Raw genomic sequence first — 51384 nt, forward strand, 5'->3', positions numbered from 1 at the left:
TATCGGTTACTAGGGTAACTCGGGAAATACTTACAGTGAACGATCCATCAGCCCAATGTTCTTATGTCAATCGCTCATTAAAAGAAATTCATCCGTTAATTTGTCAAAGTTGAGACTCGATCCTTAGATATATTGGAAACTAAGAAGGTGTCCTGCTGTTGCACCATTGCCCTAGGGTTAAGTTTTAATTGTTGGAGCAAAATGTGATATCATTCACCCTAAGCGGCTTAGTATCACCGACCCCACGGTAAGATACAGACAAGTAAATCACGAGGGTATTTTGTCCTAACACAGCGACACCCAATGAGGTATTTTACATCCATTTGAAATTGACCCCGAGACTTGAGTAAACTTCTTGTTAGGGCAAAATGTGATATCAGCCACCCCAAGTCACTTTGTATCGCTGGTTCCACGGTAAGATACAAGCAAGTAAATCATGAGGGCATTTTGCACTCATTGTAAAATACCGAAAAATGGCGAATAACCATAAGAGAATTTTTCAAAATTTTTAGAAATTTTTCGAGAATTTTTCGGAGCTCGTATGACTTAGGTTACGGGGATAAATATTAGATCCCGAGAAAGCCTGTTTAGGCTATCCCATTTAAGCGAGAAAATATTTGATTTTTTAAATATTTCCTTTCCTTTTCTTTATTTTTCTTTTCTCCTCCCCCGTGCCCTCACCCGACGCCTCCCCGACGCCGATTTCCTTCTCCTCTCATGCCGATCTCTGCCCTAACCGCACGACGACGGTTTCCTCTCCTTTTATTTCTCTTCTTCACTCACTGCCGCAAGCCGCCTTCCCGATTCCTCTTTACCCCATTTCTTCTTCTTCCTTGTCTCCACCGCCGCCCTTCTCCCTGCTCGAGCCGTGATTGCGACTACGGGACGAGGCCGAACGCCTGAGCACAAGAGCATCCCAAGTCGCTTCACTTTGTCGTCGCACGGAGCAACCCCGTCGTCTTCCCCGGTGGTTGCCATCTTCCCTGATTAGCCGGCCGCACGAGCAGAATCTCGGCCAAGAGAGGAAAGACCGAGCCCTAGCACCGGTCAATTTCCCCTCTGCCCTAGCGTTAGCAGCCAACCCTTTCCTCTGCCCTAGCGACGGCAGACGACCGCCTCCCATGTGCTCTAGCGGTGATCTTGGAGGTCACGAATTTGGAGACGTTGGCGATCAGTGGGGTGTGTTGGGTTGTCGGGCAGACACTAGAAGGTTGTTGCTTGATCAGTGACCTCCTGCATGATTCGTTTGATATTAGTGAGGTAAGATTAGGTTGTTGACAAGTTATTGCTCGATTTGTGATCGTCACTTGTCGATATCAACTTGATCTGATCTGTAGGGAAAGATTTCAGCAAGGTTGTGCTGTGGATCTAAAATCAAGGTTGTGAGATAAAGTAGGATTTGTTGTGAGGTTGTTCTTGGTTCCAGCAGCAGCAACCATCTTGTTCCAGTGTCAACAGTGGCTGTGAATTGATGGTATCAGAGTGACCTTGCGACTGTGAGTGCGCCTGTGGCAGGAGCACCTAGGGCACCACCTAGCGAGGGAGATTCTGGGATTTGTTTGTAGTGTGATTCATGGTTACACAACGAGGACGTTGTGTCTTTAAGTGGGAGTAATTGTAATACCCCGATTATGAGATTCTGGTTAAGTATGACTTAAAAGGTTAGATGATACTATCCATATCACCAAGGTGCACTTTCCCTTTCGGAAGGTCAAACTTAAGAATTCCAAAGTTAAGGGGGCGTTTGGTACGCGCATTTTTCATTTTCATTTTCTGAAAAACGTGCGTTTTTTGAAAAATGATGTTTGGTTTGCGTTTTCCGCGCGCGTTTTCTAAAAGATTGGCTATCGTTTTCTAGAAAAACAGAGAATGACAAAAAGTCGTTTTCTGTTTTCTAGAAAACGCGCGTTTTCCAGAAAATGAAAATGAAAACAGTGCAAACCAAACGCACCCTAAGTTTGTTTGGCTTGGAGAAATCTGAAGATGGGTGACCTTTTGGGAAGTTTTCCAGGGTGTGTACGAGTGAGGACAAAGCACGCTAAAAAGACTTCTGGTGGTCTGTGGAGCTAGTCGTCAACCCGATAGACAATTTTGGTGGCGTTCCCGGTTCGGGCCGGGTGGGGCCCACCGGCCGGGACGTTACACTCACACAGCGACCTTTTGTATGCAGAAGGTCAAACATCTAACGATATATTTTGCATCTATTTGAAATAGATCCTAAGACTTGAGCAACATCTATGCAAGGCCCAGAAGCCCAAGACTTGTGCAACATCTATGCATTAATCAATTGATGGTAAAAAGACGAATATGCTCGCCCCAACGCTCCCGTCAATCTATGCATTAATCAAGCACATACAACTAGTGAATGTGAAAATGGCCTAAAATCAAAGAATTATCACTTGAAAATCCATTAAAATAAGTTAAATTTTAGGAAACATGATAAAGATCTTGTTTATACGTGTCCTTAAGAAAATAATTTGCAATTTTTAAACAATAACCACTAAACTTTATCCCTTAAATTTTATCCCACTATATTCTTATACAACTTATTATTCTATTTCGTTGGACAAAAATCAGATGATAGGCAAACTTCTTTATTGTAATTTTTAGAAGTTTTCAAATTTAAATTCCATCGATTTTGATTGTATTTTAAAATTTAATTTTAGGATGGTAGGCTGTTTTTGGTAATATTTGGAATTGAATTTCAATAAAATCGATCTAAAATAATTACTTTTCTTTGCACCTGAACTCGTTAATGAAAATGGATAGCTTGTTAAGTATGGTTCGATTGTGGTTTGGATTAAATAATCTGTGTGGGGGCGGCGTCTGAGGGGAGGGGGGATGTTGTTTCGGGTGTTCATTTTTGAATCAGAGGTTTTAATAATTTCTATTACGTCAGTTGATTTATTGAACTTTAAACTAATTAATCTTGTAAATCAAGGAACATTATTAAAATTGAATATAACATTGTAAATCCTTAGTACAACTAAGAATGTTGGCTTCCATATGACCGGACTGGTTATTTCAAAAATAATCAATTTTAAATATAATTATTGTTATTCTGTTAAAAGAAATTGTATACTATTTTATTTTATGATATCTTTAGTGTTATTGTGCTATGGTACAATTTTACGATTGACCAAAATCTGATTCCTTATAGAATCAAGGGCAGTATCGTAAACTCAGAGCGAGATCGGCTAAGGAATCATCCAACGCTGTCCTGCCCTAGTTCTGGACCTTCTGGTTATAGTGGAGACCGACGAGGAAATCATTAACTCCCTCGCGTCTAGACATGGCGACTTCGGAGAAGGAGGCCGCTCTGGCTGCTGTTCCGACCGATGCGCCCACGATGTGAGTCTCTCTTCTCTTCTCTTCTCTTCTCTCAACTCCTTCTGCAAATCTTTTTAGCGATTATTTATTTTCGTTTACATGTTACTCATAAGCATCTTGTTTGTGGATAATAGATATTTTTTTCCCGTATTTGACAGATTTGAGACCCGATTCTCCTTCCTTGAATGATTCTTCCGTCCCCTATTTTTGGACATTCTTTCCGCTATTTGTGATAGTTCTGTCTTTTAGTGTAATTAATCATGCCTTTTTTACCTGGATCAGAACAGGGATTCTGGCTGTTTTATAAAAAATTGACAGTCTTTTCTGTTATCGTGCTGGCGATTCACTTGAAGAATAGGACGGACCTGGCTTACTACTCTGATAATGCCCCTTTTCCTCTTTATCTGAGAGTCATCTATAGTATGATACATAGAGATTTGTCTTTAAATGTTCTTTCCCTGAAAGCCAAGTATGACTAGTTGCTGGAGAGCATGACTAATGGGTAGATACTAAAGGCTTTGACTTATATCATCAAATGAGTTACAAAAATCATTTTTCATTCCCCATATTCTTTGTTTTCTATCTAGTTCAATTTCTCTTGGAAGAGCGAAAATAAACTTGAATTAGGGTTTTCTCATTTTGTTTATGTTGATGCATCTTCCCCTAGGTGATCGGGATTGATCATAGATGTCGATGCTTGGACAAAGAGTTTAAATTAGGATTATCTTTGTATTTGGTGTGTGTACTTGAGTCACGTAAGACTCGGAGAAATGCATTTGGAGATAACTTGGTGCAGCCAAAGTCGGCCGATCATAGGTGTTGATGCTTGGACAAAGTGTTTAAGTTAGGATTATCTTTGAATTTTATATGAGTATTTGAGTCATGTAGGTCTTGGAGAAATACACATGGAGGCGACCTGGTGCGGCCAAGGTCGATGGATACCTGATGTCTCAAAGTTTGTGGAGATTGAAGAAGGATGGTGTAGGACATTCGAGGAACCACAAGATAGGTGCATTAGAGTGCAATTGTGTTTGTGAGGCGAACTACATAGGCAGACTATGAAGGATGGCACATAGAGAGAGTCAAGGGCTTGGGGGTGCATATGAGGGACTAGAAGTCTAACAAGGGAAGGCGCCGTGGTGAAGAAATTGCATATCCAAACTTTTGTGAGTTGAGTGTGGAAAGACTTGTACTCAAAGGGAGAGAAAGGGAGTGGGTAGTTCTCAATCTAGGAGGACTCAACCATCATTAGGATGATCGTAGTCGACGATACAATCAATTGAATGAGTTCTTTAGTCGGCTGAAGTGTTTTTTCAGTTGAATGAGAAAACGTTAAAGGCTTAAAGCCCAAAACGCAGATCAGGGCAAACTACAAAAGTTTCGCTGATGAATATATCTCAAATTTTATTATCTTCTTTTCAAACATCAAAATATGCTAATCTTGCTTATTTTTATTTTATTGTTATTATTTTTTGTAGCAGACAAGCATTAATGAGCTTTTTTATCAAGCTAATTTTCTAGCATTGTTCATAAAAGATATCTTTTATGCTTAGCTCCTTTCACTCATATTGAAGACCTTTATGAAGTGGAATGCTTTTGAGGACCTTCTCGAGGAGCAATACGATGGTCTAAATCAGATGCAAGATGTGCACAAGGGTTGGTCCACTATGGAACCATAGGATAGTGAGACTGGGGTAGAAGTCTATGACAGTATACATGTACACATTAGACAGTGGAAGGGAAGAGCCTTTCAAAGTTTCAGTTTTTATTGGCTCTAACTTTGGGCAAAACATGCAGAGGAATATGATTGTGAATTAGTCAAAGCAATTTTGCATGATCCTAACATCTGATTTTAAAAAATGTCTTTGAGATCGGCTGGAAAAGCCTAAAACTGACAAATGTCTGGCCATCTCAATCTTTAACTACCATAGTTGAAAGAGATTACAAATTAGTCATTGGCCTGAAAGATGTGACCATAGTTGAAATAGCTCCCTAGCCTATATCCAAGTCTCAAGTAGAAGAATAAACAGCTAAAAATCCTCATATGGCTTCGATCAATAGAACTGCTAAGGGTTTGGTCCGTAACAATGCTAAATCAGTTTCTCCTTTGAAAATTCTCAACTCTTCTATAAATGAGATCCTCACATCCTTTTTGTGATTTAGAGAGGTATCATGCTCCCTTTTCCCCTATATTGTGATTGAGAAGACAATGAGGATTTTCATTTCCTATGAATGGTTCGTTACTCTTAGCATTAATTATAATCAGATTAATATTTATCATTAATTATATAACAGCAAAGTAACAGTTATCTTATTATTTATGACTTTATATGAATTGTAGGATTATTACTGATATATCATAATATTACATAGTATGACTAATAATTTTTATCATTATGAATTCCATAATTAATTAAAATTTTTATGTATGCTTTTTTGTATCACTTATCTGTCCAATTTATCAACCAAATTTATTTTATTTTATTTTTTTTCTTTTTTCAAAATAATTTGCTGTTACCAATGTTTTTTAAATGCCCAATGTCCATTATAATACCTACTTTGACAACTATGGTCAACGGTCCAACAATATCTGAGGAATGCTACATGATGAAAATTTATGAATCTAAGACTGTAACTTTGGTACGTCTTTGAAATCAGACACACTGAGTTTCATGCCAGTATAACTTAAAAAGGTTGACTGCATTTGGTCCTTGAGACTGGACACACCAGTATAGCGTAAAAGGTTGACTACATTGTGCGCTTTCATACATCTATGCCAACTATGTCGTAATACAGGTGTCTTTTGGGATTTTTTTTTTGCTTGTGGAATGTAAATTTTATTCTCTTTATGTGTTCTTACACAAAAAGATAGTCTGCGTTGATTGAAGCGCTGAATGAAATTATGGACACCACTTTACACTAGGGAAAATTACACTGGGAAAATTTGAGTCTATATCGTCAGTCTGTTAAAAAACAAGTAGTAGGGTTGGACCCATTAGAATCTCCCTGTCCCTCAATTTATAGTTCACAAAAGATAGATCAACAAAGAACCAACTATTCCATTTCACTGTAGGCTGAAAATCAACTATTCCATTTCACTATAGGCTTAATGTAGGGTCCTTAAAGCACACTTTATGATGTCAAAATTTTGGTACAACGAACTATCTGCAAACACGTGGATAAAAAAAAGCAGATCTTGAGCTTTAACTACCACTAAAGAACTTAAGGCTTAATTGCTACTGGTTAATCATAATCTTTGTCTTTACTATTATTATTTTTTATATTGAGTGAAAGTTCCATACTTAGAACTACCCCAGATTCTTTAGTCTTCCAGCCTCATCCCATTCTTTAGGCCATTATATTTGCTAATATGGTACAGATAAGTATGCTTTAATGTAATAGTGATCCTGTCTCAAGCTGGTTACAAATCTTGTTTCATCTGGATCACTGTGTAAAGGAGAAATAGTTTTGTTTCCAAACATGGTTGATTTCTGTCTCGGTTTTGAAGTATTTCCATGACCCATTTGGATGACAAATGTTAATGAACAATTATGAGTTTCAATGCCATTCTGATCATGGGGATTTAAGACAATCATTCATATTGTGATAGTTGATTGATTTTTAATCAAATTCAATATTGAATTTGTTATTTCAGATTTGACAAAATCATAAAGAGAGAGATTCCTTCAACTGTGGTTTATGAGGATGACAAGGTAAAATATATTTCAACCTGCACTCTGTGTGTGTTTGTATGCCAATGTTTGTGTTCTTAAATGTGTCAACAGTTTGATAGTTTCTTTGCTTTTGATTTTCATCTTGTGCTGGACCAAACAGAATAGTGCTTGGTTCATTTATCTCTGGAAGTTAATTTCTTAAACTATATCTCTAATTCCACCAAAATCATCTTTCTATATGCATGGAATTTTTGCTGATGAACCCATGCACTTGGTTGGTTCTATCCAAACTAATTCTGCAGTCTTATTTTTGGTATTGGTTTTTGTATGATTCCATTCTAGTACTGAGAATATGTACTGGTGGTGATACCTATTGCTGGAACTAGTTGATATTTGGCAATGACTAATTTTAACTTGCAATTGTATTCGGAGACTCATTAACGACTACTATGACTACTAATGAACATTTATCTGTAGTTGGTAGGCATGCTATTGATGGTTTGTGGTTTGAATCTTAGGCACTTGCATTCAGAGACATCACTCCACAAGCTCCCACACATATCTTGATCATTCCAAAAGTTAAAGATGGGTTGACTGGGCTATCAAAGGTACAAAATGCCTTCCTTTGTATTTGTCTTTTTGAATTAAAAGAACAATCATTTGTCACTTCATTTGGGAATATTTCTTACTTATAATAAATAGCTACTCAAAGCAACACGTCAACAATGTGTGGTTGTAAATACTTATAACATTTTGGTCATCAAACATATATATCTAGCATGTTAATTAAACGGTTTAACACCCATCTATGACCATACAAGTTGATTTGTTCGGCACAATGAGATCTATCTTGTTATCTCTTTATCGACGTTAACAAAATAAAAGAGCAAAATTTGCCACCTATTTTTGCTCGAGTCTAAATTCAATGAGGACATATTACTCATCCAAAGTTTATGGAGCTGGTGGATGAATTGGAGAAACTTTTAGGTCTTATGTGATCAGCTTATGCCCCTTCATATAAATGTAAAAGATTATAACATTAGGATGCAATTCATCATACTTTGTTATGAATTAGAGTTGAGAAACTAGGAAACAGCACATATAACATTAATGTACTATATAGGTGAGATGGTTGAGATGGATGTGTAAGATCACTTAAAAAATGGAAATGAAGTTGTTGTAATTCCAACCAATGAAGAAAAAAAATATATTAAGATGATATGAAATATTTGAAAATTAATAAATTTAAAGTTGTGGTTAAGATCCATTGATTATGAGGTTTCGGATAATGGAGATGTAACGAAATTAAATGTAATGTCAGGGATCTGCATATACTAGTGATTTAGTCTTGCGTAAAAGTTGGATAAGATACATGTAGTCATCTTCTCACTCACGCTTTTGCAATTATCAGTCTAATCTCTTTAATAAGTGTTTTATTTTATGATGACTAAACATTAATTATGCTCCAAAATAATGTCAAAAAAGGCTGAGGAGAGGCACATAGAGATACTTGGCCACCTCCTATACATTGCCAAAGTTGTTGCAAAACAGGAAGGACTTGAAGAGGGCTTTAGGATTGTCATCAACGATGGTCCCAATGGATGTATGCATCATTTCCAGAATCACGTTCGACTGAGATTCTTGTTTTTGCACTCATGGTAGCTGACTCCATTTTGGTATTCTCTTTTAGGTCAATCGGTGTATCATTTGCACATTCATCTTCTTGGTGGAAGACAGATGAACTGGCCTCCTGGCTAAAGGACGTTCACCTTCATTTGTTTTGTATTGGAACACAAGTCTTTGCGCTTATTTTCATAAATTGCACCGTAGGCAAGCCCTCCAGAGACTTGCTTTGCTGCTTCTGCAGAAGTAAAAACTTGGACCAACTTTTTCCATGTGACTGACTGGATTTAAACTTTATGTTGTATTCGGTTTCTTTTCGAGTGGTAAGTTATGACCGAATCTTTAAACCTGAACCTAGTTCAGGATTGGTTTATATTCTCTTGTGCGGTTTCTAGTCATTTTCACAATTGTTGTTTGGGAGAATAAATAGTGCCAATGGAAGATGCAAGAAATGGATTAAACTGGCAGGTATGCTCTCGTAAATGAATTGGATGCGCATATGAATAGGTAAAAATTGACTCGATCGGTAGAATGTTTAGTTAGTCTTTTGCTAAGTCTATCTATAGTTATTTTTTTAACAGGGTCTTTTTGTCGACATATCCTCTTGAACTAGTAAATATGGAAGATGTAACATGAACAACTGAAAATGTTGATTGTTAGGATGAGTTTTCATATGTATTTTTTCGATTTACTCTAATGATTGTTGAAAAATTTTATGTTTTTTGGTTAATTATTTTTAACAAAATGTATCTATTAGGCATAATATTGAAAATAAATCTAATAGCATTGTCTTATATATACTTTTTAATCATTAGGGTTTTTTAAATGTATACTAAATTAAGAAGTGCAAACATATTCAGTACATCACGGTGTATTGTTTTCATGCTTTACTGCACCAAGTATTTTAAAAATAAGCATTCAATTTTTCTAACAAGTCATTAAAAAATTAACACATGGCATATTTATTTCATACAATTTCAAAAATAATTCAAGATAGTCACTTAGCATGAAGTTAACCTAATGTGCATATCAATTAGAGGCTCTCTCGATGATTGACGTCCCTAATCAATCTTAGAAGGATAAAACTGATCTATTTAGATCCAGATTATTTAGGATTTTTTATTAGATGGTGAATTCATCTATTGCCTTTTTTTTATTATCCATTTGTTTTCTCAAATTTACATTTTACATCTCTAATTCTTTCATTCTCGGGTTACTCTAAGGGCGAATGAGAAAAGAATATATGATGAAAAATTATTCTCGGAGGAAGAGAAGAAAAAGGGTGAAGAAATTTTTTTTTTTACATATTTGTTTATTTTGATAGAGAAAGATGGATGCATGCGATATAATTTTATAAATAAAAAGGATGTATACATCATTTTTTTAGGTATATAGCGTAATTTGTGATCATTAAAAAGGATATATATGTTATTTTTTTTATATAGGATAATTTTATGAATGAAAATGATACTTGCATCATTTTTTTCCATTTGCAGCATTCTATCAGATTTTAAGATGATCAATTTTAACTCTAAAACTATCTATTGATGGATTATGTTTCTCTTCCATCTAAAAATTTTAATAAAGTAAATGACGAAAATTTTTTTATTATGAAAATTTTTCCTTAGTTTTACTTTCCACTCTCCCAAGTAAAATCATAATCCAGAGGCTAGATCAAAATCATTTTTTTTTTTTGCAAAATATCATAGGCTGACTCTAGCCCCCATATGATCGAGTCTACAATTATTTGTAGAGAATTAAATAAGAAAATTGAATAAGCCATTATGTGGAAGGACATTTTCGGTCAGCCTCATCTAAAATCAATCTTTATCCGTTTGATCATTCTACAAGTCTACCATCCAGTTCAACCATACTATACTCTGGGACTATATTAAAATTAAACTTGCCCTTAGAAGTGGAGGTGGATGTTGATAGAACTTCATTATAGGTTGAGTGCTAATTGAGATCCCTATCCAGCTGTTGTTCCTGTTCTTTCACGGATGCTTAAGAGTATCTCATGATGCCTTCGATCTTTCGTATCCTTCTTCATCACAATGACAGACACTGGACCATTCTCCTCTTGCCATTATTTCTTCAAAAATATAGATTTAGATTCAATGTATTATTAAGAATTTTTTTTTTAATAGATAGCTAACCTCGATGAGTTTTTATATGTATTTTCTTAATTTATCCTGATGGCCGAGAAAATTTTCGTAGGATCGAATCTTGAAGTTGAATGTTACGTTACCTGACTAATGATTTTTTTTATAAATCTGTCTTTTATAAAAACTACATTGACCTTTCTGTAGGTTTCTTCATGCATATCTCCGTTCGATATAGATGTGGACTCTGCTGATGAAGATGAGGATGCAGATTGTGCAGGATCCTTTCTTTCTTTTTCCCTTATTTGCTATTAAAGTGAGTGTCTGTGAAATTGCATACAATGCGATATGGAGCATATATTTATTTGAGATTAAATCTCTGATGGATGTTAGTTCATTGATGAACTTTTCATACATCGAGGGTATCCAGACCTCTGTCTTTTCACTTCCTATATTTTAAATATATTTAACTGTTACGATCCGATTAATCTTGGATCTCACCGATTTAGGCTCATGAAAATTTTCTATTAGGATAAATTAGAAAAATGTAGATGGCCATGCTTGACAATCCTACGTCATAAATTTTTAAAACTCCATAAAAGTGTATTGTTCTCTCGGTGAAATTTGAATCTTTGTTAATTAGGAAACCCCTCCCATCACACAGAAGCTTCGTGGGCAACCCATTTCCCTATTGTTGTTTAGTGCATAAATAGCTTTCAATTCTATTGATTTCTTATGTTGGAAGAACATTCAATAGAAGATTTTTCTAATGTTGAAGTCTTTGTAAGTCATTAGTACAGATGGATTGAGTGGGTTGGTCGAATAAGCGAATTGATCAATTTGGGTGGGCCTAACATGCTTAGTGATTCTGTCTAAAATCGATGAAAACTTGGTGTGCTGTGGACGTAACTCTATTATTGACTGGGTGAAGACTCCACTCTAGTATTGACTTTCAGACGCTTAAATCAATGATCAATTCAGGAGAAGAAAATAGTAGCAGTCAATTATAGCAAAGAGTGTGTGCAAATAAGAAACATCGCATATCTTTGTTTGTAAATGAAGACCTCCTTTATATTGTCATTATTGTGTTATACACGTATTTCAAAATATTAACACATTTTTCAAAAATTTTCTAAGAAAGGACATGCCATTAATGTTGGAGTGTATATTAAAAGCCTAACTTTTGTAAACATTTATTTTTGAAATAAAAGAATCACATTGGTCAAAATTTGTATTTATTTGTTAAATGTAATTGTTCAATTAATTTATATATTAGATAATATGGAGTGTGGTGTCACACTTAGAAGATCATGTTGTCGGTTCTCTATAAATTATAAACAGTTGTTCACGACTAAGATGGAAAGGAACAAATTATCAGAATAGTCGTAGTGTAATTAAGTATTAGTTTATCTTGACTAATAAATTACACTGATACACTTTAAGTGTATTGAGTAGGACCATTTAGGTAAGTTCTTTTTGTACTGACTTAGTAAAAGAACTAGACCTTAGTTCTTATGGAAGTGTGTGCTCTTAATCCTAATATAATAACAAGCACGTATATTTAATGTTTATTTCTTTGACTTATCAAAGAGTGAGGTTTAGCTCGATAAATCAATATACCCGATAAGTTGCGAAATGATATTACTTATAGTGTGCATTGTTGATTATAGAAGGAATCTGTGTCCTAGTTATCTAGGTTGAGAATGTCCCCAAGAGGAGCTCATAAGGATTGTCATGTTAAATCCTGTAGGTGGACTTAGTCCGACATGACAATAAAGTTGAGTGGTACTACTCTTGGAGCTAGATATTAATTAAATGAGTTGTCAGTAACTTACTTAATTAGTGGACATTCGTAATCTTAAACACAGGGAGACTAACACACTCATGATAAGAAGGAGCCCATAATGTAATTTAGGATTGGTGCGATAGTACGGTAATAACTCTGTAGTGGAATGAGTTATTATCGATGAACTTGAGTTGTATGTTCGGGGCGAGCACGAGATACTCAAGCTCGTCGGAATGTCAAAACCAATTTCTCCTCTAGGTCCCTGTCGTATCCTCATTATAGCCTCAAGTCCATCCAAATGTAAGGCTCTTCTTGGTGTCCAAGAAGGGGGCCGGTCCATTGCTTGGTGACCAAGCAATGGTCGACCACATCTCCTCTTAAAGGGTCGACCCTAGTGCTTGGTGACCAAGCTAGTAGGGGCCGGCCACAATATTCAAACAAGGAGGGCTGTTTTTGAATTTTTAAAATCTTCTCTTTGTAGAAAACTATAAGTTTTAAAAGAGAGATTTTAATTTTAAAAACTTTTTTTTTTGAATTTGGCCACATGTTTTAATAGAGAGTTTTAAAAGTTTTAAAACTTTCCTTTTTTAACCATTCTCATGGTTTAAGAAAAAAAGGAGGAAGATAAGTTTTAAAATTAAAATGTTGTATCATCATGTTAAAAAAGGAAATTTTATAAGAGAAGTTTTAAATTTTAAAACATGGTTTTAATTTTTAAAACTTTCCTTTTTTAACTCTAGGAAAGAGAGCTTGTAAAATTTTATAAGAGATTTTTCTTCTTGTAAAATTTTATAAAAAAATTATTTTTTCTTTCCTAAATATGGTGGTCGGCCACCTTGCTTGGTGTCCAAGCAAGGGGCTGGCCAAAGCTCAATCCTAAACCAAATAGGATTGATCACAACCATTGATTTGGTGATTGATTGAATTAAGAGGAAAGAAAAGGAAAAATAAAAAGGAAAAAGGAAAAACTCTTGGATGATTTTATTTTTGTAAAAAGTTTTTCCTTATTTACCTTGGGCAAGTAATATAAAAGAAGGGGTGAGGGAGCTTCATGAGACACAACTCTTATTCTTTGGCTTAGAGACTCTCTTGGTGGTCGACCCCTCTCTCCCTCTCTTCTCCCTTTGCTCTCTTTTCTATTGTGGTAGTGGTGGCCGAATATTGCAAGGAGGAGAAGCTCTTTTGGGTGGTGTTCATCTTGGAGGATCGTCGCCCACACGACGTCCAAGGCGAGGCGAGGAATACGACAGAAGATCTCGAGGTCATTAGCTTACAAAGAGAAGGTATAACTAGTAATTTTCTTCCGCATCATACTAGTTATTTTCTTTGTAAGAATTCTAAATACAAGAGGCAATTAGATCTAGTTTTTCGAATTTATTTTTCGAGTTTGTGTTTTCTTCTTTTTTGAATTTGTGATTCGATTGTTCTTTTTGATTAACCTAGAGTTATTTAAGGAAATAAATATTAGCTTTCCTTAAAAGGATTTGCCTAGGCAGTGGTGATTACTCCCATATCCAAGAAGGTCATGTGTCTCGTCATGCAGTCTTGGAAGCCAATTTTGGAAATTAATATTTATGGAATTAATAACTTAGGGAGATTTGAATCAATAGTGTTAAGTTCCGCTTGCGATTCAAATATTAACTATTAAGAACAGATAAGTTAAATTTGGAATCAATGATGTTAAGTTCCGTCTGTGATTCCTAATTTAACTTCTAAAGAACACAATAGGTTATTTAAGGAAAGGTTCGACACTTGTACAAAAAAATTTTTGTACAGTGGAACCGGTACGTTTTCCTAGGACTAACCAACAATTAAGTGCTCCTGACACATTTCTTTAAACAAGCGCACAAATTGCTATGATTGGACGGGCTGGAAATTTCTAAAAAACGATTTACCGGTGGGATATTTCTGTCTTTTTTACAACACAAACTTTCAAAAGAGTACGATATGATAGGTATCTGAGTCCCACTGTAGGCCGATCAGCCGCCACTCGGCTGGAAAATTGTCAGCTCAACCTTACAGAATGCAGTTGACAACTCGTTCTTCACTCGACACTTCATTTTGTCAAGGAGGCACAATGTGTCCGATTGGCCCTTAAGTTCGATCGGCTAGGATGGTGAGCCGGATAAATTAATACTTAGCATCAAACTTCGTCTGTAAGTTGTGAAGGACGACCGTTCTGGAGGTTCGGTCGGCAGTTCACGTCCGACCGATGATGCGAGGTATGCTCAGCCGACATAGCCTAGTTAACGATTCCAGGTCCGTATGATCCTGTGACATTGATCACTTGATTTTAGGGGTGTCAATTCGGGTGGGTCGGGTCGGGTTGGGTCGGGTTGGACTTTTTTTATATTTTTTTTAACCCAACCCGAACCCGACTTCAACCCAAAACACCTAAACCCGAACCCGAACCCGACCAACCCGATCAACCCGATCAACCCGAACCCGACCCATATAACCCGAAAATTCGATTCAAAATGACTTTTTTGGGCTATTTTCCCTATAATTCTTCACTTTTATCTCAATACTCCATCATTATCATACAAACATGATATTAATATACATAAAAACATCTAAATTTTTAAAATAAAATTTGATTTAACCCCAAAAAACCCCACAAAACCCTATATTTAAGTCAACCCGGGTCAACCCGAACCCGACCCGACCCAACCCGAAAATATTTAACCCTCCAACCCGAACCCGACCCGAACCCGAAAATGCCCAACCCGAACCTGATTTTTTTCGGGTCGACTCGAGTTGGGTCGTCGGGTCGGGTTCATTTTTGACATCCCTACTTGATTTTGACTTCCACGTAAGCTAGTCCTCCCTACTTTAACCCGTTTGGGAGTCAATCTTTATCACAGTATCACCTAGCATACCGAGCAAGACAAATGTGCTAGTCGGGCCAAGTGAGCTATGTAGGCTAATTGGATAGGTTACATTGATTTGGTTAATTGTATGGGTTGGGTTGGTTATTGAGTTGAGCAAGTTGGGCGTATCGATCAAACTAATCAACTCAAATGCATCAGGCAAACTTGTTAGATTAGGTGTGCAAAAGAAAGTTGCCGTCCGTTTTGGATGGCCAAAAAAACAAAAAAAAAATGATCTACAAATAAATTCTTAAATTTGTCTATCCATTATTAGGTAAACAAAAGAAAAGGATCATATTTTTTTTATTGAAATAAACTAAGGAAACTTTTTCAATGTGAAAATCGTTTTTACCGTTTGTATTTCCGCCCTCCAAAATAAACAGGAAAGTGTTTTGTCATTTAAATTAAGGATCACCATTGCATTAATTAGTCTTATTATTGAATCAGAAGATTCTTTATTTACAATAGCCATTGTATTTAAAACAAGTGTCCATACGAAACATATATCATACGTAACAAGATTCAGCAAGTTTATAGATCCAGTACTAAATTCAGGTGAAGTCTGTCACCTTAGTAATCCCCACGATAAGAAATCGAAATTAATCATCACATGAAAAAATTTACAGGTTCAATTCTATAAATTTATCATGTGATAATCAATTCGAGACAATCTACTGAAGCTTTAAGCTATAGGCCATGAACAGCATATAATTAAGTTGTAATTTTCTTTCTTCTCTTCAAGGATTTACAGGCTCAAAATTTAGTTCATGGAATTGTCCTCCTTGTCCCATTTACAGGACGAGAAGGAAGAGAAGGAGAAGGAGGAGAAAGAGGAGGACCTCGGGCTGGAACTGTCCGACGACGAAGAAGCGGGCCGCCGGAACCTCCTCAAGATGAGCAGCACCAACGCGTGCACGAGGCGGGCAGATCTGGAGGAGTACTCGGCCGCGGTCTCTCTCTTCCCCAAGGCAGCGCCGTAGTAGGAGGGCGGCGGCGTCAGCGGAGGGACGGCGCTGCTGGCGGCGGCTCGGTCGTTTTTGGGCGTCCCCGGCCGTAACTCCCACTCGAAAGGCACAGCGCCGGTGACAGTCCCGTAGTACAACTCCCTGAAAGAAGCGCTCGAGTAGAGCAGCTCCGATTTCAAATTACTCTCCTCGTCCATTAATTTCCCCAAGAGCTAGCTAGCAGGACAAAATAAAAGAAAAGAAAAGAAAAGGAAGAACCCCGACGGAGGGGATGAAGCGACGGCACACGACAGCCGGAATATATAACGACAATACGGCAGAACGAATGATTGAGAGAGATGGCTTTTGAGGGAAGATTGGGATATTATATGTATATAAAACTTGTCGTGAAACACACTGCGATTCTTAATTGCTGCAGCGCTTAGGTAGCTGCTCGATAGATTCGTTCAGGTTTCAAGAATGGTCAATAGTTTAGGCAGAAAGGCAGTCGTTGCATAAATATAGATGGCGACGCGTGAGTGTTTTATTAATTGTTTTTTTCTGCTCGTGGAGAGGAGGGGAAGTGATGGAGCTAACACTCGAGAAGAACATTTCGGCGTGCGATTGACATAACGGAAAATGTCGTTCGATGCGTGTCTTGTTGCCGCGACTCATACGGCACTACACCAACGGTGTCAATTTCTGGAAGCAGAGCTTCATCCTTTTGTGTTCGCCATATACAAGGTTACTGACTTGGGATGATCTAATTGTCCAGCATCAAGAGTTCTTCGAGGGGTTAGCACTTCTTTGATTGAGGAACCAATTCACCCTCCAGTTCAAGTAAACTACACACAACTTTTAATAAATGGAGATTTCGTGGACTCAGTTTCAAGTGGATTCTTCAGCTTTTCTTGAGGCACAATCTTAACTTTTAATAAATAGACTTTCGAACAGTATGTTCAGCTTAATTTTGTGCTACTTAAAAATTGTTACTTGAATCATTTGGTACCAGGAAAGACTTTCCCAACCTTAGATCCTGGAACTGGGGAAGTGATTGCACATGTTGCTGAAGGAGATGCAGAAGATATCAACAGAGCTGTCAACAGAGATATCAACTAGAAAGTTGGGACAATGGGAAACCTTATGAACAGTGTTATCGGAGTGAAATTCCAACAGTGGCACGGTTGATGAGATACTATGCAGGTATATTGAATCTCTCGTTGCTGGACTAGTGAAAACGAGTTTTATAGAAGAGCCACATTTGTTACTTGAAAGAAAAAGGTGTTTTGATCTTCGCCCACCTTTATTTTATCTTGTTATACTGGTTTATGTGTACAATGGTTTAGGCCGGTCTCCCTGCTGGTGTCTTGAACGTGATATCCGGATTTGGCCCAACTGCTGGGGCAGCCATTGCTAGTCACATGGATGTTGATAAGGTAACATAGGTTCATTGTTTTTTCTTGGATTTGTGGGATTTAAGAACCAATGGATTCTGTATCTTATGATGACAGTTATTGTATGCCGATTTTGCGTCTTATGTTTCTGATAACTTCCTAAATCAAACAGCTTGCTTTCACTGGATCTAGTACTGATACCGGAAAGATTGTCCTCTGCAAAGAGCAATCTAAAGCCAGTGACACTAGAGCTTGGAGGAAAATCTCCTATGATTATAATGGACGATGCTGATATTGATAGGGCTGTCGCACTTGCACATGTAGTCTGAAGAACTACTTGCAGGTAAAAGCAGTGGTAACTCCCTTAAAGAACCCTGCTTGGCTGTAAATATTATTAGGAGGTTGACGACGATCTGTCCATGTATTCTGGGATCGCAGAAAAACATGAAGAACGAGTTGTGCATTTGCATTTGGGAGTTAAAAAATAAAATCGCACACCGTGGGGCTCGAACCCACGACCACACGGTTAAGAGCCTTGCGCTCTACAAACTGAGCTAGACGGGCTTGTTGTTATGTTTTGTTGATTTCCTTAAACGAAACATAAATTCTGTCCATGTATTCTGGGATCGCAGAAAAACATGAAGAACGAGTTGGTTTAATTTTTTTTTTTTTTGCATTTGGGAGTTAAAAAGTAAAATCGCCCACCACGACCACAAGGCAGAAAAACATGAAGAACGAGTTGGTTTAATTTTTTTTTTGCATTTGGGAGTTAAAAAGTAAAATCGCCCACCGTGGGGCTCGAACCCACGACCACAAGGTTAAGAGCCTTGCGCTCTACGAACTGAGCTAGACGGGTTTGATGTTATGTTTTGTTGATTTCATTAAACAAAACATAAATTCTGTCACGAGTTGGTTTATTTTTTTTTTTTTTGCATTTGGGAGTTAAAAAATAAAATCGCCTACCGTGGGGCTCGAACCCACGACCACAAGGTTAAGAGCCTTGCGCTCTACCAACTGAGCTAGACGGGCTTGTTGTTATATTTTGTTGATTTCCTTAAACAAAACATAAATTCTGTCCATGATGTATTCTGGGATCGCAGAAAAACATGAAGAACGAGTTGGTTTAATTTTTTTTTTTTTTTTTTGCATTTGGGAGTTAAAAAGTAAAATCGCCCACCGTGGGGCTCGAACCCACGACCACAAGGTTAAGAGCCTTGCGCTCTACCAACTGAGCTAGACGGGCTTGTTGTTATATTTTGTTGATTTCATTAAACAAAACATAAATTCTGTCCATGTATTCTGGGATCGCAGAAAAACATGAAGAACGAGTTGGTTTAATTTTTTTTTTTTTTTTGCATTTGGGAGTTAAAAAGTAAAATCGCCCACCGTGGGGCTCGAACCCACGACCACACGGTTAAGAGCCTTGCGCTCTACCAACTGAGCTAGACGGGCTTGTTGTTATGTTTTGTTGATTACCTTAAACAAAACATAAATTCTGTCCATGTATTCTGGGATCGCATAAACACATAAAGAACGTGTTGGTTTTAAGTTTTTATTTGGGAGTTAAAAAGTAAAACCGCCCACCGTGGGGCTCGAACCCACGACCACAAGGTTAAGAGCCTTGCGCTCTACCAACTGAGCTAGACGGGCTTATTGTTATGTTTTGTTGATTTCCTAAAACAAAGTAATTTTAAGTAGATAAATATTTAAAATTCCATATTTTTTTATTAAAATAATATTAAGACAAAATTAATAAATCTAAAACTTGTTAATTTTGTTTGCACTACGCACATGTTTATTTATAATCAAATTAATTTTTATAAATTATTAAAACTTATTATACTTTAAATTTCAAGGAATGGAGCATTGGAAAAGGAGAGAAATACGAAAAGGAGAACGCTCAATGGTTTTCAATAACTTAGAAGAACAACTTAGAAGAGACAGTAAAATCCTTCAATGCAATTCAAGAAGAACAAGATCTTAGCGCAAGCTCTTTTGGTGTGCAAGGAAAAGGAAAAAGATTGATACAAGATGAGTGATATAGGGGACAAGAGTGATGGACGTGTGGCTTTAGATACAACTATAGAGAGAAATTAAAGGATGGGAGACTTAAGATATAAATATAATATGCAAAATACTAGATACTTTTATGAAATGGATAGGAGTGCCATGGGCCTTCTGAATAGAATGAACAATCAATTTGAGTAGCAGCAGTAAAGGGAAAACATGGAGTTGCTCTTGATTGGATTATCTTCACCCTCATCATAGACAATGAATGATCACACCAAAGCGTTCAGTACAATGAATGATCACACCAGAGCTCATAAAAATCTCAGTGATGCCCTAAGTGTGACGACAAGTTTGCCCTAGTGAGGTATGATTCAATTTTTGACGGGTGTAAATATTGTTTTGAATTATCTCATATTTTTTTGTCTAATAAGATTGTTCGGCTAAGGATGAATAAGTCCTCATTATTTCAAAGTCATCTTGGAGGAGCCGTTCAGATTATGACTTCACCTTTTTTGCCACCAGTAAGCGTGATGACAAACCTAGTAAAAAAAAGTTAAGTGTGATGACAAACCTCCGAGCTATGATTATGATGCAACGCTAGAGTGTTTTCATAAATAATTAAACACCCATGAGTCAATTTCTAACCGCGGCGCATTGCGGAATTAAATATCTTATATTAAAAGACAATCCAAGGACCTTGATTATAGAATGATAAATTGTTCATATTTCTGGATTTATTTTGATGATTAATAAATAAATTTTATCAAATTGAATTAATTATTTTAAGAATTAATCGATTCAAAAATAGAGACACCGACACTAAATAACAAAGTGACGATGACAAAACTGAGGGTCAACTTTTTCTTTTTTCTTTTCAATTTATGATAGTAATAAGGGCATCTAGAACAGAATTTTTTTTAAACTCCTTTATTCTCTCTTCCTGTCACCGAATATTAAGTTCAAAATTTCAGACCTAATTTTTTAAGGCATCTCCAATAATTAAAGTTTTATAAAAAATTTTTTTATGATTTTAATATAGTACATTATACCATATCAAAACATTCTAAAAACTTATTGAAACGTCTCTAATTAATAGTTAGATCTCTAAATAATTTTTGTGTGGTCTAATTCATAACATATAATTATATGACTATATGCATATTATATCAATTTTAAAATAAAAAAATAATTTTAAAATTTTACTAGTACTCTTGAACTATAAACTTCAAAGCTTATATTCACAATGATTAAAAATTTTTTATTTAACTTTTTTATTTTACAAATCTCTTTAAAAATTTTACATTGGGGATGCTCTTAATCTCTTTCATCCTTTTTCGTGGGGGCACACCAAAATTCAAAAAACCTACCACCATTGGAAATGCTCTCAAGGATATGCATGTGTCTGAATTTGGCTTAATTAATCTTGAAGCTACATGATTTACCTATTAGATAAATTCGAAACACAATTTATTCACAACTTCATCCTACTTGAGATTAGAATACAATCTTTTTATTTTTATTTTTGATAATTCAAGTGTCCAAGCCTTGATGTCAATTAATTTTGGAGGTGGGTGGCCTTTTCCTTGGTTCGCTCATCAGATAAATCTGAAAGCACAAATCAATCCACAGCTAGTATTAAATTTTTTACGTTTTTTATTTCATTAGAGAAAAATATCTTGTAATATACTTTGGCTGAGATTCAAACCGTTACTCAATACTTTTGCTCTTGCACCAAGCACGAGTAATGGTGTAAATACATTTGTGGGGGCAATAGTAAAAAATTTATGATATCTTGATAAATATGTGGATGAATACATTGAGAACAACCTATGACTCACTATCTGAATCTATTTGGTACATTATCTAATATAATGTTTGTAGGGGTTTTACATTCAACTATTCTTTAGATTTTAGATTACTATTATTATATCGTGAGAGTACTATCAAACTTTGATGCCTATTGATTGGTTTTTTAAAAGGGTTGCATGCACATGTATAATTTATTTTATATAAATAAGGGAGTATAAGCTTATCAATTAAGGGTTGCATGCTCATTTATGTTTTTTTGATAGAGGGAGATTGCATCACAAGACTAATTTGATGATCTATACTACAAAAAATCATGCAAATAACGATGACATTCCAGACTGAATTTAATTTAGTCGGAAATCACCGACTGAATTAAATTCAGTCAGAAAAATACCGATTGAATTAAATTCAATTGGGAATCACCGATTGAATTAAATTCGATCGGGCGATACCGACTGAATGGGAATTTCAGTCGACAAATACCGACTGAAATGCCTATTCAGTCGACAAATCCGGGTGGGTTCACGGAGAAGCATGTATAACAGGTTGAGTTTAATAATTACTGACAGAATTAAAGTTATGTCGGTAATCACCGACTAAACTGCTTATTCAGTTGGCAAATCCGGGTTGGGTTCACGGAGAAGCATTGATAACAGGTTGGGCTTAATAATTACCGACGGAATTTGAATTCCATTGGTACCTATCGATGAAATTTCAATTCCGCCGGTAAATGCGATTAAAATTAGGGCACGCGATCTCAGTTTCTTCTCCCGCGAACAACTCTTTCTCGCGATCTCCTCTCCGCGCCCCCGGCGATCGGCGACCGACGACCGACGATCTCCGCATCCTCCGCTATTAGCAGCCTCGTGTCCTCCTCTCCCGTTCTTGGCGATTAGCGACTCAGGTATGCTCCTCTCCTCCTTCTCTTCTGTTTCACGCGCACGCCGGTCGTAACAGGGCCTACTGGCGGTTGGCCGACCGCCGCAAGGGCCTGCTCCGCCAGCGTCTGCTCCACAGGCGACTGCTCCGTCAGCGACTGCTCTGCCATCGCCTGCTCCCCAGGCGCCTGCTCTGTCGTCGCTTGCTCCCCAAACGACTGCTCCGCCGGTGCCTGCTCCCTAGGCGTCTGCTTTGTCGTCGCCTGCTCTACCGTCGCCTGCTCCCCAGGCGCCTGCTTGCGGTAGCCGACCGCCGCAAGCGCCTGCTCGCGGCAGCCGACCGCTGCAGGCCCCTGCTCGCGGCTGGCCGCAGACCCCTTCTTAGTTTATTATATATATTATTATTTCATTTAATGAGTGTTTAAGCAACAACATATGTTTATTAGAAAGTCTATGTTTATAATGATTCTCTAAGCAAGAACATGATATTCTAAGTCTGTAATGATACTGTAAGCAATACCATTATAATCTAAGTTTGTCATTTATTTACTTCAGTGTAGAGGAGAATTTTGGTAATATGATACGAAGATCATGAGATGAAACTGAGTACAAAATGCTTTATTTAAGCTTATTTCAAGTGATACAAGTTTAATAATGTTTCAAATTATATTCATTAGATAACAATGTATATGAACAAAGCTTGGATGTACAATCAATTAGAAAATGGATTTCTCAGAGCTGATTTTATTGCTGAAGTTAAACAGTTTTTGAACTTTGCTAAAAGTCATCCAAAATGTATGAATGGTGCTTGATCCCGTCCGGAAGCTGAGTCAGATGGAGGTGGGCCATGTGCTAAAAGTTGACGAAGAGTCGCCGCGGTGCTGAATCAGCGGGGTACCCCGTGAACAGGTGCACACGGGCAATCGTACAGAAGGAAAGGACCAGGACGATGACGCTATTGCTCTGCACACACTCAGACGAGTCACCCGGTCGTTAGAGACAAGAAACCAGAGAAAAGTCCCCGGGTCAGGCCTTCCGACGCTCAAGTTAAGTATTTTTTTCCCCAGAAATCACAGAGAAAGCATGAAAAGTAAAAGACTGGTAAGAAATGACGAGTGAGCGTACCTGCGTAAGGGACAAAGCATCCCTTTTTATACTGCAGCTGAGGTCTGGAACCTGGTGAATGTCAGGGAATGTCGGATGTCAGGCTCTGTCTGGCGGTGGTCGACACGTGGCTTTCTCTCAGAGGATGGCGGAAGAACCAAGAAGGGTATGAGCCTCCCCTCGTTAGAATTTTCTCTGACACGTGATGATTGTTCTCTGACAGGTGGTTACAATTCCTTGCAAGTCTATTTGTCACGTAGTGTCTGGCCTCCTGACCCACCTTTGTCTGTCATTCGAAGCCTATATATCCTGATCCGCACTCCGGGTCTAGTACCCGACCTGCATTTGTTTATTGCTATCCAAGTCATGTATGTTCCGACCTGCACGCTGGGTCTATCCGCCGACCCCCATGTGTTTGCTATTATCCATGGTATAAACGTCCCGACCTGCACGCTAGGTCTGTCCGCCGACCCACATGTGTTTGCTGTTATCCATGGTATGAACGTCCCGACCTGCACGCTGGGTATGTCCGCCGACCCACATGTGTTTGCTGTTATCCATGGTATGAACGTCCCGACCTGCACGCTGGGTCTGTCTGCCAACCCATATGTGTTTGTTGTTATCCATGGTATGAATGTCCCGACCTGCACGCTGGGTCTGTCCACCGACCCACATGTGTGTTGCTGTTATCCATGATATGAACGTCCCGACCTGCATGCCGGGTCTGTCCACCGACCCACATGTGTTTGCTGTTATCCATGGTATGAACGTCCCGACCTGCACGCTGGGTCTGTCCGCCGACCCACATGTGTTTGCTGTTATCCATAGTATGAGCGTCCCGACCTGCACGCTGGGTCTGTCCGCCGACCCACATGTGTTTGCTGTTATCCATAGTATGAGCGTCCCGACCTGCACGCTGGGTCTGTCCGCCGACCCACATGTCTTCATTGGCAATTCTATTCGGCATACCCATCCAATCGTTAGGCTAGCTCCTTGGTCGCACCCAATCCTTGATTATATCTGACCCATGGGTCTGATCCTCGATTGACCTTGGTCCTATGGGTCGGGTCCATTTCTGATTCCCTTCGAGGTCAAATCCGACCCACCTAGTAGGGTCTGATCCTCGATTGACCTTGGTCCTATGGGTCGGGTCCATTTCCGATTCCCTTCGAGGTCAAATCCGACCCACCTCGTAATTCTGATCCCTGACCTTCACGATGGCGTTGTCCCAGAGGCTAAACTTCCGACCTCCAGGCTGGCGTGACTTTTGACTAGCCACGAGGGCTAAACTTTTGACCTCCAGGCTGACGTGACTTTTGACTAGCTACGAGGGCTAGACTTTTGACCTCCAGGCTGGCGTGACTTTTGACTCTTCTGTAGCTTTGACTCCGTGCCAGATCATCTCACAGACCCCACATTCATATACCGTATCAGTGCCGAATTACGGTGTCCGTGCAATCATAATAAATATCAAAATAGAGCTTTACATGTAAAATTAGTTATATATTACAATTTTTGAGTTATATATTACATTTGTATTGATTCATTCTGATTATAATCTCTTATATTTGACTCTTACATGATTATATTTGGATATATGTGTAGGTGATATATCATATGGTAAGTATTTTAGATATTTTGTATTTGACTTTCACTTGTTAGTCACTTTTGGATGTTTATGATTGTGAGTACTTGATATTTGGATAGTTATGCTTTATTATGTATTGAATTTTGGAGTTATGACCACTTATTATTATGTTTTGTATTGTATTTTAGTTAATTTTGTCATTTGTTTGTTGTGAGCTTATTGTATGTTGTGAGTTGGTTGTATGGATTGTGATTGATGTATGAATTGTGTTTGTGTTACCATCGTTTGTGATGATTTTTATTTGTATAAAAATTATATATACGATAAGTGGGAAATTAGAAGGAAGTATTTCAAATTTTTATTGAATATTACCGACGGAATTAAGAATTCCGTCGATAATATATCGAACTACAGCAGGTAGTTATGATATAATGCCGACGGAAGTTGTGATTCTGTCAATAATTACCGATGGAACTAAGAATTCTGTTGGTAATTGCTGACGGAATAGCAACTTCCGTCGGCAATTTACGACGGAATCATAATTCCGTCGGTGATGTCTGTTTCCTTCCATTTATCCTCTATCGACGGGATAAGTTTTCTGTCGTTAAAATATACCGGCGGAATGAAATATTCCGTCGGTAATTACCGACCGAATATTATTTCCGTCAGTAAATTGAGCGCTGACGCAATTTATCTGAATATTATAAATTCCGTGGGATTTCATCGGAACCGCAACTACCGACGGAATGCCGATAGAAAATTCAGTCGTTATTTCTGACTATTTTTGTAGTGCTAGTCACTACTTTGATTAATCATTTACATAGTAGAATTCAATTAACGATAGTTCTTCAGTTGATATTCCTTCTAGATCATGAGTAAATTGTCGCCACGGGTGTTCAAATGGAGGAGGGTGACAGATTTATTATAATAGAGCGAGATCAATTTTTAACAGATATATATTCTTAGAGAAAAATTCCTCTTAACCCTTAGCCATTTGGCGATCAGTTATAAGTTACCCTCGAGATTTACTTCCCTTCACATAATTTGAGGATGGACTGTGAGGCGGCATGAGCATAATCACTTTTTGCTCCAATAGATCACGACTAAATCAGATAACACTTGTATGTGTTTTAATATGATATACAATATTCTACGTTTTAGGAAAATATCATGATATAAGATGATAAAATATTGTATTTTTTAGTTGATACTAGATATTCAGTTTTTATACCGACTAATTTTGGGATGACCTGTCTGGTTTTATAAAAGTTTTCCATCGATATCAGGGTAAATTAGAAAACACTAATTCAAAACCCGCTAATAGAGGTTCATCCAGACGACCATCATTCTTAGGCTCGTTTCTCACTAGAGAGAAAATCTCTTACAGTGCACCACAGCTGAGATTTAAACTTGAGACATGATCATTTATCCCATAATCTCCTTATCCCCCTGTCCCATTAGTTCAACTACAAAAAAAAAAAAAATGTTGTTTTAAATTGAAAAAACAAAACCCCTATTTAGGATTTAGAATTTAGAGTTTAAGTTATCGACGAAGCAGGAGTGATGATAAAAAATCGTTTAAACGCCCTAAACCCTAAATCCTAAATTCTAAATTCTAAGCCCTAAACCCTAAACCCTAAATGAGAGCTTTATTTATTAGTTCAAACTGATATTTTTCTTCTGTCGTTGAACTAATGGGACAAGGGGACAGGAAGATTATGAGACAGAAGATCTCATCTCTTCAAACTTTATATCCCTTAATTATCTATTGAAGTTCCTAACTATTGTACCATTGCATCATTGCTTCGGGGGCTAATAAAATATTCTAGTGCACAATAGCAATGTTGCAAGAAAGAATTCGAGGTGAAATCATCTTTTTTTAGAATTGTGGGTAGGTTTGATGACTTATTAGAAGTCAACCAAGTCGTATATCAAAATCAATGTAAAAAAAACCAAAATACTTTAATCACAAAGGTACACTACTAATATATCATTGTGGCAATGATGTATATATAGTAGCACAATAGTGTCAATGGGACTTTTGAAGACCGCAAGACAAGGAGCACGTCTGAGATCATGTAGCAGCTTTGGAGCAATGATCTGACACTACTAAATTGAGAGCTTAATGGCTTAAAAGTTTGTAGAGATTAATTGAAGAATATTGAATGGGATAGATCGAGAGATTGTAAGACATGGAACATGCATCGAAGTAGCAAGGACAATAACGGATGAAGTTGTACTCCAAAGGTAAAGAGGTGAAGCATGTGGAGGAGTCGTGAGCTCATACGTATCAATGGAATGAGTAGCTTGAGGGGAGATGAGTGAAGGGCTAAGTTATACTATGGTAAGACTCCAATGAATTAAGTGTTGAGTGACCTGTAAATATAGGGATAAGAGTATATATTGAATATATGTAGATTCCATCTTAAAAGTGATCATAATCAAGGAGGATTGCCAGTTGATTGACGATTGAAAAATCCAATACGTACACTAAATGGATTCAGGTTATAAAGGTTAACTAGTCGACTTATGTAGAATCTAACTAGTTGGCTGATGGTTGAGTTGACTAATGAAATATGTATAAATTAATTGATAAAATCCAATTATGAAGTTGTGACTAATGTGAAATCAAGTCTATTGGTAGTTTGTGATATTTAAATATCCCACTAAATGAGATAGACTATATGAATTTTTTTATGTTATTGAGTTCTATCCTCAATTATATCATCATGATATATATTTAAATAATAGGTTTTTGGATCAATTTCCAGCAGGTATAAAATGTCTCGTTATGTGTCTGACTTTCCCTATGTAAAGGGTTGTTGCGCTAGGATAAAATGCCTCCTACTATTTGCCTACCTCTATCTTGCCTTGAGACTGACAATATATATATACTAGATTGTTTGGGGTGAATGATATTATCTTTTGCTCTAATCTATATTTAAATGAATATAATTTTATCTTCTTTTATTGTTACTAATCAAGTTTTTTTTGTTTTTCTCATTCTCATTTGATATGTGTATTTGCCATAATTTCACATCATCCAACTGAAACATTATTGGCCATCTAAGTATACGTTTGTACCATCTTAAATGTGTATATCGTAGTTTTTTCTCAATAAATGTAACTTCAATTTTCTTTTTAATGCTCTAATTTCGTATTCTGTCCATCCTTATATATCCATACATCCACTTTAACATCCTTATTTTTACAACTTTCATCTTTTGCTTATGTGCTTAAGTTACGTTGAGCTAGCGACATCTAATATAACAGATCTAATTGTCGTTTTATAGAACTTTCCTTTACATTTATAGGTACTTTAAGATGACATATATAAAATATCTAACGTTTTTCTCCATTTCAACCATCCTACTTATATTTTATATATGTAAGGGAATCTTTTCATCGTTTTAGAAAAATGATTATAAATAGTTAAAACATAATTAAGTAGCAGACGGATAGTTAAGCTCGACTCCCAACTAATTTACCTACCTGCTCGATGTTCCTAGATGGACTTTGAGGTTGATGAAATAGTTTTATTTCCTCCTTAAAAAAGATCAGCATCCAAAAATATTTAATGTAGTAGGTAGCAACAGAAACATATAATATATGGTCACATGCTTTCTGTCAAATTCATAAAGTATTACTGAAATTTTCACTTTGATCCTTCAGATAATCCAAAATAGAACTTCTTCTTGAGTTGATAAATCCTTTAACTGAAACTTTAATGGCGTTCTGGCAATACTGAAAAGGTTGGGGAGCTATGCAATTCAAAAGGAATAGTTTGCTAATATTTTAGTCAAAGGCAGGCAAACAAGCCTAATGGCCATGCTCAGACGTCTCCCACCCAACCGAAGCTAACTGGAAGGCAAGGAATTGAAGTGCATGTACATGTGATTATATATATATACATGTCAAGCTTTAGAGGAGATCACACATACTTTCTATTGCTTGAATCTTCATTCGATCGAGCCACCACCACTTCTCTTCCTTTCATGGGGAAGTTCTTCTACGCCGGGGAAGCAAACGATGACGATGGTGGAATGGATTTGATGCAAGCTCTTGTCGTGTTTGTCTTTGTGTATTTAGCGATGTTTCTATGGATGCCTAAACATACTGACAGTGTTGTCGATAAGGCATACATTTAGTTTGGCTCGGAGGTTTTGATATTGTCAAGGGAGATATATATTGACACAATAATCTGATTATCTATGATCATTAAGAAAATTTATAGTTTTACCTAGCTTTGTCCTTGATTATATTTTATTTGTTCTTAGAATTCAGATGAGTTGACCTCAGTTGGAAGACATGAGTACTTGAACCTTGATGCTCGAGTAAAAGAAGGGTTATCGCTTAAAAATCATTACTCATAGCTTAGGGGACCTAAGTGTTGGTGTAATATCCCTCAGGTCAAGGCTGACCTGGTTGACTAAGCTTGAGTCTTTGTTTGGGTTTCGATGTTTGACAATATAAGACTTCGATGTTTGACAAGACAGTTGTTCAATTGGGGAGATTGTTTGGTGCAATTCCCCTCTGATCAGGGTCTGATCAGGTTGGTTGAAGAAGAGTCAAATAGGTCAAGGTTGACCAGATACTTGACTGGGAAGTCCTAACTGGGATGTTAGGCAGAAGGAAAATCCTGGTGAGTGAAGCCAGGTGAAAGACCTAGTGAGTGAAGCTAGGCAGTTTGAAAGTCCTGCTGAGTGAAGCCAGGCAGAAGAAAATCCTGGTGAGTGAAGCCAGGTGAAAGACCTGGTGAGTGAAGCTAGGCAGTTTGAAAGTCCTGGTGAGTGAAGCCAGGCAGAAGAAAATCCTGGTGAGTGAAGCCAGGTGAAAGACCTGAGTGAAGCTAGGCAGTGAGAAAATCCTAGTGAGTGAAGCTAGGTGAAAGTCCTGGTGAGTGAAGCCAGGTGAAAGACCTGGTGAGTGAAGCCAGGCAGAAGAGAAGTCCTAGTGAGTGAAACTAGGCAGTTGGAAAGTCCTAGTGAGTGAAACTAGGCAAGGAAAATCCAGATGAGTCAAGGTTGATCAGACATCTGGTGTTGGAAAGTCCAAGTAGGTCAAAGGGATTGACCGGATACTTGGCAGAAGGAGAAAAGTCCAAGTGGGTCAAAGGGATTGACCGAACACTTGATGATGGAGTCCTAGCAGGTCAAGGGTGACCGGATGTTAGGTTTTATGTACCAACAAGTCATGGTTCACTGGATGTTGGTTTAGGGGGTTTTGGACTTAGTTTTGGGCGAAAACCAAGATCTGGATCGATCAACCGATCGATCCAGCAGATCTGGATCTATCAGCCGATCGATTGGATCATGCCCAATCGATCGGCCGATCGATCGGGTGAGTCCCCGCGAACAGAACTTCTCTGGATCGATCGGTGGATCGATCAAGAGGTCCCAATCAATCAGTGGATCGATTGGGAGCTGCTGTTTTGTCGCGATAAGCCCTGGATCAATCAGCCGATCGATCCAGGGAAATTCCTAGAGCACAGAGGCGCTCTGGATCGATCCGTTGATCGATCCAAAGCCTCCCCGATCGATCGGGATCCAACCGTTAGCGTCGTTTTAAGCCGCAGGCGTTCGATTCCTTCGGCATCGCTTACACGATTCGACTCCGATCATCTCAGCAACTCCACAGTTTCTCCACAAAGTTTAGAACGCCAGATCTTGAAGGTTCTTGGAGGTTTTCCAAGTCAAGAGGCGGATCTACAGCTGAAGAAGAAAGCTAGGGTTAGGGTTTCCTTGTAAGCTTGTGCTGTATTTTGTTTCCCTTTCCCTTTCTTCTTGTAGTGTGAACTTGTAGGGCTTCTCCGCCTTCGGTAGTTACTGAAAAGGAGTATTTATTAGTGGAGGTGTGTGTGTGTGCGTGGATCCTTGGATTAGTCATCTCTTGTGAGGTGGATACCAAGTAAAATCCATTTGTTAGCATTGTTGTATTTGTTTCTTGTATTTTTCGCTACACATCCTTGAAGAAACAAGCAACGAAGCACACGAGCACGCGATGAGCTATTCACCTCCCTTCTAGCTACTTTTCAGTCCCAACACTAAGAGACTTAGGAAGTCTTATATCAAGTGTTTAACTTTCAAGCTCGATATCAAATTGTATTTTTGATAAGTTGACAAAAATGACAAGTTACAAGAGACACATCTTCAGGTATAAGGTCGGTTCACAAGACCTTTTATTTCATTACCTAGTTAAGAAAATCCCTAAAGTGAAACCTTCTTTAAGGTTGATCAGTCATAGGACTAACTTATGGTTAGTAAACTAGCAAAACCTTATGGTTGAAGGTGGGTCAACCTAAGATTTTTATGACTTGAACAAAGATGGTGGTTTTTGGACAATAGTATGCAAGTTTGATCAACCAAAAACTTTTATAAGTCGACCATGACTTAGATGTGAGTGTCCCATGATCTTATTTCCTTGAGTTGAATCAAATCATCTTTTGAATATCCGCTAAACATCTTTTTTATTTTATTTTTGGTCTTTTATCATCTGAAATTTTCTTTTCTTTTCTTTTATGTTTTCTGTTTATTTAATTTCTGATTATGATTATGTTATCAATAAGATCTTACATTTAATTTTTTATAATAAAAAATTTATCCAATTCATAGATTGAATAATGAATATGAATAATCTTATTATTATTATCTTTTTGAATCTTTTACATTTTCATTTAGTTCATATATTTTTATATTTTTAATTCAAATAAATAAATAAATTGAATTTATTTTTCAAATTTATTCATTATTCCTTTTAGAATTATTTTTTATAATCTTTTTGAAACTTTTATTTTTAGAGGTAGAAAATAATTATTTTTCATGAATATTTTTTTTAGTTCTTTAAGTTAAAAAAAAAGAAAGTAGGGTTCGGACAAAGATTTTCTTAGGTGGAACGACAAATTTATGAACATTGATCGTTTGGATGAGTCCCTATTTATTCTGATAGTCGGTAAAAAATTTCTATAAGATCGCACCAATCATCTCTAGTATTAGTAGATTCACAGAATTAAATATTTAGATTACTAAAAACATTTTAAAAAAATTAGAGGTTAGAGGGAGGATGATTAGTCAAATTAATTAACTTCTACAAAAGTTTAGTGCATGATAGACAAAGAGATAGCAAAACACAAATAAAAAAGGCAATAAATTACAAATCTTATCCTAAACACCAAATCCTAATTCTAAATTCAATATCATCTAGATTCAAATTTCAAATTGCTTTTTCTTTACTCATTCGAGATTGAGATGAGTTTGTTTCTATTTGAAGTGAAAGCGAGAAATTAAAAATAATTAAACTTTAAGAATTGAGGGACAAGAATAATAGAGAATTAGATGCAAAAACTTAAAATGAAGTAATCTATTTATAGACTTTGAGAAAAAAAATCAATTAATCATAATCATTAATTTAAACTTACATCGATTGGTCGTTAAAAAAATCTTTTATGGATTAGATCCGTCATTTCCAGAATTAACCAAGATACTTAATTACTTATATATATTTTTTAAACCATGATGTTCCACAAAATTACAAATTTGTTTGTTTTCGTCTGTTAAAAAAAATAATAAAACAAGGTGCGTCTCCTGCTAGATACAATTCGGTTTTGGTTTGATTTTCAGTCTGGTACATCGTTGACGCCATAACAAAGACATGATCCACATCCACATGCAATCGAAGGTCTCATCCAAGCGCCTCACAGACAAATTAGTCGAAAACATACAGAAGAGACGAAGAAGAAGAAGGGAGAGAGGTGGCCATGGAAAGCAACGTTAGGGAAGCTCTGCTGCCGGGCTCTTCGCAGCCATGCCTTCTCCCTTCCTCCGCCTCACTCATCCGCCGCATGTACATGGGCCATTTTCTTGCTAGATGGGGAGCAAGGTAACATCCCCTCCCCTCCTATTCCTCTCATCTCAAGAAGGTCATTGACATTCTCTTAGACTGATAATGGATTTGGCACCGACTCAAAAAGAGTTCTTTTTATGGAAAAAGATTATTGTTGTAGGAGAGACCTCTCATGGTGTGCCACCTTTCTTTAAATGATGCAGAGTTTTTGAATCATGGTTTTATCCCTTGTAATTTTGATTGCGTGTTGACCTTAGAACTTGTGACCTCAGTAGCACAAAATAGCTGCAAGTTGATTTGTGACAGAAATTTAAGACGAAATGGACTTTTTTTTTTTTTTAATTAGGTTTCCATAAAAGTCGTAGCATGTGTTTATAACTCCAAATTGTTTAAAGTCTTAAGGCGCAAGTTGATTTGTAAATCTGCTTGCATCGCGGAGATCATGGAAAGATAACTAACAGGCTAAGATTTAACTGGATAGGGATATCTCGACAACAGATTGAAACTATGGGGTAAAATGATGATTCAGAAACTACGGAGGCATTTCAAAAAAAAGTAGTACTCTCTCTATATATAGCTTATACATAACAAAAGTGCAGTGTCAAAATCTAGATCTTAACAGTCACCTACTTAGGATAATTGGAGGAGATAAGATGGCAACAAAGGTATCATTGGGATTAGTCTGTCGTTGCTTTGATGTAGCAAATATTGCTTTAGCAACTGCCCTTCTTTTACCTTCAGCCTGTTTTCTCAATTCACACGAAAATTTTGCAATCCATGGATCAAAGGGGCTTCCCAAGTATACTACTTATAAAATTAGGCATAAAGGATTTTGTAAAAGAAAATGGGAAACAATTCCCTATTCTAAGTAACACTTATTTATAATAAATTTGAGATATAAAAAATTACAGAAACACTCCTATTGGACAACTAAATAGAAAATAATAACTAAAACATGTACCCTTGTCAACACTTCCCTTTAAGATAGTGCATGTACATATATAGCTGTCATACTCATCTTGTATACAAAGGAATAAAATAATCTGCTGAATATGTATAGTTGATTTTTGGGTTGTAATCATCTCTATTGTCTTCTTTGATAAAGAATAAATCAATTTCACTATGCTTGGTATGATCATTTTGGATAGGATTATGAACGATGCTAATAGCTGTTTTATTATCACAATGTAACAACACAAACTCCTTTTGGAGAAGATATCTTGCATAAACTTTTTAAGCCATAGAAGTTCATAGACTCCTTGTGCCATAGCTCTGTATTCTACTTTAGCAGTTGATGTAGCAACCACATCTTTTACTTTGCTTTTCCAAGTTACTAGAATTTTGCTAATGAAGGCACAATATCCGGAAGTAGATCTTCTATCATTAGGAGACCTTTCCCAATCAACATCAGCATATGCTTCTTTTCCCAAATGATCATTGTTTGAGAAGTGCAATAGTTTCCCAGGACTAGATTTGAGATATCATAGAATCTGAAAAACATGTGAAGACATGATTTGTAAAGTTTTTCATAATTGTTTGTTTAGCTTTTTTAGAAATATCTATATAGAAAAGTCTTTTAAATTTTTTATGGCTTTTATTAGAAAAATCTATTATTTTATGAAAATAAGTTTTGTTATTAATCTATAAAAAGGGATAAAAGGGGTTAGGATCTTGCGTATTATACAAGTTTGGAGCTAATATAATTTTCAATGGTATCCGAGTGTTAGGCTTTTTGTTTTCCTTCTTCCATCCCTTCATCCGTTTTAGGTTTCTATTTTGCTCTTTTTTTAAAAAATATTAAATATTTCTCAAATATCCTTCATAACTAGATTTTTCTCTATAGTTGATTTTTTTATTCCTTTTATTCTTTGTTACTCGACCTTTATTATCGAAATTTTCCCTATTACTTGCCCTTCATTGCTGATTTTTTCTTTGCCATTTTTTTTTAAAATTTTTTTTATTCTCTGTTATTCAGCTTCTATTATCAATTTTTTCCTAATGAGTCTCATAGTTGGATTTCTTTTTCCCTATTTTTCACCAATCTTTTTTGTAACTTTTCTTACTTATAAAAAAGTCAGAAGTTGCAGAAACAATTGCTACAACACTATCATAGGAGATTGTTTGATCTTAACATTCTGGAAAATTGTAACATATGCATGCTGCTTATAAATTAATTGGGAAAAACTATCTCAAGTGGTCCCAACTTGTTTGTACTGTGTTGAAGCAAATTTTGGGGGAGGTGCAGTCCAACCTGACCTAGCTCGGTCCGACTTGTACAACATGCTCCAATTTTGACTGCTTGGCTTGAATTGCACATAAGTGAGCAAATGTTAGGAAAGCCAAAGTGATCTGACAAAGCCTCTCTGATACTTAAGTTAATAAGGTGTTGAGTTATAGAGAATAGGAACAAGAGAGAGAAAACCCCTTACCAAAAATTGAGACATCCTCCCTTACCAACGTACCTTGATCTTTATAGGTGTAGGTTCAAATGACATACATAGATCATGGTAACACCCTCCAAGGAAGTAGGGGTAGTTTAGCCGTTTCAACCGTTAATCTCATTAATCATAACCACCTCCATTAATGTTAATGATTGATCATTACTGGCCATTATCTCGACAAATGGTGTGAACGCAGGTGACATTTGCAGGTGGCCACTAATTGCACAGGACGAGAAGCTTAAAGTGCTCAGAGTAAGGAGCTCATGGAGCTCGGAGTACATTAGATGGGAGAGCTCAAAGAGTTCGAAGTAGGGAGGTCAGACTAGGCAACTTAGAGAGTTTAGAAAGACTTAGCTTGAGAGGTTGGCCTACAAATGCAAATGTGGTGACCCATCTCGGGAGATCAACTTATAAATGTTGATGTACCAATCCAGCTCTCGAAGTTGGCCCTTTGGGTCGAGGTCTTTGAACATATGATGCTAGCATGGAGAAGCCACATAGGCATAGCTTGCTAATTGAGGGTGAGGTTATTACTAGGGGTATCACTAGTCCCCTTCAAGTCAAGTCGGGCAGCTTAGGTGTACGAAACTCAATTAGAGTGCTCAAGTCCGCAAGATGTCAATGTCGGTCCCTAATAGTTGGGTGGAATTGAAAGCCAAGGACGAGGTGTTCAGAGACTTTAATGTAGTAGAGCTGGACTATAAAACATAATTGGCGTAGAAGCATCCTCAGGACCATGACTAAGATGGAAAGCAAGGCTGAGCTATTGGCGCATTACGAGGGCTTTAATGAGTCTCTTTCTTGAGGCCTTTGTGCTTAAGTAGATTTTGTAATGTGTAATATGTTATCTTTGAATAAGAAATTATCATTAAAATGGTTGTGCTAATTTAACATAACCTAGTTCAGAGTGGTCAATCCTAAAGCCATGGGGCTAAGGGAGGAGTTTGATCCCGAGTACAAGAGAAATATCCATAAATCAGCCCTAGAATCACTGAAGCTAAAGGGGAAAGCTTGATATCGTGACCTGGGTGGACCTTTGAGGTCTAGAGAGAATAAGAAAAGCTAATCCTATGACCTGGTGAACCTTTGAGGTTGGGGAGATAATGAAGCTCAATCCCACCACCTAGTTGAGGTCGAGGAGAGAATATAGCTCGATCCCATGACTTGGCAACCTCTGAGGTTGGGGAGAGAATATAAGAAAGTTGATCCCGCAACCTGGGTGAACTTGTGATAGGAGAGTTAACAAAACTCCATCCCGAGCTTTTGAGGCTCCTCAGGATGAGTTTTCTAGTGAACATCATCTTAATGTCTTGATTCAATTTAATCTTATTTCCTCAAACGGCACCAAAATGATGCAGAAATCTATTGATGTTGAAGTGGATGTTGAGACAGATGCCAATCTGACTTAGCAGTATGAATAATGTGGTGGAGGCGTGAGCCAACTTGCACGATGAGGTTTGCTGGCAAGGTAGATGCTGAGGGAAGGCATAGTTTGACCTAACCCAACTCAATCGGACTTGTACAACGTGCTCCAACTCAAGCTGCTTGACCCAACTTGTGCACAAGTGAGCAAATGTCAAGGGAGTTAGAGTGATCCATCAAAATCACTTTGATACTTAAGTTAGGTGTATTGAATGATAGAGAATAGTAACAAGAGAGGAAGGCCCCTTGGTAGAAATCCACACATCCTCCCCTAGCATACCAACATACCTTGGTATTTATAGGTGTAGGTATCATAGAAACCTACGGAGATCATGGTAACGTCATTAGGAAAGTAGGGATAGGTTAGTTGCTCCAACCATTAATTCTATTAATCATAACCGCTTTTATTAATGTTAATGGCTCGACCATTACTGGCCATTATCTCTGTAAGTAGTGAATGTGGACCACATTTGTTGGTAGCCAGTAACTAGTTGAGTCGGGGAACTCGAAGTGCTTGGAGTAGGGAGCTTGGGGGGTCAACCTATGTGCCTACCCAGCTCGAGAGGTCAACCTATAGATGTTGATGTACCAACCCAACTTGAGAGGTTAGTTAGGTTAGGATTTTGGAACATGTGATACTAGCATGGAGAACCCACGTAGACATAGCTTTCCGAATAACTTGGGGTGAGGTTATTACCAATGGTATAATTGGCCATTGATCAAAATAGCAGTGTGAGTGGTTAAGCTCTTCCGTTCATATCATCCAATGAGGGAGGAAATCATGAAGCTTGAGTCGTAGTAGGATGTTTTCCCAATTCACCTTATCGTAAGCTTTTTTAAAGTCTAATCTAATTCTCACAACATCTTGCTTTTGTGCCATGCATACATTTAGAGCTTCATCAGCACTCATCTATGACACCTTTCTTTTGTTTAAATGCAAATTAAAACTTCCTAATAAACTTTATCATAACCTCTTGTAATGTACTTGCTAGCACCCTTATAAGTAATTTGATGAAGATATTTTCTAGTGATATTGGGCTGGATGCCCCTTCTTAGGTATCATCACTATATATGCATAATTCAATCTACTAGTGTCAAGTATCCCCTTATAGAATTGGTTAAACATAGAAAAGATCTATTGTTGTATCCCCTCATAAAATTGGTTGAACATGGCAAAAACCTCTTGTTTGATGATATCCCTGCAATTGATTATGAATCCTGTGCTCCTTCCATCTGGACCAGGTGATTTTAGTCATCCAAAGCTCGCACATTCAAACTCTATTTATGAGAAAGGGGAGGCTAGAGCTACTAATGTTGGTTTTCCGCGTTACTATGTTAGATGCCAACTTCATACTAGTGTCATGTTGCGTTTCCGATATGTGCTTGAGAAAGGTTGTGAACTTGTTCAAAATTTTCTTCAGATTTGTGACTAATGTGTTTCCCAGTTCTATATGCTTCATCTTCAATTTGGATTTTCTGATAGTAGCAATTTTGTGAAAGTAAGCAATGCTTTCATCCCCCTCCTTTATCCATTTGATTTTTTTAATCTGAATCCAGTGTGTGACTTCATCTCTGAGAAGAACCTCCAAATTTGCTTTCATGTTCCTGAGTTCCGAAAACATTCCATCTTCCTTTATTAAAATTTTGATAGAGTAACTCTTTTATTTTTTGTCCTAATTTATGCTTTTAAAATGTATGTTGTGGCAGTTGCTTGATAAAATTGATACTTCAGGTGCCAAACTGGAGTCTTGTTTTCTTAAGTTGAATTGTTGAACACTTTCTCAATTTTTTTTTTTAACTTTTCTTGAAAAATTCCTTCCTCTGTTGCCTCAGTTACATGTTTACCAAAAGATGGTATTATTAACTTGCCAAATGGTTGCAGAATGTGGGAATTCTCAGTTAGTCTGTACATGATAAACATTTGGCCAGACTCCTTGCTCTTCACTGCTCTGTATGGTGTTGTTGAATCTGCCTCCACTGCATTGTTTGGTCCCATAGTTGGTACATTAGTAGACAAATTGACTTACTTACAGGTAACTTTTTATCTAGCTCTTTAATTTTGTAGCAACATTATAGCAAGGAATCTTCTGTACTGCATACTCATTCGACAGGTTCTACGGCTTTGGTTATTGACTCAAAATTTGTCATTCATGGTTGCTGGAGTCTCAGTGACGGTGCTACTGTCCTACTATGGCTTGATGTTGACAGCATTTGTTCAATTCATTCTATTAGTTGTTCTCATCAACATTTCTGGGGCAGTTGGAAAATTGTCTACTCTTGCAGGGACAATATTAATTGAGAGGGAATGGTAAGTGTCAGTTACATTACTGACAGCCAATTTGAACTGTAAGCTTATGTAATAACTCTTGTGATGATCATTTGCATCTTGATGGCAATTATTATTTCTTGATTGTTTTCTATAAAAAAAAAATATGCAGTATCTTCTTCCAACTTCTTTTTGAGTCTATAATCTACAATGTTGGATATATAGTTTAGTCCTACAAAAGGTATTTCTCATTGTTATGCTATGGAAAGTTAATTTTATGTGTCAATTGGGTTGAAACAAAAAGATAACAAAGGATGGAATTTATCATAGAAAAATGTGAAAGTACTGTCATACTGTTAAATGCAGAGTAATATAATCCATGCTAGATTCGTAATATAGCTGATATATGCACTATCTGAATTTGGGAAAAATGACGAATAGATGCTTTAAAAATAAAAGATCTATAATGACTCGTCTCAATTTTGAGGTGCATCAGTGTTCTACTAATTTGTTGCATTGCTGCCAGAGTATGTTTCACTATTCTTCTCTGTCGTTTTCCTTCTAGTTTTTGCTATTTTCTCCATGAACTTCATTATTCGAGGTATCACCAATGAGATTTTAGTTATTACATATTTACATCACCATGTCAATGTTGGCACTTACAAGAAGAATAGTGGCCTAAGGAAGATGGTAGAAGGAGAATCCTTTGTTGCAAGGCCATTTTGCATACTAAGATTATATACCATGACATATATTTATTTATACACAATAATGGAAAATTATAGGACACTTAACAAATTATAACAAATTTCCTAGAAAATTATGCTAATGATTGAGATCTCTAATGTACCATAAATTGAAGAGTTGAATGCATAGTTGCATACAACTAAAGATTACAAATTAACATTTTAATTTCCAATACTCAATTTGTAATATTTAGTTCAGTCTTTAACTTTTCTATATATTCAAGAGTCACAACTTTAGTTAGAAAAATATGCAACTTGATCATCTATACTTTTGGTCTTCACTAGTATTCCCTTTTTCCCACCATATCCCAAATAAAATGATGATGAATCTATCTCAATACAGTTTGATCTTGCATGGAAATAACATTCTTGGTCAGTGCAATTGTTGATGTGTTGTCACACTGAATGATTTGATTGAGCTTAAGTTTGTTGCAAATCCATCTTCTTAACCAAACTTCACATGCTGCTTTAGTATTGTAAAGTGTTATACTCCAAGAAATCACCATTGAATCGTGACAGGAAATACAATTGCTTTTTATGTTATTAACTAAACTAGCTCAATTTTTATTAGTAAAGTCATACAAGCTTAGTGCCACTTTTTTAAAGATATTTGACGCCATGTGTTTTTCTTCCTAGGAGATATCTTAGGATGCGTTTTGTAGCAACAAAATGAATTTGCTTGGCTTCTGCATAAATCTTAAATTAACACATACGATATGAACAATGTGAGGCCTTGTGTTGGTTGTAGATCTTTACATCAGTTTTTAGAGTTCCATTATTTTCATTTATTTTCATAAAAGTTGAAACATGATTGCATTTATCCAGTTGGAACTTTTAAAACATCTCTTGGACATGATTCGTGATACCAAGCTGTGTCAGTTGGCACAAAATTTATCATTTTGCCTGCCGACCGACATTGGCACAAGCATAGGCGGAACTGTGAGGTAGCAACAGCCACATGGAGGCCTTTGCGAGGTCGTGAGGCTGCCACGACCTGGTAGAGGCAATGTGCTAGCCGCAGGCAAGCTATCGATTATTTTTCCTTTCTTCTTACTTCTTCTTTCCCCTTTTAGAGTTTATTTGGTTAAGGGTTATTTTCATTAAAGATTTAGGGATTTAGGGCAGTTAATTTCTTTGTCTCTTTATTATTATTATTATTATTATTTTACAATTAATTTCTTTTTCTTTCTCTCCGATAATTTCTCTCTCTTTCTTCCATTTCTTTTTCTGCTTCCATTTTAAGGATGAAGATGAAGGGTAATTATTAGGAAAAATATCTATAACAATCAAATATTAATAAAAAATATTTTTAAATACATATATTTTATATTTTAAAAATACTCACGACATGATATGGTACAAAAACCTTATCGTTCCGGTTATAAACCAAAACTCTTGCATGACTCGAAATTTTAAACCTTGCTCTTAGATATATTTCTCTTAATATAGTTCTCCTTTGGTCTCCTTTACTTGTATTTTGAGGAAGTATTTCATCTATCCGAAATCAATTATTTCAGATTTCCTTGTCATGCTTTGCTTGAACTCTTAAACAACTTGAATTCTTATGCCTATGCAAATAAGGTCATCAACATAGAGACAAACAACAAGGAAGTTAGTGGCATCAAGTAGTTTCACATTAATAGATGAATTTACTTAAGACTTCTTTGAAACCATATAAGCTAAAGTATCAAGTCAATCATGTTGTTTGTTCCATGTGAGACCACCTCATGGTTGCGATATGTACTACGAACCTATTGGAAAAATTAGGCTGTCTCTCATGAGAAGGGAGGAAAGAAAGTTCCTTTTCATCTGATTTGAGTGGATGAAAAAAATACCTAAAAATGATCTGCGGATGGATTCTTAAATCCCATCTTAAATCTATCCATCCATTAGGTAATAAGAAGAAAGAAAAATAATTCATCTTTTCTTACGAAATAAATAGAGGAAAGTTTTCTACCGCTACTATTTTCATTTCCATCCACCCATATATATATAACTTAAAATTCGAAGGAGAATTTAAAGTTGTAATATAAAATTGTACTTGCATGGTATTTTTAACCTCTTAATAAGATTAAATTATGCACATTTCTAAGCAAATTTGTGTTTTCTTTCTAATTTTCCTTGCCTCCAGTTTTGTAAGCAAAGATTACCTTTTAAGATTATAGTTGATTTTAGTTATCATTTAGAGTTGCGCAGAGATCTGACCTAGTGATTCCCGATTTGATTTTACTTCCTTGTACCTTTTTTTGTTTTGTTCACATGTCATCGCATTATACGTGTTCATTATATATATATATATATATATAGAGAGAGAGAGAGAGAGAGAGGGGGGGGGGGTTATGCTACACACCTTCATATGATCAACCCCGTGCATGCCTGAGGGCAACTGCCCACATGGCAGTATTGACTGATGCTTGCCACGAGGGCAACTGCCCTCAGTCGTGCATGGGGGCACACACACGGGGTGCAGTGTAACACCCTGGTCTATATATATATATTCGGAAACAGCAAAGCAAGGTAAGGCTGTGTACAATAGACTCTTCCCCAGGACCCACATTGGCGGGAACTTTGTGCACCGGGATGCCCTTATAGTTTGTTGAACTTCTTGATTATCTTGAGTTAGTAATAAGTTTGCATGACCTTTGGATCCCTATTTTCACATTGTCACCAAGCGGGGTACCTCTCCTAGTAAGTGGACAATGCACTATGAGGATGTGATATTGTAACATTCCAAAAGTTTTGAGGCATGAAGATAGTTTACTTTTGACTACATTAATAGTAGAAATGCCCATAAGTGAAGTTGGGCGCTCTATTTGAAGTGCTAGAGAACATGGAAGTTGAACTCATTGTCATGTCTCCTGTACTAGATTTGTTGACACTTACAAGAAGAATAGTAGGGAAATAGAAATTTTCATTGCATTGCAATTTTTATTACCAAGATTACTTGCCATGGCGCCTATTTATACATAATAACTGAAAATTCTAGAGCATTTAATAAATTGCCTAAGAAGATATGCATATGGTTGTGATCTCAATGTAGCATAATTTAAGGGTTTGCACGCACCTAAAGATTACAAATTAGCTTTTTATTTTCAATGCATCTTTTCATTTCCCAGTAGTTAAGGCAATTCAAGGGTGTTGTGCTTCTATTATACTCACAATAACTGCAACTTTATTAGTCATGAAATTGAAACTACAGACTAGTTTTGGTTAAGCGATCTAGCTTCTTTCCCTTTTTTTTTTCATTTATTCATCAAGTTCATAGGATTAATGTTATGGCTTTAGGAGTTGTTATAATGTATATTAAATATATCGATTAATATACTTTGAATATATATTACTAATGATATAAAATTGCATAGAACTCAATGGAGATATGAGATTTAGGTAACTGGCCTCAAGTAGATGGGAAAAATATGGCTTAATGATGATTTTGATGCCGATGAGCACAATAGAATATGATTAGTAGTATCTTATAACTCTTTTCAATCTTCTCTAAATTCAGGGTGGTTGTAATTTCTACTGGTCTACCTCCAGAGGAATTGACAAAAATGAACTCAGTTATTAGAAGAATTGATCTGTGCTGTAAACTACTTGCCCCTGTTTTCAGTGGCTTCATCATTAGTTTCATCTCACTTCGAGCATCAGCAATTGTCTTGGCTCTATGGAATACTATCTCAGTTTGGATACAGTATTGGCTTCTAACATCTGTATATAATGGTATTCCTGCTCTTGGTGACAGAAGCCAGAGGAGAAACAAGACAGTAGCTCCAACTGATTTTATAGCTATCTCATCAGTTGATGAGAATGAATGTTGCATTTCATCTGAAGGAATGAATGCGGTAGCCGAAGTACAGCGTCATAATATTTCATGTGTCGACAGACTCTCAGCAATTCCTTGCTTTGATGGTTGGGTTACATATTTCAGGCAGGAAGTGGTTCTCCCAGGAATTTCTCTGGCTTTATTGTACTTCACAGTCCTAAGGTGAGTAATATCTATCCCAGCATTTTAAATTTAACTCCTAGTCCTTATTGCTGAACAATCCTTGTGACATATTAGTAGAACTAATTGGATCTTAACATGCTATGCTGTAATTTATGAGTTACCAAGCAAAATTTGAAAAATGCAGCGTTATCTACTTCTCTGCCAAAACTTAGCTCCACATTAGCATTGAAGAGCAGTATCATGGATGCATCCTTATACCTGCATTCAACTTAATTATATTTTAGTTTAATTTGAAAAGTCAATGTGTCATAATTGTAATTGATTTAAATATATATGTAGTTGTTCCACCATGATAAAAGCAAAGATTTAAAGTATCTTTGTGTTGAAATATGGATCCACATATGGAATGCTTCTCTGCCAACGTTTTCACCACCCAAAGGCCTCACTCATGATAATATCTATCACTGCATCATTACCCAATAATAGCAACACCGAAAAATAGACAATACTCTAATAATAAAAAAACCAAAAAAAAATATTAAATAAGTCAAATATATTGACATAATGATTGAATCATTCTGATAATGTACCTATATTTACCAATATGGTGAACTCATGTTGGTAGAAAGAAAATACGCAAAAGAAACTGCATAAAGAACAAAATTTGTGCAATAAGAAAATAAGAGGACACTAATGAATTCATCTGCAATATAGTAGTTGAGTATTACTAGGATGTGCCTAAAATAGAAAACCAACCTTAAAGATTGCTTCTAGTCTACAAATCTAGCAATCGAAGGAAAAGTGAGAAGTGAGCATATAAGTGCAAAGTGGAGTAAGAGGAGATGCACATGCAAAAATATTCAGCAGGAATGTATTTTATGTTCTTTTAGCATTGCACAATCATTAATCTGTTCCCGTCATTTCTCTTTAATTCCTTTTAAGTAGTTTCATCATTTTCTCATGTTTTCTCTTTTGTACCCGCAATGCATCCAATACCAAGTGCATCTCGCATAGAGAAGGTGAACAACCCGCAATCCGCCCAATAAGGAATGCATCTCATATAGGATGGTAGAAAACTAGATAACCCACAAAAGGACCAAAGGAATCTTTTCTAGTTCATATAGAATGGTAAAATAAGGCTGACTTTATAGTAGAACTAATTCATTGGTTTTTCTAATTCAGTATAAGTAGTCATATAACTCTTTCAAAGCACAGAGCTGAGACTTATAGTATAAGTAGTCCATAAATGTTGTATCAGTTTGGTATAAATAGGTTTGTATTTCTATTCTTGGTTTTTAAGGTGGTACAAGTTCCTTTAAGGTACTATCATAAGTTTCCATCATCTATCAAGTCTACTAATAGAATTTATCACTAATAGCAAAAGTACACAAGCATAGAGCAATAGCAATAACAGTAACAATTAGGAGCATGATCATAAAAGAACAAGGAAATAAAAAGTAATAAAGTCAAGGATAATTAAATATTAAATAAATTTACATTTTCTTTTAATAACCGCAACATATTTATCTTTAATCTTTCTTTTTTTTACGCGTTTTTTTGAAGGTGAGTGTCATGCTAAGTGTCAACGCATGGTGTTGTTTAGCAACAATTAGGAGGAACTGGAGGGGAAAGAAGAATGAGGAGCTCCTGATGTGTTGAGAGCTTTTGTACATGAAGAACGAAAAGAAGGAAGAGGAGGAGGGTTCTCCATGTTTAGAGACCTGCCTACAAGAGAAGAAAAATAAGGAGGGGGGAGGAGAAAGAAGGTTAGGACTCTCTTTTAGCTCCTATTCTTTACATTTTGCATGGTGAGACTTTCCATTGAGTAGCATATGCCATGGATACTTCTTGTCCGTAGGATAGATTATAATGGCCTGTCTTAAGTTTGATTGGATGAATATTTTAATTGTATTTATTTTCTCTGCCTAATGGCTCGTGATCTAGCTCTTCCTTCCATCAAAGCCTACTTCAATTTTTTTTCTTGATCCACCTTTCATAGTCAACTCTTGCTTCATCTCCTACCTTGCTTCCAACTTCTCAGTTCCAAAGTTAACTTAATCAAACACTACTAAATTGACTTTGAAGGGGACACTATTAGTATAAAGCTTCAAGACAACCCATTCAAAGCAAATGATCAATATTCCTATTTTATATCACATTTTAGAATAGATCAAGTCTTAGTAGTTGTTTTTCTGTGTTAGTTATTTAACAGATCAGTTAAAAAAATCTATATATACACCATCTACTCTGAAATTGACACATTGTATTCCCTCTAAAAATAACAAATCTATGTTTGTTGCTTTAGACTCCCTATTTCAAGAAGAGGAGTTTATACTATTGGCTACTCATTGCTGTTAACCCCTGAAGAGGGCTCACTTATTTGTAGCCCATATCTAGATAGGAATGGATTCACCCATCTCATTGTCCAGACGTACTTAAATGTAAAAAAGATGAAAGTCACATAATATAAAAAGGTGATGAAAGATTCAACTGAATTTGCATGCTAGTCTAATCATGTGCGAAAGTGACCTTTACCTATAACGAATTAAAGTTAAGTATATTATTTTTAGTCCCAAAAGCTTGTACATGCCACTAAAGTAGGAAGTTTCCTAGTAGATGTGCAAATGAGCCAAGCAGAGCTTAATTGGGTTCAACCTTGTTTATTTTCTTATCAAACTTGTTCAACCTTTTTGGTAAAAATCTTATCGAGTTCAAGTTTTTTATAACTTAGGTGAAATGGTTATCTGATAATGAAACTTATGTTATTTCTTTATTTTTAACATACTTTGAATAATTTAAGATTGTAAAATTTTATAAATCACTATATTCTTATGTATTTGAATAAAAAATCTAGAATCAAATTTTACACAAGTTAATAAATAAGTTTATTTATAAATTGTTCATGAACTTTGTTTATGAAGGTTAACAAACTAAACTAGTTGTTCAAATTTGTTTGTTTCATATAATCTTTTACTATTAAATGAACATAAATAAGATTTATCGAACCAAACACCAATTTTGTTCATGAACATCCAGTTCATTTACAACACTAGTTCAAGTGGATAGAGCTCATCATGACTATTTTTGGAGTAGCCCAGCCTAAGCCTAGCTTAATCAATTCTACCATTCCACATTCAAGCAAAAAGACCTTGTAGGTCTTGTTTTGCTCCTATATCTTTTTAAAGGGAAAAGGATTTCCAAAAGTAGTTTCATGGATCCACAGGAAAATACTTTGGTTTTCTTTATTATTTCTAAATCTAAATAGAGTTCACAGTGGTGGAGTTGAGAGAAGCATACAAAAAGTATTCTAGGTGTAAGATATCTAATGAAATTGTAGAGATCTCATTCATTGAAAAACATAGAAAGTGTTGGATCGATACGCACGTGAGAGGGGGGGGGGGTGAATCACGTGGTTTTCAAAAACTTGTTTTATCATTTTAAAAACATGAGTACGCGTAGCGGAAAGTACTTACAAATTTGAAAATAACGAACACAAGAAAACACTGTCGGTTTACTTAGTTCGGAGCCTTCGACGACTTCTACTCCAAGACCCAGGTCCCGCAGACCTATCGGCGGGTAATCCACTAAAAGCCTTTTCTGGTACCTCCGGAAGAGAGAATCGAATACAAAGAAGATCGGAGAAGTGTAACAGATTACACTTTCCGTTTGAAGAATTTAAGTACAATAAAAACTTTGTTACCGACAAGTAGGGATCGAAGTAAGAGCTCTCGTGTCTCGATGCTGTTCTGTCGGCCGCGATCGGAAGTCCTCGGAGCAGTCGTCGGGCGCAGCAACTTTGCAATAGAGTCACAGCAGGAGCCTGGAGCAGTCGGAATTTCAAATGGTCATGTAGTAGCTCATATAGTAGGTTGTGTTTGATGCTTGGTCGAGACTGACTTATATAGGCTATGGAAGGCGCCTTCCATAGGTGTGGAAGGCACCTCCAATGGGATAAATCCTATCTCGAACAGCGTGCTCCTTATCTGCAATGACGTCTAAATTTCATCCTGCGGAAGGCGCCTTCAAGGCATGAAAGGCGTCTTCCATGAACAGTGTGAAGGCGCCTTCCTTCACCTTGAAGGCGCCTTCGGGTATTGTTCATCCGAAGGTTTTTTTGCTCTTTTTATCCTGCAAGTTGTGTTAGTCCAAATCTAAAGCATTTAACTTGCAAACCAAAGTTAGCACAGTCATAATAAGAAGTAGTAATTAGTTCCTGTCCTCCCAGGACCAGGAACTAGACAAGGTCTCAGTTTAGGATTCCCAAATGGACCTAAAATAGACCGACACCTACTGTCCCTTCAATCGGGACACGTCCTTACTAAGTCACTATCCTTCAGTGACTTACCTTTAGTTACCAGTTGTCCTGTCCCCGGACTCAACTGAACTTCCTGCTAAATATCCAATCAGCCCGTCGACTTATCTGGACTTTTCGCTAGATATCCGGTCGACCCGTTGATCTATCTGAACTTCCTACCAGATATTCAGTCAGCCCATCGACCTATCTGGACTTCCCGCCAGATATCCAGTCGGCCCGTCGACCTATCTGGACTTCCCGCTAGATATCTGATCGGCCTGTTGACCTATTTGGACTATTAACTCCTGCACAGTGGATGAAATGGTTAGACAACAAAACACTTAACTTAATTCACTTGTTATTTATCAAAACCTGAATTAGACCGTTAGTGAAAACTGCACCAACAGAAAGTAGCAGGAGTGTCTTTTAGAGAAGAAATCTTTGAAGAAAGAGAAGAAATTCTTAAAAGAAAAAAATCATTAAGAAATTCCTTAACAAAAGAGTTAGAAGTATTATTACAAGATCAACATGAAGAAGATGATCATGAGAAACAAGTAAGATAACATCAAGAAGTGTGTACAAAAAAAGTGAACGAGCGATGGTTTAGACTAAAATACAGGAATCCCAAGATTAACAATGACGAACCAGATGAGTTGGCTTTGATACGTACTAGTAGCTGGTTTCTCTCTGCGTCATAGAACACCAACCATGACTCTTCAATATAACATAGGGTCTCTCCACCACATTACTTACTAGTAACTGGTTTCTCTCTGCCTCATAGAACTCCAACCATGACTCTTCAATATAACATAGGGTGTCTCCACCACATTACGTACTAGTAACTGGTTTCTCTCTGCCTCATATAACTCCAACCATGACTCTTCAATATAATATAGGGTGTCCCCACCACATTCTTCGAAGCGCCCCACTTGCATGAAATATCTAGACAACTGTTAAGGACACAAAGAAATACTTAATTGTCTTAACCTTACTTGGATTTTATTCTTATAATTCATACATTGATAGATTAGACTGCAATGTCTTCTCTTATATCATGCTAGTGTTATTGCCTTTCCATTTAATTCATAAGCTTAAGCTTTCGTAGTAACCGTGAGACTGTTTCTGCGTGCTTGCTTGCTCTACGCATGATATGGATTGTGATATGCCATCACTTCTCTCCAGCAAAATTTTATCTCTTCATTCTAATGTTGGAAGGGAATCCAACATGTTGAATGAATGAAAAGCTCTTTTAAATTCTGCTGGGTTGGATATTTGGGAAAACTATGGGTTTCTCATCTCATTTTTCTTCTTGTTGTCATGTATAATTACATGTGTATCCTATTTCTATTGCCATTGTTCGACCCCAGCATGAAAGTGAAGATAACTCTTGCATTGGCTTACCCTTCTCAGCTTTGGAACATTAATGACTGCTACCTTGGAGTGGCAAGGCATACCTGCCTACGTGATTGGTATAGCGCGTGGTGTTAGTGCTATAATTGGAATAGCAGCAACTGTAGTGTACCCAATTGTTCATTCACGTATTTCGACAATCAGGACTGGCCTGTGGTCCATTTGGACTCAGGTTTGTGTGTTAATTCAACATCCTATTCTGTTCCCTTGAATTTTCTTTGTTGAATTGTTTGTATTTTAATCTCACTAATAGCAAACTGATACTTTGGTTGTCTTCTCTAGTGGTGCTTCCTGCTGGTTTGTGTCGCATCTGTTTGGATTGGTAACAGCATAACTTCAGCATGGATGCTGATGGGAGGAGTTGCGGCATCACGCCTTGGACTCTGGATGTTCGATTTATCTGTCGTGCAACAAATGCAGGTAGAGTTGATTTCAGATAGTTCTAATAGTAGTATGTCGTCTGCCATCAGTTGCCAAGACTGTTATTCGCAATATTTGATACTTTGGCTCTTCATCCAACTCCTCTATACCCCTCTTGCACATTAACACTTTGAGTATATACTTAAGACTTATATCGGTCACCCATAGAATTTTTTTAGAAATAGTCGTGTTGAATATTCATGCCTGAGTCCGAATAACATAATTCATAATTAGGAAAATTCTGAATACCGAAAATCCTTTTCCTCAAAGCTTGAGTTTTGGGAATAAATGTTAGTTAATCAACTTTAGTATGGTATTAGAGCAGAGGTTTAAGGCACCTGAACAGACTCACTAAAGCATCATTAGGGATGATAAACCAGCATCATTTTGTAGCGGTGCCATCAAAGGCCGGACTAGCCAGAATCAGAATCAGTTCGAGTGAATCTGATGGTGAAGAAGTAATAGTATATGCATCAATTCTATTTTTGGCATGTTCATCGGTGACCAATGCCCAAATGGAATCTGTAGAGCTGGAGTTTACCTCTCTTGGTGCTTGAGTTTCCTTGCAAATTTTGGAATTTCGATATCAACTTTTCGATGCTTGTCGTACAACAGGATCGTGTTCCTGAATCTGATCGATGCATGGTTGGAGGCGTCCAAAACTCGTTGCAATCTATGCTAGATTTGCTGACATATGTGATGGGCACAATAATTTCAGATCCCAGGGTAAACATCTTTTTTATTTCTTTCACCAAAATACCTTATTAGAAGACAGATTTCCTCAACTTTCCCGCGTATTCTTTTGATTCGGTTTAACAGGATTTTGGTCAGTTGGTGCTCCTGTCGTTCTTCCTAGTGTCGTCAGCCGCCGTGCTATATACAGTCCATGTTTATCATGTCCGGAAGCATCTTTTCCACTTCGACAAACTGTTTGGAAAGTTCCATTGAGGGTAGTTATGCTAGTTGATGGAACCAGATCAAAAACATGGAAGATCTAAGAAATTGAGGCTTGCCGATGTTGAAATCTCCAGTAGGCATTGGAAATCCTACATGCTTATTTAGATATCAATATATGTACATGTGTGAGATCATTTGATGTTGCCATTCAGCTAAATTGTAGCAAGTATTATTGTATTGTGAAATTGGTATTCTCAAGATCACTGTATACTTTAGGATAGTTTTATATTTCTCTTAATCCATCAAAAAATAATACTTCTATCAATTTTTATTAATATTCAATTATCATTTGGATAATAGAATCTACATTGTAATCAAAACCATCTACTTTTAAATAGTGTATTTATTTTCTAGTATTGTTGTGTATTATCCTTACGGAGTTTTAGCGCAATAGTAAAATTATTCTTCTTCAGGACTCGAATTGGTGGTAGCACCGAACTGTCTTTTATTATTGTTGTTGACACATATTCTTTAATTATCGAAACATCTAACTTAAATTATCTGTAAATATTAAAAAAGAGAAGATCGTTA

General features: G+C 36.7%; 4 protein-coding genes and 6 non-coding genes across 10 annotated transcripts; 2 read left to right on the top strand and 8 right to left on the bottom strand.

Annotated features, from left to right (window-relative positions):
* The first annotated feature begins 3176 nt into the window (after nucleotides 1-3176).
* On the top strand, nucleotides 3177-9000 carry LOC121971811 (14 kDa zinc-binding protein). The gene is made up of 5 exons (XM_042523263.1): nucleotides 3177-3351; nucleotides 6986-7043; nucleotides 7523-7612; nucleotides 8490-8607; nucleotides 8695-9000. Exons 1-5 carry the CDS (start codon nucleotides 3293-3295, stop codon nucleotides 8760-8762), a joined length of 393 nt encoding a protein of 130 aa, XP_042379197.1. The 5' UTR covers nucleotides 3177-3292; the 3' UTR covers nucleotides 8763-9000.
* A 6847-nt stretch (nucleotides 9001-15847) lies between these two features.
* Nucleotides 15848-16637, bottom strand: LOC121973830. The gene has a single exon (XM_042525175.1). It carries the CDS (start codon nucleotides 16545-16547, stop codon nucleotides 16146-16148), a length of 402 nt encoding a protein of 133 aa, XP_042381109.1. The 5' UTR covers nucleotides 16548-16637; the 3' UTR covers nucleotides 15848-16145.
* A 1577-nt stretch (nucleotides 16638-18214) lies between these two features.
* On the bottom strand, nucleotides 18215-18287 carry TRNAK-CUU. Its single transcript has one exon. It is a non-coding gene; the product is annotated as a tRNA-Lys (tRNA).
* A 219-nt stretch (nucleotides 18288-18506) lies between these two features.
* TRNAK-CUU lies at nucleotides 18507-18579 on the bottom strand. The gene has a single exon. It is a non-coding gene; the product is annotated as a tRNA-Lys (tRNA).
* A 100-nt stretch (nucleotides 18580-18679) lies between these two features.
* On the bottom strand, nucleotides 18680-18752 carry TRNAK-CUU. The gene has a single exon. It is a non-coding gene; the product is annotated as a tRNA-Lys (tRNA).
* A 141-nt stretch (nucleotides 18753-18893) lies between these two features.
* On the bottom strand, nucleotides 18894-18966 carry TRNAK-CUU. The gene has a single exon. It is a non-coding gene; the product is annotated as a tRNA-Lys (tRNA).
* A 136-nt stretch (nucleotides 18967-19102) lies between these two features.
* On the bottom strand, nucleotides 19103-19175 carry TRNAK-CUU. The gene has a single exon. It is a non-coding gene; the product is annotated as a tRNA-Lys (tRNA).
* Nucleotides 19176-19300: 125 nt separating this feature from the next.
* Nucleotides 19301-19373, bottom strand: TRNAK-CUU. The gene has a single exon. It is a non-coding gene; the product is annotated as a tRNA-Lys (tRNA).
* A 3061-nt stretch (nucleotides 19374-22434) lies between these two features.
* Nucleotides 22435-25683, bottom strand: LOC121972959 (50S ribosomal protein L17-like). Its single transcript, XM_042524568.1, has 2 exons — nucleotides 25579-25683; nucleotides 22435-22797 (listed from the first exon to the last, which is right to left on the bottom strand). Exons 1-2 carry the CDS (start codon nucleotides 25681-25683, stop codon nucleotides 22435-22437), a joined length of 468 nt encoding a protein of 155 aa, XP_042380502.1.
* Nucleotides 25684-32721: 7038 nt separating this feature from the next.
* LOC121971812 (solute carrier family 40 member 1-like) lies at nucleotides 32722-51171 on the top strand. Its single transcript, XM_042523264.1, has 8 exons — nucleotides 32722-32987; nucleotides 38697-38847; nucleotides 38926-39122; nucleotides 43332-43811; nucleotides 49477-49648; nucleotides 49759-49896; nucleotides 50512-50622; nucleotides 50716-51171. Exons 1-8 carry the CDS (start codon nucleotides 32866-32868, stop codon nucleotides 50842-50844), a joined length of 1500 nt encoding a protein of 499 aa, XP_042379198.1. The 5' UTR covers nucleotides 32722-32865; the 3' UTR covers nucleotides 50845-51171.
* The last annotated feature ends 213 nt before the right edge of the window (nucleotides 51172-51384 follow it).

Source organism: Zingiber officinale, chromosome 4A, assembly GCF_018446385.1.
Source record: "Zingiber officinale cultivar Zhangliang chromosome 4A, Zo_v1.1, whole genome shotgun sequence".
Classification (NCBI taxonomy): domain Eukaryota; kingdom Viridiplantae; phylum Streptophyta; class Magnoliopsida; order Zingiberales; family Zingiberaceae; genus Zingiber; species Zingiber officinale.

Coding starts and splice junctions, on each gene's coding strand:
- LOC121971812 (XM_042523264.1), top strand. CDS start 32,866: ATGGAAAGCAACGTTAGGGAAGCTCTGCTGCCGGGCTCTTCGCAGCCA. Junction 38,848..38,925: donor ACAAATTGACTTACTTACAG/GTAACTTTTTAT, acceptor CTCATTCGACAG/GTTCTACGGCTTTGGTTATT. Junction 39,123..43,331: donor ATATTAATTGAGAGGGAATG/GTAAGTGTCAGT, acceptor CTCTAAATTCAG/GGTGGTTGTAATTTCTACTG.
- LOC121971811 (XM_042523263.1), top strand. CDS start 3,293: ATGGCGACTTCGGAGAAGGAGGCCGCTCTGGCTGCTGTTCCGACCGAT. Junction 3,352..6,985: donor CCGACCGATGCGCCCACGAT/GTGAGTCTCTCT, acceptor TTGTTATTTCAG/ATTTGACAAAATCATAAAGA. Junction 8,608..8,694: donor CAACGATGGTCCCAATGGAT/GTATGCATCATT, acceptor ATTCTCTTTTAG/GTCAATCGGTGTATCATTTG.
- LOC121973830 (XM_042525175.1), bottom strand. CDS start 16,547: ATGGACGAGGAGAGTAATTTGAAATCGGAGCTGCTCTACTCGAGCGCT.
- LOC121972959 (XM_042524568.1), bottom strand. CDS start 25,683: ATGGAAGGAAACAGACATCACCGACGGAATTATGATTCCGTCGTAAAT. Junction 22,798..25,578: donor CAGAATTCTTAGTTCCATCG/GTAATTATTGAC, acceptor TAAACTAAGAAG/GGGTCTGCGGCCAGCCGCGA.